General features: G+C 37.6%; 4 protein-coding genes and 2 pseudogenes across 5 annotated transcripts; 3 read left to right on the top strand and 3 right to left on the bottom strand.

Moving 5' to 3' along the window:
• Window positions 1-9,471: 9,471 nt before the first annotated feature.
• LOC137734328 (auxin response factor 18-like) lies at window positions 9,472-14,089 on the top strand (annotated as a pseudogene).
• Window positions 14,090-18,537: 4,448 nt separating this feature from the next.
• Window positions 18,538-19,122, bottom strand: LOC137734327 (uncharacterized). The gene has a single exon (XM_068473615.1). The coding sequence runs from the start codon at window positions 19,120-19,122 to the stop codon at window positions 18,538-18,540; it is 585 nt and encodes a 194-aa protein (XP_068329716.1).
• Window positions 19,123-22,338: 3,216 nt separating this feature from the next.
• LOC137733707 (transcription factor EGL1-like) lies at window positions 22,339-26,189 on the top strand. Its single transcript, XM_068472865.1, has 8 exons — window positions 22,339-22,746; window positions 23,177-23,437; window positions 23,607-23,703; window positions 23,855-23,869; window positions 23,985-24,041; window positions 24,145-25,044; window positions 25,173-25,601; window positions 25,842-26,189. The coding sequence occupies exons 1-8, from the start codon at window positions 22,631-22,633 to the stop codon at window positions 25,911-25,913; spliced, it is 1,947 nt and encodes a 648-aa protein (XP_068328966.1). The 5' UTR covers window positions 22,339-22,630; the 3' UTR covers window positions 25,914-26,189.
• Window positions 26,190-26,919: 730 nt separating this feature from the next.
• Window positions 26,920-28,272, bottom strand: LOC137733345 (gibberellin 20-oxidase-like protein; annotated as a pseudogene).
• A 14,043-nt stretch (window positions 28,273-42,315) lies between these two features.
• LOC137735747 (rop guanine nucleotide exchange factor 2-like) lies at window positions 42,316-46,132 on the top strand. 2 transcript variants are annotated; one of them, XM_068475187.1, is made up of 7 exons: window positions 42,316-42,705; window positions 42,915-43,031; window positions 43,138-43,292; window positions 43,375-43,449; window positions 43,544-43,837; window positions 44,423-44,767; window positions 44,963-46,132. In XM_068475187.1, the coding sequence occupies exons 1-7, from the start codon at window positions 42,393-42,395 to the stop codon at window positions 45,083-45,085; spliced, it is 1,422 nt and encodes a 473-aa protein (XP_068331288.1). In that variant the 5' UTR covers window positions 42,316-42,392; the 3' UTR covers window positions 45,086-46,132. The 2 variants fall into 2 exon arrangements, with proteins under 2 accessions (XP_068331288.1, XP_068331287.1); XM_068475186.1 differs by having other exon boundaries at window positions 43,375-43,509.
• Window positions 46,133-46,244: 112 nt separating this feature from the next.
• On the bottom strand, window positions 46,245-59,311 carry LOC137735746 (mediator of RNA polymerase II transcription subunit 12-like). Its single transcript, XM_068475185.1, has 13 exons — window positions 58,993-59,311; window positions 57,538-57,757; window positions 57,127-57,186; window positions 56,750-56,855; window positions 56,316-56,387; window positions 56,129-56,182; window positions 55,834-55,941; window positions 55,166-55,315; window positions 54,707-55,048; window positions 52,214-54,609; window positions 48,929-51,541; window positions 47,671-47,995; window positions 46,245-47,113 (listed from the first exon to the last, which is right to left on the bottom strand). The coding sequence occupies exons 2-13, from the start codon at window positions 57,660-57,662 to the stop codon at window positions 46,661-46,663; spliced, it is 6,804 nt and encodes a 2,267-aa protein (XP_068331286.1). The 5' UTR covers window positions 57,663-57,757; window positions 58,993-59,311; the 3' UTR covers window positions 46,245-46,660.
• Between the last annotated feature and the right edge of the window lie 12,778 nt (window positions 59,312-72,089).

The raw sequence follows: 72,089 nt of genomic DNA, 5'->3' as shown, positions 1-72,089 counted from the left end.
CAAAATTTGAGAAGAACTAGATAGCAACACATCATGCAATTGAATTAAATTTTTTCAAGAGAGAGAAACCCTAATGAAGCAAGACATATCAATTCCCTATGCCATTTCATTGATCATCATAATCTTCACATTGTACCCTTCTGGCAGCAAGAACTTATTACAACCAGAGCAACATTAATTTCAGAGATCTACAGCTTTCCCCTTTGTGTTTGAATTTCGTACCATGCATTGATACCAATCAAAACCTGAAAACCAAAAATGTGCCAACGACAACATTAATCACCAATCTATGTACTACTGGACAGTGAATTAATTATACATGTCCTCTAACTTCAGACTTCAGTATCATATTATATCATATCATACTAGTAGTGGACAATTATATACAAATTCAAGTGACCATTCACTAGTGGGTTTGAAATTGGGATATCTAATATGCCTATAAGTTTGGATTTGGATTGCCTAGCTTTTTTTGAGTTTCTGGTGAGTTTGATGGAACGATGGTGGTGGGCTCAGTCGAGATGGGTAGAAATTAATACAAGGAAAACAAAAAGCCAAGTTCTTTCCCATAGATAATGCATATGGTTTGGTGAGTCTGGTGACCACTAGCAAATATATTAAATATAAAGATGTGGGTTACCTAGTGTAGTATTGGCGGGAGATTCAATTCTTGGGTTAAAATCTAGAATTTTAATCCATAAAATTTAGGTTTTAACTCAGAAATAATTTTCTTTTCTAACCATTCAGAGTTTAATTTTTAGCACTAAATTATTAAAAAATGAATTTAGGATAATTTTTCTTTCTTAAAGTAACTTAAAAAAAAATATGTAGACTATCCTAATTTAATTTTATAAACATTTTAACCTAAAAATATTTAGATTCCAATAAATATTGAAAAATCACTAAACTAACACCAAGAAACTTGTAGAACATTATAAAAGAATATGTAACACATAACATAATTTAATTACTTTAACTGTTGCTTGTTGGATTTAAATTTGGACCGTCAGATCTTTTTTTTTTACTGTTGGATTTGATCATATTAGATCTTAGCCGTTGGATTCAGTAAATTTATAAATATAAACTAAAAAAATACACATATTTGGTAGGTCTGCCCCACTAACTAGGGGGGAATTTTGGCCTTAATTTTCCCTAGAACTGAGTTCTGGGTTAAAACTCATACTTGCCCCAAGGGTTGGAGTAAGTTGGGACAAGTTTAGAACCTAAAAAATGAATTTTACTCCAAGGGTTGGAGTAGTTCTAACTACGGCCACGTGATGTTCCTATTATGCTTGTATGGTGGTTGCTCTAGTGGTAAATAGGATATTCATCTTCAACCAATTAGCTCTTGGATTTAAACTCTTTGCACTTCACTTAGTAACTAAGAACAGTAATAATGCTTGTAATAATAATAAAAAAACAATATCTTAAAAATTGAACATATCAACTCTACCCTTACTTATAATACATGAAATAATACACTACATGACTTGTAGTCTCTATATCAATAAATTTCTCACAGGTGACATATAATGCATTCTTAATGTGATTCTTATATAAAAAAAGGACAAAATTTGTTTGAACCCATATAACCACACTCTACACCCAATTTACATTTTAGATGTAAATTGTCTCTTTTATCCTATTGTATAAAAGAGAAATTAACAACAACAACAACAACAACAACAAAACCTAAAATCTATCAATAAACTTACACTCAATAACTTTTTAGTTTCGCTTGACCGCTCCAAGAAATACATTGAATACTTCGTTATATTATTCATCATCTAGCGTTTACAATATATAGGCACACACACCTTTTCTTTTCTTTTTTTTTTTTTTTTTTTTTTTTTTGTTTGAAATGGTACGTTATTCATTAAGCAAAGTAGAATACGAACAAACTGAGAATAATGTGCATGATGGGCCTAGATAAAAACCTTGTCAGAGATTTCAACTCAGTCGAAGGGAAAAAGAGTCCCGCACAACAGAGAAACCTATCCTCAAATGAACAATAATGCAACAATTAAAAACAATCCTCAAGTAATACATCCCTAATCACATCAAGAGGCTCCTCAACCCACAAAAATTCTTGGTCACTGCCGACTCCCATACGAGCCAGTCGATGGGTTGCTGTGTTACCTTCATGATACATGTGTGTGATATGCACCTTTGTGAATAACTTGAGCAAATGGTGAAGGTCATTTATGATAGGTCCCAATAATGAATAATCACATCATTCCCTTTCATGGCTACCATCACCAAAGATGAAAAGTAATTAAAAAATGATAAGGAACCTAAATCCTACATATTACATATCATAATCTTACCTAAAATAGGAATCCAATGACATTTACTATTAAGACCCAAATCAACACTCCCCCACAAGTTGGTGCATAGATATCATACATGCCCAACTTGATGATTGAGTCTTGGAAAACCTTACTAGATATTTCATGAGTAAGAATATTAGCCAACTGCTCTCTTGAATTCACAACGGTATAGAAACAATCTTCCTTTCAAGATTTCTTGATATAGTGTCAATCAACCTCTACATGCTTTATTCGATCATGTTGCATCGGATTATCAACTATTTCCCTTGAAGATTTATTGTCGCAATATAACTTCATAGCTTCATTTGGTTCAAAACCAAGACATCTCAAAAAATTATGTAACCAAAGAAGTTCACATATTCCGTGTGCCATACCTCTATACTTAGCTTCCACAAACGACCTTGACACCACTTTCTGCTTTTTACTATGCCACATAACCAAATGACCTCCAACATACGTAAAATACCCAGATGTAGATTGTCTATCAGTAACATTGCTAGCCCAATCTACATATGTAAACTCTTCAACGTTTAGATGTCCATATTTTCCATAAAGTATTCCTTTACCAGGTGCAGACTTCAAAAATGCCAAAATTCGCATTATCGCAGCCATGTGATCTTCACTAGATGAGTGCATAAACTAACTTACAACACTCACAACATATGTAATATTAGGATGAGTATGAGATACATAAATTAACCTCCCCACAAGCCTTTGATATCTACCCCAGGAACCTGATCTGGGTAAATACCCAATTGATGCTTGTCTACCATAGGAGTATCCACATGTTTACACCTTAACGTACTAGTCTCTTTCAACAAATCTAACACATATTTTCACTACGATAAGAAAATACCATTAGGTGAACGAGTAACCTCAACTTCAATGAAGTACTTTAATTCTCCTAAATCTTTCATCACAAATTCAGATGCAGTATTTACCTGTAACTTCTGAATTTCTTCGGAATCATCCCTGTAATAATCATATCATTCACATAAATGATTAGAGTAGTTAACTTGCCAGGCGTACGCTTAAAAAATAGAGTGTGATCTGAATGGGTCTTTTGATACCTATATTTCTTCACTGCTTAAGTAAACCTATCAAACCAAGCATGAGGCGATTGCTTGAGCCTATAAAGATATTTACGCAATCTGCACACTCTTGTATTACCACTCGCATCATATCTTGGTGGAAAGACCATATACACTTCCTCTTCTAAGTTCCCATGAGGAAAATCATTCTTCACATCAAATTGTTTAAGAGACCAATCCATATTTGCAACTAAGGGAATCAAAACACACACCGTATTCATCTTTTGCTATTGGAGAAAAAGTTTCTTTGTAATCTACACCATACATTTGAGTATACCCCTTGGCCACTAACCTTGCTTTGTACCTATCCACTGATCCATCAGCCTTGTACTTAATTGTAAACACCTAACAACAACCAACAAGTTTATTTCCTTTTGGTAACTGCACTATCTACCAGGTTTTATTCTTCTGCAATGGTAACATCTCTTCATCCATTGTTTATGTCCACTTATGGTCTTAGATGGCTTCTTCTACCTGAGTTGGAATTTTGATTGATTCCATATAATTTACCAATGCCCTACATTCTGGTGAACAACACTCACATGATACATAATTAGCAATTGGATACTTGATCTTCCCCTTTCAGGTGGTACACCATAATTTTGTCTTGCTGACAATTTATAAGTACTTACACTAATATCAAGATTAGTTGTATTATCATTTAAAAAACTTACCTCTTGGATATACAGAGGAGATGGAACGTGCACTACAGAATCAGAGATACGGTCGATGTGGGATATTTCAACACGTCCCCTCACGTGGGACACAATTAGCGGTCACACGTGGGAGATCAACACATCGACAACCATGTGGAGCCAAGGGGACTCTCCTTCCATGCAGGGCTAAGGGACCTACCCATCACGTGGCAATACGGGCCTGCTCTTTACCTTTGATACCATGTAGAATTATCAGAAAGACGGGTCAAAGGCCAACTTTCAACAACACTGATATTGTCCCCAACTTGGTAATTACCACTTGCACAATCCCTTAGGTGTGAGGTTTTATCATAAAAGACCTCGGTATTAGTTGGAGTGAGGTTAAGATATATTAAAGTCTTATTTTCTTAGAGATAGGGTCGATGTGGGATATTTCAACGCGTAGGTGGTGATTGTACTTTTCTAGGTTTGGTCACTAATCCTGCATAAATGAGGGATCTTCTTACATAAAGATTTGCTTACCTGATCAACATACATCTTCTTACAAATATTTTAAATAAAGCAAGATTCCGGTTTAATCAACACTATGTGAAGATTAAGAACTAACTTGTCAGGTGTGGTAAGATTCCAAAGAGGTGGGGAAAGATTATCTGGCATGGTCACATAAGGCAATTTGGGGTTTATCGAGAGTAACGTTGTAGAGGGTGATAGAGACTCCATTAAAAATAGTGTTTTTGGTGTTGGCAACATCATTCTGCCGTCCTCATGTAACTCAAATGATGAATTGGTTATCACCAATTCTTACTAATGTTGATTTCTATTAAATAAGGAAGAATTGAAATGAAAGACGATGTATATAGGTTCAAATATCCCAAAAAAAAAAGGGCCTACATTTTATACCCTTCAAGTTTGAGATGATTTTTAAAATGAACCATGCAGCTTCAATATGTACCTTTTGTTTTTTCAATGTATAACCCTCCTAATAAAAATGATATAGAGTGTACATCTCTCTTTTTTTGTCCTTTTTCTATTTTTTTCTAAGAAAATTACTGATGTGCAATGATTAAGTAATGCAACTAAAGCCACGATACTACGGTCTATTAGTATTATTCCCCATTTGTAAGTGGAAGGTCTTACTTAGATTTGACTCATGTAGATGGTAAGTTCAATACCAATTTCTTATGTATATGTAAACACGAAATTTCCTGCAATAAATAAGACAAGAATATATGTACAAAATAATATTTGTATGAATGAATTTGTAGGGTTACAATCTTTGTGGGTATCCCTTTACAAGAAAAAGAATTTCCCCTAATTCTCTCCAATATTTGTATTATTCAAAGGTGGTGAACACTTTATGGGGTTGAGGCTTCTTCAAGGACTGTTGAGTCTTATTTTGAAAGAAACCACACCGCGAGTAGTGTTACGTGGTGGATCGTCTTCGTTTTGGTGGTGGATGAACCGGCATGGGTGTTTATTGTGCTTGTTCATTCTCCACGAGCTTAATGAAGAACACGAGTGTTTGGTGTTTAATTTTGCCAGAGAGTTTTCTAGTTTTCTCCAAAGACTTGGACTTGCTTCGTTTTCTCTGCAATCCATCTCCTGAAAATGAGCCAAGATACAACAAGCTTCTATATAGTTTCTGAAGACAAACTAAAATGAAGAACTCGCCGATCGAGTAATGAAAATAACGGGTTCTAGCAAAAATCATCCCCTACATGGCAAAGACCAAACCGAAACCCCTCTCACCTGAATGCGAAAGTGAGAGCGGTTTCTTAAACTATGGTTTTAGAGTGTTAATTCATTTTTCTTGCTTGATTAAAATGTATATACCTCTTTCTTACAAGTGCATTGTATTACTGGAACATAACATTTTATCTTTAAAAGTCATGGCATCTTGTCATGGCATCTTAGCTTTAATATTAGCCTACTTTATGCACCGAAAGAAGAAAAATTTTACCACACTTTGGCTGGTTAACAATTTCAGGAGCAGGACCACATGTAACATGTTGTGGCGGCTTTCTTGATTATTGAAGAGCCAAGCATCGGATTGTGATTCTAAATTTTACGAAAAGATTCAATAAAAAAGGTTATTTAATAAAGTTGCGGATTGTGTTTCTAAAGTTGAGAAATGTTAATGGGATTATCTCAAAAGTGAGGGGTTTTATGAACTCTTTATCACCTCATGTTTTTTACACAATATTTTTAGGGATGTGATATCCACACACCTTTTTTTACTTCTCACACACCCTTCTAATTTTTGACCGTCGGATCGGATGAATTAAAAAAGATCAACGGACAGAAATTAACAAAGGGTGTGTGAGAAGTAAAATGGCGTATGTGGATAGCACACCCCTATTTTTAATATTTGGCACTAGAATTGACGTTAAATATGAAGTGGCAGAGAATCCATAAAGAGTCTTACTTTTAAGACAGTCCCCTTAACATTTCTCTCTAAAGTTTATGAAAGATAGATTGAATACAATTATTAGAATTTGATAATATGATATTATTTATAGTAAATATTACACCTACTCTATAAATTCATTTAAACTAGGAAAAAGGAGATGATTTAACCTTGGACGTGTTGGGTTAATTAAGAAAACCATATTTCAAACAATCTTGTGAGATAGTCCAATTAGAAAATTGGAGTATTAGTTTTCTAACTTTTGCCCAATTAACACTTTGGTTCCCGAATTAAAAATTCGTGAGTATTAATTCTCAAGCTTGTTACGATGTAAAACACTAGTGTTTTTGGGTTACACTGTTAAAAGTTTCACACAAATAAAAGGGTTTTAAATGGAAAATAATTAAAGGAGGTGTAGAAGTTCCTACTGGGCTACACGAGGAAAAGAGCAGGAGGTATAGAAGTCCCTAGTTGAGCAGGTCTGCCCAAATTGGCTTTTCGACTGCATTGGATTTTGAGCTTTAACTTGTAGTAAATGTCTTCTAAGAGATAAAGTCCAACTATCTATAGAATTTATTTAATTCTACCTTAAGTACGGGATTGAATAAACCTATAGAGCAATTTTTTTCCATACAAGAAAGAGAAAAAAATTAGAGCATATTGTTCCCCCACCTCCAATTTTCTTATTTGATTGCCCGGTGAACAGTTGATTGTCATCGTCTTCCCCCACCTCCAATTACACAAAACTACCTCAACTATTGGGCCAATCACAGTTTCACACCCCATCTTTAAAACATTTCAATGTCATACCTCATCTTACAAATTTGTTACAATATCAGACCTCCGTTAGGTTTTCTGTCAATCTCTTTGTTAAATGCTGACGTGGTTTGAGACGGGGCCCATTTTCAATTCCAACTAGATTAAAAAATTAACTAAATATTAAAAAATAAATAAAAAAATAAAAAACCTAACCCATACCCAAATCCCCTTCTTTCCTCCTCACCTCTCTCTAACTTTCGTCCACCCACATCTTCTTTCTCACATCCCACCCTTCCTCCACCCCTCATCTCCCACGCCATCAACCGAACCATCAAAACCTTGTGCATATCTCCCCCTCCGTTCCCACCACCATCTCATTTTTCGTCAGCTCATTGTCGCAGAAGTCACCATGGTCATCAATATCGGGAGCAGGGTCTCGTAGATCTGTTGCAAAAAAGCCCCAACTTCAACTCTGTTTTCAACCCACTCATATCCAAGTCATACTCCCAGACCCCAAACCCAATCGTCTCTGCCTCCTCTCCCAAACCCCAAACTAAAACCCAGCAAAACCCGATGGATTAGTGCTAAGAATTTGAAGTTTAGGGTTAGGGTTTGGATAGAATTGGGGTATTTTGTTTGAAATTCGTTACATGGATTAATTTGGTCAGGGTGAGGGTGATGGGTGTGTAGGAGGGGGAGGGGGAAGGGAGGTGGAGATGCAGGAAGAGAAGGCGAGAGTTGTAGAGAGGTGAGGGGGAAGGAAGGGGATCTAGGTGTAGGTTTTTTATTTTTTATTATTTTTTAATATTTAGTTAATTTTTTAATCTAGTTGGAATAGAAAGTGTGCCCCATTTCAAGCCACATCAGCATTTAACAGAGAGATTGACAAAAAACCTAACGAAGGTCTGATATTGTAACAAATTCGTATGATGAGGTATGACATTGAAATGTTTTAAAGATGAGGTATGAAACTGTGATTGGCCTAATAGTTGAGGTAGTTTTGTGTAATTTACCCTTTTTTTTTTCCTCTCAATATATTTTATTTATTATAATAAAAAAATTATTTAAAAAAAAAAAAAAAACCCTTGAATTAAGTCTTAAAGTTGCACCTATTACTTCTTTAACCTTAAACATGCGTCGAATGTAATGAGTAATCAATCTAATATTATACACCAAATGAAGCCTTAGATTATTGTTCCATGAGTAATGCTAGAAAGATCAAATTTTATAAACCAATCTGGTTGTTGATGATTGAATTATTATTTAAGTATTGATTAACGTGTTTATGCTTTATTGATGACACGTCATAATATAGCTTGCAACTCTGATCTAAAAAATTGATTTACCTAGCATTACTCATTTTTCTATTTCACATAAGAATAATACACATATTAGGAGCATGTTTGAGAATGATTCTAAAATGCCTACGTGACAACTAAAAAATATTTTTGACGCTATTTGACAATAAGTAAGTTTAAAAGCTCTTCTGAGTTTGAAGAAATCCATATAAAATACTTAAATTTTTTTTGAAATAATTTCTAGGGTAAATTACACAAAACTACTTCAATTATGGGTCGTACCACAATCTCATACTTCATCTTTTACACATTGCAATGTCATATCTTGTCTTATGAATTAATTGCAATGTTAGACATCCATTAACTTTTGGGTAAATGTAAAAAAACTACCTCAACTATTGGTCTCACGACACTATCATATCTCATCTTTTAAAATTGACAATGTCATACCTCATCTTTAGAATTTGGTCCAATGTTATACCTTTTGTTAGCTTGGCCGTGAATTTCTCAATTAAATGTTGACGTGGCTTGATTCGAGACCCACTTTCTATTAAAAAAATAATAATTTACCCTAAAAAAAATTAAAAATAAAAAAAAACCCCAAACACCCATCTTCCCCAACGACCCCAACCCCTTCCCTGCAACCCAAATCCAAAACCCGGATCCCTTCCCCTTCCCCTTCCCTGCAACCCCAGACTTTTTCCTCACCCACGCCAACATCTCCCCCCAAGACCTACCTCCTCCTTCTCTACCGCCCATCCTTTTGTAGTCATGAAGTTGAAGCCTTTATATTCATCATTGCCTTGATACAACAACAATGTTCTAACAAAAAGAAAATCCAAATCCAGAAGAAAAAAAAAAAAAACCAGAAATCCATCATAGTTTTTTAATTTTTGATCATCTGGGTAGTTTTAAAATCGAACCAGAACCATGAAAGAGTCAAAGAAAAGCATGGATCCTCAGCTGTGGCACGTCTACGCCAGCAGCATAGTCTATGTGCCTCTGGTGAACTCCAAAGTCTTTTACTTTCCGCAAGGCCACACCGAGCACACCCAAGCTAGTGGTGGCGTCGATTTCTTCTCCGCCTCACCGAGGATCCCGTTGCTCGTTCTCTGCAGGGTGGCCGCAATCAAGTTCAAGGGGGACCCAAAAACCGATGAAGTGTTCGCCAAAATTAGGATGAACCCAATTAAGAACAACGAGGCCTTTACTGCGGACGACAGGGGTACGGAGGCAGATGGGTCGGAAAATCAGGAAAATTCGGCGTCTTTCGCCAAGACGCTGACCCAATATGACACCAACAATGGTGGCGGATTCTCTATCCCAAGGTACTGCGTTGAGACCATTTTTCCAAGGTTGGATTACTTGGTGGACCCACCGGTGTAGACGGCGATTGTGAAGGCTGTTCATAGTGAGGTGTGGAAGTTCAGGCACATATACAGAGGGACGCCAAGGCGACATTTGTTAACAATGGGGTGGAGCACATTTGTGAACCAGAAGAAATTGGTGGCTAGAGACTCGATTGTGTTTCTGAGAGTCAAAAATGGTGATCTTTGTGTTGGGATTCGGAGGGCGTAAAGGGGATTAGATGGCGGTAGAGGAAATGAATTGACTTCTGGATGGAATAACAGCCACAGCAGCAGCGGTGGCTCTAGAGGTTATAGGCGGCAGAGAATGAGGAGGTGGGTCTGGGGGGGGGGGGAGATGTTGCATAGGTGGGGAAGGGGTCGGGGGTTGCAGGGAAGGGGAAGGAGAAGGGATCTGGGTTTTGGAATTGGGTTGCATGTAGGGGAAAGGGTCGGGGACGATGAGTGTTTGGTGTGTGTTTTTTTTTTTTTTTTTTAAGGATAAATTATTATTTTTTAATAGAAAGTGGACACGAATCAAGCAATGTCAGCATTTAACTGAGAAATTCACGGCTAAGCTAACGGAAGGTATAACATTGGACCAAATTCTAAAGATAAGGTATGACATTGTCAATTTTAAAGATGAGATATGATAGTGTCGTGAGACCAATAGTTGAGGTAGTTTTTTGTAATTTACCCTTAAAATTTCTATTTTTTTTAAATGCCAACGTGGCAGACAATAAGCCCACTCCTTGCCTAATTGAATTAAAAAATTAATTAAATATTAATAAATTAATAATTTTTTATCTAAACAATAAATGAATAAAAAAAATATATCCCTCTTCTCTCTCTCCTCACTTCTCTTTTCCTAGAACCAAGAACGTGATTTTCCCTGAAACATCGAGTGGAATTCAACCAGCTCCGAGCCTGGGACCAAGTTAGGTACGCTTGGCTCTTGCAGAATGTGGTGGGCATTGTCGAATTTTTAGTCGAAGGCATCTCTAATGTCTGCAATGGCTCAACGAGATAGAGATGGGGGTCGAGCGGTCGAAGGAGAATCGTACGAAATGGGTGGAGGGGGCAAGGTGTGGTGCCGAAGGACGGGGGCGACCAGGAGGGTGGGGAGGGGGGGGAATCGACGACGGAATCGGCCAATTAAGCCATTGATGGTGAAGTGTGTGTGTGTGTGGGGGGTGGGGGGGATGTTGGTGCGGGTGGGATCTGGGTTTTGGGTTGTGAAGAAAGGAGGGAGGTGGAGGGTGTGACGGAATGAGTGGGGGAAAGTCAAGGTGATGGGTCCCACAATTTAATAAAAATAAATAAATGTAGTCATTTAATTAATATTTTAATTTGAATAGGTGAGGATGTTGGGTCATCACTTGCCACTTTATCACTTAACAGTCAAATTTAACATAAAATTTAATGGATGTGTGACATTGCAATGAATTCATAAGACGAGATATGACATTGCAATGTTTAAATAATGAGGTATGAGATTATGGTTCAATCCATAGTTAATGTAGTTTAGTGTAATTTACCCTAATTTCTATTAAAACACTTCAAGTTGATCAATACCTTTTACAAAAGTAATCTCAAACGAAAAGTGGACAATTTCACACTTTCCTGTCTATGAATGGTCCTAATCGGAACCGGATCCCCTCTTGATCATTTCGAACCGAGCCTACTCATCAAATGATTCGGATTATTGAAATTTGATCCAACGGCTACAAACAGGGGGTCCCTATAAAAGTTATAATAATTGTAACCGTTGGATCAAATTTCATTAGTCCACATCATTTGATGAGTGAGCTCAATTCCAAATGATCCGGAGGGGATTCGGCTCCATCCTAATCCTCCTCTTGGCGACGATGCCCATTACCCTCTTGTTCTCAATCATGGTGTTCGTGGCTCAAATTGAGAAAGGTAGGGGAGGGGGTGACGGTGATACTGGAGTTTTTTTTTTTTTTTTCGTCAAATCGTTTTTTCATGTTGAAATAGTGTATTTTTGTAAATGTTTAAATGATTTTTGAGTTTTATATAATTGCATACATTTTTAATTAGTCTTTAATTTATAGTGAATATTATAGCATTTTAAAATCTGAACTTAGCAAAAGTGATTTAGATTGTATGACACACCCCGACCGAGATCAGGGCGTGCTGGCCGTCACGCAGAGGTGACGTAACCATGTGCACAGTGCAGAAGCTAATAAAACAATCATGGAAATGGTAATACGAATAAATAAAAACTGGTTTACATGAAATGATAATAGGTGCAAACGTAAGTGTGACACAAGTTCAGAGCATAACGCCTAAAGCAGTCCAAACGAAAATGATGCAACAACAGTACACTCGAAGGTGGCCCTACGCTGGTGATCGTCTGTCAGAAATGCCGGAAAAGCCCTCTGGGAAACCACCGAACCTGCTAGACAACTAGAACCTGGATGGGCGTAAAACAAAAGCGTGAGTGGGCAAAAACAAAGCTTTTCGAAAACCATTTAACAAATAAGTTCTAACCCCTCGCTGTAAAACCTGTATACTTCCCAGAAAATAAACATATGTACGTATAGATATATATATATATATATCAATCATGCTCCAGGATATGCCATGCCAAATCTCACAATGAAATGCAAGTGCTCAGGTAAAAATCATATCAATATCATATAGTCTGGCAGCCGGAGTCACCTAACGTGACCTGTACGGCTGAATCTAGAGCTCAAATCTCAATCTCACTAACTGAACCTGCCCACGAGTCAGAACCACCTAAAGTGGTCTGTACGACAGGCCTGGGTGTCATACATATAAACGCTCTAGTGCTACGATCACGTGAAGGCTGTGCGAATAATCGCGGGTCACCTACGAGTCGAAACCACCTAATGTGGTCTGTACGACAGGACTGTGCACCTAACTTGGATCCAACCTGAACGTGTGGTACGGGAAGTGAACATCACGTGAAGGACTGTGCCCTACTCTGGGCGGGAGCACTAACACCGGGGGTGCATGTTATGAGCTCTCTAAGCATCTCAATTCACCACTGAATGTAAACATGAATAAAACTTACCTGGCACTTACCTGTGCGTCCGCATCACCCAATATGCATATGTATATATATACAACTAATAATGCAACCAATGATGCATAAATAACGATAATCTAATGCATGGCATATGGCAAATGACAATTCAAATCAATTTCTGGGAAAATATAAGTATATAGGTATATACGGAAAACCAAAAGCCCACTCACAGATATGTGGAAGGGTCGTAGCCCCCCTGCCTCGAGTGACCACACTCGTCCTCGGGATAGGTATCACCTATATGCGAAAAAACTACAAAAACATTAATTTTAAAGCACATAACCAACCTTTTGAAATAACTTCTCATAGAATGCTCAAATGGGGTGTATGAATATACCAACGTGATCTACTCAACCTCAGGAACATCCCCATATTTTTAAAATAATTTTTCACCACCGCACGCACCCTCACGCGCCGGCCAAGGCACGGCCATACGCGCCGGCCAAGGCACGGCCACACGCGCCGGCCACGCGTAAGCACGTGCTTGGCACGCTGACGGCGTCAACTGACGTCGTAAGGGAATATTCCGTTATCCCTAACGGTTTCTGTCAACAGCGTCAGGAATATTCTGTCGGACTTGACGGAATATTCTGTCGTCTTCTCCGGCGTCGGAAAATCGGGAAAATTTCAAACTTCAATATCTTCTTCGTTTTTCAACCAAATTTCACAAAATTGGTACCAAAATGAAGCTTACAACGAGAGGAACACAATCATACCACTTTCAAGTGCTAAAAACCACGAAATCTCACCTGGAAAATCACCCCAACTCCGGCCAACCTCGAAACTCGTGATCCCGACGTCCAAAACCTTCAAACGAACCACCCCGAGCCTCCTAGGGACCTCACCAAGCTTCCTACAAGCTTGAAATTTCCTAAAACGTGAGAAATCACGTGTGCATGAACAGTACCCGAAATCGGGCATCGTGGATTCGACGTGAAAACGAAGGTGTTCTTACTTGAAAAAGGTATGGTTGGACTCCTACAAGCCTCACGAGCTCGAATATGTGCTTGGATTCCACGATCTGTGAAGGTTTGATAGGTTTGTGGGTGTGTCTGTACGTTTCCAAGGAAATGGGAAGGAATGGGGACTCGGGACAGTGTGCAGGAAACAGGAGGAAAGGTTGTGATGTGTGGGAAAATGTGTGTGGCCTACAACATGCCAACCAAACTCAAAAATAACCAATAAATGTAAAGAAATCGAACTGGGGGCAATTTTGTCTTTTCACACGTACGTTGTAATATTTCTAGGACGGGCTGTCATAACCTACCAACCTTAATAGAATTTCGTCCCGAAATTCAAAACAACCAAACAACAACCCTTAGTAATCAAAGAACAACCGAGGATACAAATCCCTCATCCGATCTTCTGTTTCCCACGTAGCTTCCTCGACTGAATGATTCCTCCACAAAACTTTCACTAAGTTCACAGTCTTGTTCCTCAGAACTTTTTCCTTCCAATCTATGATCGTCACCGGTTCCTCGTCATAAGTCAAATCTGGATTAATTTCCAAGGGTTGAGGAGGTATCACGTGAGACGGATCAGCAACATAATGTCGAAGCATAGACACGTGAAAAACGTTATGTACTCTAGCCAACTCCGGAGGCAACTCCAACCTGTAAGCTACCTCACCAACTCGCTCTGTGACCATGTATGGTCCAATGTACCTGGGACTCAATTTACCCTTCTTTCCAAACCGCACGATACCTCTCCATGGTGAAAGTTTCAGAAATACCCAATCTCCGACCTCATACGCTCTGTCCGTAACATGTCGATCCGTTAGACTCTTCTGCCTGTCCTGGGCTGCCTTCAGGTTAGACTTAATTACTTGAACATTTTGAGTAGTCTCCTCAACAATCTCTGGACCCACTAAAACTCTTTCTCCGACCTCTGACCAACACAACGATGTGCGACAAGATCTCCCATACAATGCCTGAAATGGCACCATGCCAATACTCGAATGAAAGCTGTTGTTGTAGGCAAATTCCATCAAATCCAACCGCTGGTGCCAAGCATCACCAAACTGTAGCACCGAAGCTCGCAACATATCCTCCAAAGTCTGAATGGTTCTCTCTGACTGTCCGTCCGTCTGAGGATGATACGCCGTACTATAAAGTAGTCTCGTACCCAAAGCTTCTTGAAAAGCCACCCAAAACTTAAATGTAAATCGTGGATCACAATCCAAGACAATACTCACAGGGACACCATGGTACTTCACAATCTTCGAGATAAACAACTCCGCTAATCGGCCCAAAGAATACTTCTCTCTCACTGGAATAAAATGTGCCGACTTAGTGAGCCGATCAACGATCACCCAAATGCCGTCAAAACCATTATGTGTACGCGGAAGCTTGTACAAAAAATCCATAGTGATATTTTCCCATTTCCACTATGGAACGGGAAGCGGCTGCAACAATCCAAATGACTTCTTCCTTTCCGCTTTAACCTGTTGACAAACAGCACACCTACTTACATACTCAGCTATCTCCCTATTCATACCCGGCCAATAGTAAAATGGTCGAATGATATGATACATTTTAGTAGCTCCTGGATGCATGGCGTAAGCCGAAATATGCGCTTCATCGAGAATTGCTTTCTTTAACTCCAAATTATTAGGCACGAACATTCTACCCTCTTGCATCAACATGCCATCCGAATCACGAACTCTGAGGTCTCTCCTCCTTCCTCGATCTCGAGCTTGAATTAGTTCTTGAGTCTCCCTATCAGATACCTGAGCTTCAAGCACCCGATCAACTAAAATTGGTCTAACTTGAAAATTAGCAAGTAAAGCCACATCTCGATCTTCAGCTTCTAACCTCACTCCCGTAGACCGTAAGTCCGCCTAAAGAGGAATACGACTTGCATACAATGCATTAATACGGCCCTGAGACTTCCTGCTAAGTGCATCAGCAACTACATTTACACGACCAGGGTGATAATCAATCGTGCAGTCGTAATCGCTGAGCAACTCCATCCACCTCCGTTGACGAAGATTAAGTTCCTTCTAAGTAAAAAGATACTGAAGAATCTTATGATCTGTAAAGATCCTACATTTCTCCCCATAAAGGTAGTGTCTCCACAACTTCAACGCAAAGATAATAGCTGCTAACTCCAAATCATGTGTAGGGTAATTCAACTCATGAGGTTTCAACTGTTGTGAAGCATAAGCAATCACCCTACTATGCTGCATTAACACACATCCCAGACCATTCAAGGAAGCATCACTATAAACCTCGAAATCACCACTATCATCCGGGAATGCCAAAACAAGTGCATGAGTGAGACAATGCTTTAATTGCTGGAAACTCTGCTCACACTTATCATCCCACTCAAATTTAACGTCTTTCCTTGTCAATCTCGTTAATGGTAAAACAATCACAGAAAAACCTTAACAAATCGTCGATAATACCCTGCTAAACCAAGGAAACTCCTCACCTCTATGACGGTTCGCGGTTGCTCCCAACTCTCCACAGCTGCGACCTTCTGAGGGTCCACCAAAATACCCTGAGCCGAAATGATGTGTCCCAAAAACGCAACTTGATCCAACCAAAACTGGCACTTGTTAAACTTAGCATACAATTGGTGTTCCCTTAACCTTTTCAACACTAAAGTAAGATGTCGAACATGCTCCGCCTTGGACTTCGAATACACTAAAATGTCGTCGATGAAAACAATAACAAACCTATCCAAATATGGCTGGAACACCCGGTTCATTAAATCCATAAATGCAGCTGGTGCGTTCGTCAACCCAAATGGCATAACCAGAAACTCGTAATGACCGTAATGAGTCCTGAACGCCGTCTTAGGAACGTCATCCCTACTAATCTTCAGCTGGTAATATCCAGACCTCAAGTCAATCTTGGAGAATACACAAGCACCTCAAAACTGATCAAACAAATCATCGATACGTGGCAACGGATAACGGTTTTTAATCGTCACCCGATTCAATTGCCTGTAATCAATACACAGCCTCAAAGTTTCGTCTTTCTTTCTCACAAACAATACTGGAGCTCCCCACGGTGAAGTACTAGGCTGAATGAAACCCTTATCCACTAATTCCTGCAACTGAACTTTCAATTCCCTTAACTTAGCAGGAGCCATACGATAAGGAGTCAAGGAAATAGGATTAGTACTTGGAAGCAACTCAATAGTGAACTCCACGTCTCGATCTGGTGGTAAACCAGGTAATTCCTCGGGGAAAACATCGGGAAAGTGTCTGACTACCCTCACATCCTCAACTCTACTAGGAACGGCCTCATTCAACACCACATGAGCTAGGTATCCCTGGCAACCCTTAGACAACAACCTTTTCGCTCGCAAAGCCGAAATAACGCCATGTCTCACCCTACTCTGCTCACCCACAAATGTAACCACAGGTAGTCCAGGACGATGAAACGTAACTATTTTCCCGTAACAATCAATACTGGCACGATAGAAATGCAACCAATCAGTGCCCAAAATCACATCAAAGTCAACAATATCTAACGGGATAAGATCAGCTGGCATAACAACATCCTCAACTATCACTGGACATCCTGGGTACACGCGATCTACAATACATCTCTCCCCTCTAGGCATAGCGAACTCTAAATCATACCCTAGAGGTGTGGGGCGAGGTTGCGTCACTTGAACAAATGTATGAGAAATCACAGAATATGTAGCTCCACAATCGATTAATACTCTAGCAAAATAACCAAGGATATTTAACGTACCCATAATCAAATCCGGATTGTTCTGAGCATCCTGCAGAGAAATATTATGAATACGCCCCTGGGTCTGCTGTCGTCCACCGCGACCTCTACTCGTCTGACCACCACGACTCTGAGTACCACACCCCTGACTGGGCTGACCATACTGCCTCGACGACCCCGCACTACTCGTAGCAATCTCTCCCGGCTGAAACTGTCCTCCCTGAAACCATTGAGAACCGTCTGCTGAAGCTGGAGGATACGACATATAGCTGCTAGGATACGGAGGATAACCACCCTGAGAATACGGGTCCTGGGGATACTGATACTGTCCCGGGGCATAAGGAACAGCATCACCCTGGTAGTGGTAGGCACCACCTCGACCTGTCTGTCCATAACTACCCGGACCCTGAATCTGCTGAATCGGCGCAGGTGGCGGCAAGAAAGTCTGATGCGGCTTCTGCTGCTGACTCTGGGGACAATTTGCAGCCTGATGTCCCATTTGCCCACACGTAAAGCAACCATTGCTGCCACGCCTGCACTCACCAAAATGCCGATTATTACATCTGCGGCAAACTGGAGCTCTGCCTCTACCACCCTCACCCTGTCTCTAGCCTCGAGCACCACTAGCAAACCTACCTCCTCGTCCCTGGCCAGTGGCACTAAAACCACCGCTAGAAGAACTCGAACTAGTGCCACCTCTCTTGAAGTTCTGAGTCCTACGAGGCCCGAGCGACGCTTGACCTTTACCCTTATCCTCTTTCTTCTCATTACCATCTTTTTCTTCTTCTTCACTCTCGCTCGGCATGTTCTCTGAATCCTCAATCCTCAACAATATCTCGTAAAAATCCTGGTAGGTATCACAGTGGGTAGTGGTCGCCATCGAGCGTCACTTCTTCCTTGTGCCTAAGCGGAAACGATGAAGCATCTCCGCCGGATTACCAGCAACGTCTGGATGGTAGCGAGACAAATCAGTGAACCTGCGGTAGTACTCATTCGCCGTCAACTTCCCCTGTCTCAACTTCGTGAACTCCTGCTTCTTACGATCAATATACTCAGGAGGCACAAACCTTCTCCTGAACAACTCCTGGAAAACATCCCAATCAGTCCTCTCAGTTGGAGTCAAACGACCAGATTCCTGCTCCCACCAGGCTGCAGACTCCTTACCCAAAAACCATGATGTCGTCTCAACCCACCTCTCGACAGGAAGGTTCCCCTGATTGTGCAACACACGAAAAGTCTTCTCAATGTGCTCTAACCATCGCTCTGCACCCTCGTGACCCTCGCTACCTTCGAACTTATCCAATTTCAAATTGTACATAGTTTCCAGAGGAGTCCTCTGGGGAGGGCGGATCGTCGATTGAATAGCGGTAGCAATAGCTTCCCCCAGCTGGGCAATATCGGGGAAACTAGGCTCATCAGAGCGACGTGGTTCCCGACGAGGCATAATTCTGACAGAAGACACCAAAACCATTAGAAAATTACAAAAGCACATGACTACCAAACCTACGCTCTGATACCAAACTGACACACCCCGACCGAGATCAGGGCGTGCTGGCCGTCACGCGGAGGTGACGTAACCATGTGCACAGTGCGGAAGCAAATAAAACAATCATGGAAATGGTAATACGAATAAATAAAAACTGGTTTACATGAAATGATAATAGGTGCAAACATAAGTGTGACACAAGTTCAGAGCATAACGCCTAAAGCAGTCCAAACGAAAATGACGCAACAACAGTACACCCGAAGGTGGCCCTACGCTGGTGATCGTCTGTCAGAAATGCCGGGAAAGCCCTCTGGGAAACCACCGAACCTGCTAGACAACTAGAACCTGGAGGGGCGCAAAACAAAAGCATGAATGGGCAAAAACAAAGCTTTTCGAAAACCATTTAACAAATAAGTTCTAACCCCTCGCCGTAAAACCTGTATACTTCCCAGAAAATAAACATATGTACGTATATATATATATATATATATATATATATATATCAATCATGCTCCAGGATATGCCATGCCAAATCTCACAATGAAATTCAAGTGCTCAGGTAAAAATCATATCAATATCATATAGTCTGGCAGCCGGAGTCACCTAACGTGACTTGTACGGCTGAATTTAGAGCTCAAATCTCAATCTCACTAACTGAACCTACCCACGAGTCGGAACCACCTAAAGTGGTCTGTACGACAGGCCTGGGTGTAATACATATAAACGCTCTAGTGCTACGATCACGTGAAGGCTGTGCGAATAATCGCGAGTCACCTACGAGTCAGAACCACCTAATGTGGTCTATACAACAGGACTGTGCACCTAACTTGGATCCAAGCTGAGCGTGTGGTGCGGGAGGTGAACATCACGTGAAGGACTGTGCCCTACTCTGGGCGGGAGCACTAACACCGGGGGTGCAGGTTATGAGCTCTCTAAGCATCTCAATTCGCCACTGAATGTAAACATGAATAACACTTACCTGTGCGTTCGCAGCACCCAATATGCATATGTATATATATACAACTAATAATGCAACCAATGATGCATAAATAACGATAATCTAATGCATGGCATATGGCAAATGACAATTCAAATCAATTTCTGGGAAAATATAAGTATATAGGTATATACAGAAAACCAAAAGCCCACTCACAGATATGTGGAAAGGTCGTAGCCCCCCTGCCTCGAGTGACCACGCTCGTCCTCGGGATAGGTATCACCTATATGTGAAACAACTACAAAAACGTTAATTTTAAAGCACATAACCAACCTTTTGAAATAACTTCTCATAGAATGCTCAAATGGGGTGTATGAATACACCAACGTGACCTACTCAACCTCAGGAACATCCTCATATTTTTAAAATAATTTTTCACCACCGCATGCGCCCTCACGCGCCGGCCACGCGCAGGCACGTGCCTGGCACGCTGACGGCGTCAACTGACGCCATAAGGGAATATTCCGTTATCCCTAACGGTTTCTGTCAACAGCGTCAGGAATATTCCATCGCACTTGACGGAATATTCCGTCGTCTTCTCCGGCGAGCCTCCGGCGTCGGAAAATCGGGAAAATTTCAAACTTCGATATCTTCTTCGTTTTTCAACCAAATTTCACAAAATTGGTACCAAAATGAAGCTTACAACGAGAGGAACACAATCATACACTTTCAAGTGCTAAAAACCACAAAATCTCACCTGGAAAATCACCCCAACTCCGCCCAACCTCGAAACTCGTGATCCCGACGTCCAAAACCTTCAAACGAACCACCCCGAGCCTCCTAGGGACCTCACCAAGCTTCCTACAAGCTTGAAATTTCCTAAAACGTGAGAAATCACGTGTGCATGAACAGTACCCAAAATCGGGCATCGTGGATTCGACGTGAAAACGAAGGTGTTCTTACTTGAAAAAGGTATGGTTGGACTCCTACAAGCCTCACGAGCTCGAATATGTGCTTGGATTCCACGATCTGTGAAGGTTTGATAGGTTTGTGGGTGTGTTCGTACGTTTCAAAGGAAATGGGAAGGAATGGGGACTCGGGACAGTGTGCAGGAAACAGGAGGAAAGGTTGTGGTGTGTGGGAAAATGTGTGTGGCCTACAACATGCCAACCAAACTCAAAAACAACCAATAAACGTAAAGAAATCGAACTGGGGGCAATTTTGTCTTTTCACACGTACGTTGTAATATTTCTGGGACGGGCTGTCACATTGTACACAAGAACTCCGCGACCAAAATGGTCAGATAAAAAACATAGTGATCAAAATAGATTTTGGGTACAAACACAGTGATTAAAATAGTTTTAAACCAAAAGAAAGGGTAATTAGCTAAAGTGATCTACTTTTGACATTTTGTTGTTGAAGAATCTAAATCAAATATTCACTACATAACGATTATATATCGATCATTTTTTAACAATACAACGATGATATAATAACAACATGCTAAGAAAGAAAAAAAGCATATATGTACCCAAATGTCAAAATGAATCATTCAGCCAAAAGTCCAAAAAAATGAAAATATATATATTTTTGGTAAATTTGAGTTTTGTTAGGTTCGTTAAAGTAGTGTACTTTCTCATATACCAAAATTCAATTATAGAATGTCAACTTGTATAAAGAACAAAGTATATTTTTGTAGCAGACTGGCTCCTTAAGATCAAGGAAGAGTTTCTCCCTAGGATACTTTGTAACCGATTGACGAAAGTTCATGCTTATACTTAGAACAGTTCAAATTATAAATCACTCTGTAAATATCATCTATACAAATTGATTAAAAATAAGGTCGTTCAGTCATCATTCGTAATGCTTTTAATGTAGTCGTTCATTTGTTTTTATACAACTTGATGACTGAAGGATGTCATATTTTATTGATTTTTTTTTAATAAAAGATCTTTAAAGTGATTTATAATATAAACGGTTCTGATCATAAATAAGAAATTTTATAAATTCATTACAAAGCATATTGAGGAGGAAAATTTAGTATAGTATTTGGATTGTATAAATAAAATATATTTTCAAAAAATAAAATAAAAATACCTCATTAAGAAGTGACGTTGGGTTTGTAATCAAGTAAATTACTCTTTTTGTTTCACAGAAATAAGAATTACTTAATTGAAAAAAAAACACAAGACGAAGATTCTTGTGCAAAATTCAAGCTTAAAAAGGCAGAACTCCAACACTGTGTACGTCTTTACCACCACCAAACAAAGTCGTACTTCACGGTTTGCTTCTAAAGTATAAGACCAAGATAAACTCCATAGCTCAACTTTGCAGCCTTCTGGTTTTCTGGTCTCCAAAGAACTGTAAAATATGTGCCTGCACTTCACTGAAATCCCCCTCAAAACTCTGATATAAATCATGGGTTTTCTGCAGAAATCACTAATAGCATTCAGCTGAAACCAAGATCCAAGAAAAAACCCAAATTTTCTTTTTTTCTTGGCTGATGAGCTTGGTGGGTTTTTTAATTGTGTAAGTTGAATTATATTTGTGAGGAAAATGGCTCAGAACCATGAGAGGGTGCCGGGGAATCTGAGAAAACAGTTTGCTGTTGCTGTGAGGAGTATTAAGTGGAGCTATGCAATTTTCTGGTCATTATCAACTGCACAACAAGGGTAATATGCTTTTTTCTTTTTCTTTTCAAGTATTTATTTTTATTTTATTTCCTAGGTGATGAACAATTTTCAATTTTGTCTTGCTTTTTTATAATTCTGTGCAAGTAAAATGAAGAAGTTCTGCAGTATAAAAAAGGGTCAAATTAAGATGAATCTGACGTTGTTTATGAACTTACGCTCCGGTAAAGCGAGTTATTTGAGCTTAAATCCCTTTGAAAGTGAAAGAAAAAATTAATTTGGAAGGAAAACCGGAAAATTATAATTTGAAAAGTGAAAATGTCCTCTTTTAATTGGAAAGTAGGCTAAAATTTAACAAACTCTGCATCCCTAGATGCAGTTTTTCTTTTTTTGGTTTTCTTCGGTAGGTATCAGTTATTGTTGCTTAGGACAGTTCGTGTTTAGCTTTAAATTATGATCTTTTTTTTTGTAGGGTGCTGGAATGGGGTGAGGGGTACTACAATGGAGACATCAAAACCCGAAAAACAGTTGAAGGTGTGGAACTTAAAACCGATAAAATGGGTTTACAGAGGAATGTGCAACTCAGAGAGCTGTATAAGTCTCTTCTAGAAGGTGAGCCTGAGACTGAGCGGCAAGCTAAAGCGCCTTCTGGTGTATTGTGCCCGGAAGATCTCACAGATGCCGAGTGGTATTACTTGCTTTGCATGTCCTTCATATTCAATCCTGGCGAAGGGTACTATACTGATCTCTTCAACTGGTGTAAAAAATGTTCCCTTGTTTTATTGCTTAATGTTTCTGTTCGCGTGTATTTATGTGTTTTCCTTTCTTTTGCTTCTAGATTTCATGTCAGCTTATATGTTCCATATTATGATTTTGTAACTTTTTTTCCACTTTGTGTATAGTTTGCCAGGAAGAGCATTGGCAACTGGTCAAACCATTTGGTTGTGCAATGCTCAACATGCGGATAGTAAAGTTTTCTCGCGCTCTTTGCTGGCGAAGGTAGGTTTTTCTTGGTTGTGATTTGTTTAAAGTTACTGCTGATTTCAGCTCCTGTAAATTTTCTAATATTAAAGATGCAGATTGGACTGACTGCTTTTGTTTTCTCTGTTAACTTGTTCTTCTACGGATGGATATCAACGGTTGCTCACAGAGTGCATCTGTTCAGGTATAGTGATTCCTTCGTGGTATTCATCTTCTGGTTCATTCCACATTATGTTTTATTTGTTAGTTTACTTCACAACGCCATCAATGTCATATTTTTCAACGCTTTTGCTTTTCAGACTGTAGTCTGCTTTCCCTACCTGGGGGGTGTTGTTGAGCTAGGTGTGACTGATCTGGTAATTTCTCTTCTTGAGTTAAATTACTTTCGGTTTCCAGTTATTTTAACAGTTTTAATTTGTCTTCGTTTAAATAATTCTTCTCCTTCTGTGATATCTAAAGGTATCGGAGGACCTTAATCTCATTCAACACATCAAGGCTTCCTTACTAGATTTTTCAAAGCCTGATTGCTGTGAGAAATCTTCCTCTGCCCCTCACAAAGCGGACGATGATTCAGAGCAAATAGTTGCCAAGGTTGACCATGACGTAGTTGATACATTGCCTTTAGAGAACCTATATTCCCCTTCGGAAGAAATCAAATTTGATCAGAGGGGAATGAACGGTTTACACGGAATCCATGAAGAGGTCAACATGGACTCTTCTGATGAATGTTCTAATGGTTGTGATCACAATCATCAGACAGAAGACTCCATGATGCTTGAAGGTACCAATGCTGTGGCTTCTCAGGTTCAGAGTTGGCATTTCATGGATGAAGACTTCAGCAGTGGCGTTCAAGATTCCATGAATTCTAGTGACTCCATATCTGAAGCTTTTGTTAATCAAGGAAAGGCTCACTCTGTTGCTGAACGCGAGAATGTGAACCATATCCATTTAAAGGAACTTCAAAACTTCAATGACACAAAACTAAGCTCTTTGTATCTTGGATCTGTTGATGAACATGTACACTACAAAAGAACTCTTTCTACTCTTCTAGGAAGCTCAATGAGGCTGATTGAAAATCCATGTTTTTGCGACGGAGAGAGCAAATCCAGTTTTGTGAAATGGAAGAAAGAAGTTGTTCGTAGTTGTAGGCCAACAGTACATCAGAAGACATTAAAGAAGATTTTGTTCACAGTTCCTTTAATGTATGGTGTTCACTCTCGTATGGCAACCGGTATAGAAAATACGGGAAAAGATTTGCTCCCAAATTTGCAAGGTGACGATATTAACAGGGAACATGATAAAATGAGAGAGAATGAAAAATTGTTGGTCCTCAGGTCGATGGTTCCTTCTATCAGTGAGGTAACTTTAGATGCCTGTGTTGAAAACCATCTTTACATTTATTTTGACTAAAAATTTCATGTTCTGTCATGTACTATTTTGTAATAACATACTTTCCGTAATTTGAATTTACTGAATTTTCTTTTTAGGTTGATATCCTTGATGATACGATCAAGTACTTGAAAGAGCTTGAGGCACGAGCAGAAGAGATGGAATCCTGCATGGACACCGTGGAAGCTATTTCTAGAGGGAAATTCCTGAACAGGGTAGAGAAGACATCAGATAACTATGATAAAACAAAGATGAACAATGTGAAAAAGTCTTTAGTAAAGAAGAGAAAGGCCTGTGACATTGACAAAACTGACCCCTATCCCAATATGCTTGTTTCCGGAGAAAGCTTGCCACTAGATGTGAAAGTGTGTGTAAACGAGCAAGAGGTTCTGATAGAGATGAGATGCCTTTACCGGGAATATATCTTGCTTGATATAATGGATGCCATTAACAATCTGTACTTAGATGCACACTCGGTCCAATCATCCATCCTTGACGGTGTTCTCATGTTGAGCCTTAAATCAAAGGTTTGTACTTCTGAGCCTTCTGGTGTAATACAATACGATTGATGGAACTTGTAGTTGCATTCTAACTGGCTCTACAACATATCCGGTGACCTAAAATGCCCGTCCTGAATCATCCACATTATTAGTCAATCCAATGTCAATAAGTCCTCCATTCGATTTGAATTCTTTCGTTGGTTTGCTTTCATATTCAAACATTCTGATGCTGCTACATTAACTGTTCTCTTTCTGAGTTGGTTTCAGTTTCGAGGAGGGGCGATTTCACCAGTGGGGATGATTAAGCAGGCGCTTTGGAAAATTGCTGGTAAGTGCTGAGAAGCCGGACAAAGCTAATGATGTAGTTGTAGGATTTCTATGCAGGAAGAGTAATGTAGCTGCTTGATGAAAAATCTGTAGCAGTAACTGGGGCAGTTTGATCTGGTTCGTAACATGCATTCCCCAGTTTTACCGTTTAACCTTATCATTGGATAATAAGCTTCAGTAGTAGTAACTTTGTTCATGTGAATGTGATGGACAAATGGAACAACCAAATTCCAATGTAACTTGTCTAGTATCATATGTGATTTCAATAAAGTAGTAAGTTTTTCTCTTTTGCTTCTGTTACTGCCACTGTAAATGTTGGAGACAAATCAACATCAAGTTTTTCTCTTCATTTCCGAAGAACCATGGAATTTTCGTGAATAATGTGTAGCATCATTCCAATTTGCATGTATTTATTGACATAAAAAAAATTAGATGAAAGGAAGGCCATGTCCCATGAATTTCTAACACCTTCTGAGCACAACGTATATAACAATTTTGGGATCTCTTTCAATTTCCAGACATAGAATTCAAGATAAAGTGTTCACCAATCAACAGTAGTTGCATCATTGAATTTGTAAGTTGGAGTTGGATTACTTTATTTGGAATGCATTGGCAAAGCAATGCCAAGTTGCCAATTGCCCACCATCTTCACGTTTTCAAAATTAAATAATTCTTTCAGCTAATTCTTCAAAGAAACAAAAAGTGATAGGCAGAAGAGAGTACCACCTATGTCATTTATCACTTGAGGCGAGAAACAGAAAGAAATTGAGGAATGCAAATCGAGTGAAACATGACCAAACAAGTAGAACAGATAAGATGTCTATGACATGAAAATACATTTTTCCATAAATTTTCCAAGATGAAATGAATAATTGTTTGGAATTATAGAAAAATAAACATGCTTATAATAAGGACAATAATGATAAAATACAAGGACTAGTGTGAAAATAATGCTAATAAGCACAAGCACACTGGTACATACAAATTTAATCACAACCATTACAATTTTAAAGCCAGATTATCATATAATAAAATTCCTAATTTTGCTAAATTTATTACAAGAGACTTTCAATTCGTTTTTAACTGTCACTTTTGGTAATTTGGTGATTAATCCCAGCAAAATCCCTTACAGTAAACCCAACTTTTTCAAACTTCCCTCTCTCATTGCTCTCTCTGAACTTCAAATAATCCAAGCAAACAAATGGCTTGTAGATCCTCTCATTACCCTCTCCCACCACATCTTCTGGTGCAAAAATCACCTTCTCATCCTCGAAACACCAAAAAATGGCCATCGAAATGCGATTTTTCGGCTGCTTTAAAATGACTCTATGTTCTGATGACCTCAAATTCTCATTGCTTCAAGCTTGAAACATGTCTCCTACGTTCATCACCAAGGTCCCCTCACATGGAGTTATGTCCATCCACTTTCCCTCCCTTGGTCTCACTTGAAGCCCTCCGATTTCGTCTTGGTACACAATCGTCACACAGCTCATGTCAGTGTGCATTCCAAGTCCAACTTCTTGATGTTGATCTTCCAAACTTTCTGGAGGGGTTGAGTAGTTGTTCACTCTCAAGTAACCATGGCACTTTTTGAATTCGGATTCGTAATGTTTCTTCTCCAATCCTTCCCCCAAGCTCATCAAAGCAATCTTTACGATTTTCTTTGATAGTTCTGCCATCTTGCTCCCATATTCCTGTAATATTTCACTAGTAGAAAGAAATAAATAATCAAAAAAACAAAAAAAAAAATATAACCTCAAGCAAAATTTCTTTCGATACAAGCAACATTGCATCAAAGAGAAAATCAAACATAGGACCTCGGATGCAGGAGTGAGCGCTTTTTAACTTTGAATTACAACTCCCTTTCTGACCTCAAGATAATTAGGATGAAGAGAAATTACATAAAGAAAAGGTAAACAGAAACATCTTTATAGAATATATATATATATATATATATATATAGTTTTATATATATACACAAACACAGAGTGCATAGATACAGTTATAATACCTGAATTCAGAGTTGTGTTGGTCATAGAGAACGTGCGCAGAAGTTTGAGCAGAATCAAAGAACTTGGGACCAGAAACTCTGAGGCTTTCAAAGAAGGGAGAGGCTATGAAGTGAGGGGTATAAGTTTTGGCAGAAGACAAAGGGCCAAGTTTGAGTTTGGTATCAAAAGGGAGGCTGAAAAGGTCATTTGACAGAGAATATAGTTTTCTGAAAAGATCTTTAGATCCCGTGATTGGTGATGTGGAAGAAGCCCCATGTTTTGAAGGCTTCAGCTAGAGAGGATAGAGAAGTTGAGTCCAATATTGCCTGAGAAATGTCTAGCGTGGGGAGTTTCACAGACGTTTGAGATATTTCTGGCATTGCACCTAGAGTGTCTAGAGCCTAGAATGTAGGTTAAAAGGTTTACTTTGTCCATATGGGTTTAAGGTACTAAATAGATGGTTGGTTAAAGTCTAGTTCAAAGGGGTAGCACGTAGATTAGCTTGATACGCGTTATTGTGTGCGGGTTTTATTTAGTAATTTTACAGTTTTGATATATTTAGGATGCTCTTTTAGATAAGGATAATATCAGAGATCAAAATTTTTAAAAAATTTGCAAACCAAATGATGTGGTAGTTGATGATTTGATTATTACTTAAACGTTGATTAAGTACTTATTTCATATTGGTGACACATCATTTGGTTTGCAAATTTATTTCAAAATTTTGATCTCCCTAACATTACCCTTTAGATAATAAATATTGTTGTGCATAAGGGAGATCAAATTTTATATTCCTGAATAATTTTATAGTCTTAATATTATTCAAGACGCTCTTTTTTAGATAATGAGTGGTGTCAAAGTCAGACTTTATGCTTTCTTTAATTTAAGCACCGAAAGTAATAAAGCTTCCCCGTACGGGCGAGGTTTCTCATATCTTGGTAACGCAGATAAAATGGTGTACAATGATAGGGCATCGATTGTATATTGACATTGGAAAATGGAAATTTAGTTGTTTCTTCACATATTTTTTTCCAAATATATTGACATTGGAAAGTGGAAATTTAGTTGTTTCTTCATATAATGTTTTTTTTCTTGGAAACTGTTTCTTCATATAATTAAAATCATTTTGACTAAAATAATATATCAGAACTTTCGTAAATTAGTTGTATGTAATTCCAAAAATCAACCGTATACATCATGTTTGAGTATATAGACTTGAAATTTAAGTCTAAATTTTTGTTTTTATTTGAAGCAATCTTAAGTCAGTCGGTTCAAGGAAGCTAATTAAATAATTTAATTTGCAGTCACAAATTAAGAGCCAAGAGTACAGGCTGTAGGTAGGTATCCAGGTCATATGTATGGACTTTCTTAAATTTTGTTAGCATGTTATGCATGGCTTCTGGGTTCTCTATATAATATAAAACCCTAATTATATATTGTTATTCCTGGAAAACGTTTTTGACCAGCAAAGCATATGTAGGAGTAGAAAATAGAACATCACGCGAAACCCATACATTCGTTTAGAAGAATTAATGGACATCATGTGTAACATTATGTATATAAAGTATTGTTGCATGTCTGCCACTCTAGTTTTCCGCAGAGAAAAAAAAAAAAAAATCCAAAGAGGCATGTCACTTCTGGTTTGGTATTGTTGTGCTTTGAAAAAAAAACTGCTTCTGCTGTGCTGTGAGAATAAGCAGCTGTAAAATAAAGCAAGAGAGTGTTTGGTAAACTTTTTTATAAAAGTGCTTTTAAAAAAAAAAAAAAAAAGCAGTATTATAGTGTTTGGTAAAATAGATGTGAAAAAAAGTCGGTTTTTCAAAGCTGGGTTTTGCAGCTTCTTGTTTTTGGCTTTTTTTCACCCAAAACTGTGAAAAAAAGCTGAAGCTGAATGTTTAACAAACACAAAAACAGCTCCTAGCTTTTTTTTATACTAGTTTTTTTCAGAATCACCTCAGTACCAAATCAGGCCTTAGTTTATCTTTTTAGCCTTCACGGTACGGGAAAAAACTTTATTTAGATAATGAAATTAGAAAACAACTGAAAGAAAGATATATATATATATATATATATATATATATATATATATATATATATATATTGGCTGGAAGTGCAATCTGTACAAATTTTTTATTTTTTTTTCAAACAACCAAAAAAAAAAAAAAAGGACCCGTGGACCCGGCTCGAACCGGCCCGTTTCAACCGGGCCGGGTAATGTCCGGTTCTTATATTAGAAAATGTAATCCCCGGCCCGGCCCGCCCCGTTCTCTTTGAACCTAGGTCCGGTCCAGTCCCTTCAAAATTGGGCCCGGCCCGACCCGTGCCCAGCCCTAGCTGGAAGCATTCGCTAATAAGAACGTCCTAATAAAATCAGAAGGCACTTCAAACTAAACAAATTAAAATATTAGACAAAACAAAACGAGCAAGCCGATGAGTCATACATTGGGCACAAAATTAGGGCAATCCATGATGACTAGTTTTTACTTTTTAGTAATTAATCTAGACATCTACAATGGCCAAATATCAAAATAAAGGATAAAGTAGAATAGTTAGCAGCTAAGTGCCAATATCTTTTGTAGTTATTTTTCTTTCTATGAATCCATGATGAACAATTCATGCAAATGAGGACAATTTGAAAATCTAGCAGACCTTTTTTCTTTAGGCAGATTGGCTGTTCTAATGATTCATAAATCAAAGTGCTGAACTTTTAACTTAAAAAAAAAAATGATGGGTGGTGAGTCAATGAAGGTGATATAAATTGTGTATAAAGACACCTAACCATTTTGACAATTAAAATTTAATTTTTCATCATCTTAGCCAATTGCCTTTTTTTAATTGTTATTTTCCAGAAAAAGTAAGCAACTTTGAGCTACTAGTGGCCTTTGTTTTGCATTTAGGAAATTGCACCATCATTCCCATTTAATTGTCAAAGAAGTATTCAGTGTGAAACTCTTCACTTGACCATTAATTTAATTATACCCAACGTTTAAAATATCGATATGCAAATTTATGGAAATATCGATGGATATATCGAATATCGAATATCGATATTAATATCAGTGAATATATCAATATGCAAATTTATAGAAATATCGATAGATATAGCGAACATCGATATCAATATCGGTTACTTTCGATGGAAATAATGGAAAGTTAAAATGAAACTTTAGGGATTGTCAAAGATTGGTTTGGACGAAATATAAGAGTTTCTCCGATATTTAACAGATGTGTCAGAGATATCAACAATATATGTCTATTTTAGCCTAAACTTAAGAATTTATCCGATATAAGGTGAAGTTTAGACTTCACCCACATTCTATATCTTTCTTTGATTTTTTGAATAATTTCATGTAAAGGATCATATCAAAGAAATTTTAAACACTGCTTATACCACGTAGGCAAATCCCACTAGGCTATAATGTTGTAGATTTTGTGCTCATAATTTTTTATTTATTTATTTTTTTTTTATCAAACGATAGATTTTGTTAGATTAGCCACCGATAAAATTCAAACCCAAATCATCATGCAAATACTCAACTCCATTTCATCGTTATGATAAATGGCCATTTGCGATTTTGTGCTCATAATTAAACTGAGGAAGTATTTGAGCATCTTCTTCTTTTTTTTCAAGGGCAAAAACTACACTTTATTTTCTTGGGACTTGTTAGGCTGAGGCCCATAATGAGCCCAAGTCGGGCACAACCCATCAGATTTGACATGGAAACCATAGTGGGGATGTAGAAATCAAACCATCTTTAGGTGTAGGAATAAATACTTATAATTACTTGAGTTACAAGTCTTTTTTACAAATTACATGATTCGAAGCTTTTTTTGTTGTTACATTGGAGGAAATAAACTCATAACTGTCTAATCGTAGTCAAAATTAAACTCATCAAAAATATATATCGTCTTCATCATTCATACGAATGAAACATAAGACCTCCTCCAACTAAGTGAAAACAAATACCATTACGATTCACTCCATATTTTTTTCCATTAATACCAGAAAAAACATATATGGTTTTATTAAATGACATGAAACGTGTATAAGTCTTTCATTAAACCAAAACACGCTCAGATTTACTCCTTTAAACGTCCAGTTTAGTCAACCTGACATGCACCATTGGTTTCATTTTCTAATTAATATTATAGCATTATATATATTATGCATATACAGGTACTTTCTGTGAAATGTGAGAGAATGCCAACATGCAGCCATACATGAAAGGAGGAACCCTTGAAGTGCTTCTTGTTAATGCTAAAGGCAAATCTTCTTGGTAAGCCATGGTTATATGATTAAATCCAAATTTAACCCCTCCTCCCTTCTCAAAAGGAGCAATTTCCCCTTATGTTTAGTACGCGCTAAGATCTAGTAAAATTCAAAAGGGACTTATCACATAATAGTGGATCTCACTTATTTTTACTATATAAATCAACACAATGTGTACCTGAAAATCCATGTCAAAATTTAAAAGATCCTCAATATTTATACAATGATGTCCTATTTTTCGTACTTTTTTTTTTCGAATTAATTTCTTGAACATTTTTTATCTCATTAGTCACATTGCACTCAATTACCGTTACAGGTAGACCATCCTACTACGTGATCATAAAGTGTGGAAATCAAGAATATAGAAGCAAACAGTCATCAGGTATGTCTTAAATTTGTTTCCTCTCCAGATCTGGACTCCCATTTGGAGACATATGCATGTATATATAGCATATATATGCGCGCGCGCGCGCGCACACACATATATATATATATATATATCATCCTTTCGCTAATTGATTAAATGGGTTGTGTGATGCATGCAGGTGAAGATGAAAAGGTTAGCTGGAATGGAAAAATCACGTTTAAATTTCCCTCGTCAAATTGGAAAAAGCTGACTTATCTCAAACTCAGAATTATGGATACTGAATTATTCGCAGATGCTGGATTTGTTGGTGAAGCCATGTACTTAATTGCCTAATTATCTCTCTTTTTTTACCTAAATTATGTACATGCTTTTCATAAATCTAATTTTCTGATAAACATTAATATTTCTCTTCGTCCCAATAATTAGCTTTAATTCCTGCTATGGAGGATTCATCTTGGTGGTATAGTTACTGAGGGAAAGCACAGAGGTTTCATTGAATTAAAACCACTTCCATACAATGTGGTGCTTGAAGATGACACCTATAATAAGGATTGGATTCCGGTTTACCACAAATGTACGTATATACTTACATTTTGTGGTTAATGAATTCAATATAATCGCGCATTGAAACAAGATTTAACAACTTAGGATTCTGTTTCAGTCTAGCAACGTAACATGTTAGACTGTACCAGCAAGCGAACATTTCTCAAGTTTATAAGTCAAATTTTTTATTTTTCAATGCCAAACATGTTGCATGATGACTGTATACTATATATGCAGAAAGAAAGGCAGGTGGTAGAGACAAGGGAATTCTCCGCTGAGGATACAATTAAACCAAGAGGATCAATCTGTAGGAGCATTGCCAACTTATGGAGAATTTTATGGTGGAGGTTTTTGTTTTGTCATAGAACGGATTCTAAAAGTGAATAGAAACATAATTAGGGAATCACAGGGTCTTAATCATGAGTATAATGCTTTTTTTTTTAGTCTGGTAAAGGTGAACTACGTATGGAAATCAGTATTCTTTTTCTTTATATTGGCACGTTATCACTTCAAAAAAAAAAATTCATTGTTTGTTTTTTTAATAAGAAAAGAAAATGACGAAACAATGTGATCTTAACACTTAAAACAATTCCGCCAATACAAAGTTTAAGTAATTTATTACTAGATGTAACTTATGTGATAATTTTTAGTTTGACAACTTAACATATAATACATCTTCAAGATTAAGAAACTATACATAGAGATTTACATACACTTGAAACCTAAATCATAAAAAATGGCAAAAAGATGCATGTTAGATTTGGGTGAATTTTTACCAAAAAGAGTACATTTTTTATAGGTAAGACAATAGCGGCTTAAATATAAAGTTAATAAAATGTACAAACTTAAAAGAAGGCATTATGGATTAAATTTGAGGAGTCTTCAAATCAGAAGGACTCAAAAGCAAAAAAATAAGGCAATTTGGTGAATGTAATAGTCACCATATTGATGGATATGTGTGCTTGACAAACACTAGAAGTAGTTTAGGAACACAAATCACACTTCAAAGTCAAAAGAACTTCAATTTTGACAACTAGAAATTCAGCCAATTAATAAAGCGTAGCACGACAGATTTTGCACATAAAACCACCAGATAAAACTAGTAAAGGAACATTTTTTAATACAAGCAGTAGATAAAAGAAATCGTAAAAGAAGTCAATGGTGACCACTATTATGGAGGCTATGCACATAAAATGATCAACAAAAGTACGAGTTGTATCGGAATAGACCATCCAGCTCAACCGTACAGAAAAAAAGATACACGCGCACGGGCAAATCTAACCATACAAAGGGCCGAACCAACAAATAAAAAACCCACATCATGAAAAGTCAGCCCAATCTTTTGCCAAACCCACACTACCTAAAAACACCTACTAAACAAACTAATAGTCTGTTTACTAATCCGTAATCAGAATGAGAAAAATTGAATTAAAGAAAAATTAAATTGAGGATGAGTTGGAATGAGGATAAGTTAGAATTGAATTCCTGTTGAAATTGTTTACTTAAATTTTCGGGAATTAGAGTTAAAAAAGTATTGATTCCGTATAAGTGTTTCCTAATTCACCAAAATCGAAATATAATTCAATATGATAATAAAAATACCATTATTCAATATCTATATAATAAAATTTTGTATAATAATTCATAAAAAAGCGAATATACCCCAAACCAATCTTAGGGGGTGTAGTCAAATTAGGATTTGATAGTATTTGAATAGAATTTAAAATCAGAGTGTAGTCAATTAGGAGTTTCAATGTGCATTTTAAAAGATTTCTAAATAATAGGGTAGTCAAATTAGGATTTTGGAGGATTTAAATAATACATCCAAATTCATTGATAGTCAATTAAAAGTTTAAAAAGTCCATACAAATCTAGGTGCAGTGGAAATATCAAAGATTTGCTAGGATTTTTGTGAATGAAGGATTTTGATGGATTTGAAAGTGGGTAATGTAAATACCAAATGCTATCAACAATCCAACCCTCGCCCCTCAAATTTCTTTTCACACCAAACCATAGAAGACGAACAGTCTTACCATGAGTTCAGAGAATTTCCCGGTAGACTCCCCCGTTTTGCGTGTTTTTGTATTTTTTTGAATTCATGCTCTTGGTTTGTTCATCTAGGAAGATGAGTAACAATCGGACCATGATTTTTTTGAATTGGGATTATCCTGTAAAACTTTGCTGTGTTCATGTGCCTGTGCGACATTTGAATACTCAAAGAAATTTTGTTTAAACTGTTCAAGTTGACTTTAATTTTCACTTTGGACTCCATATGTTTATCAAAGATTCAAAACTGATATAGCCTTTTGCTGTTTCACCTTCAATTTCATGCCAAAATGATAATTCACTTATTTTTCAGGCAGGATAATCTTTGAAATAAATGTAAACGGCCAGGGCATTTTGCAAGAGATTGCCCGAATATGAGAGTCTGCCGAACCTTTCATTTTCCGTTTAAGGTTTTGAGCTATAGAAAACAGGTTTAATGGAGGACCGCAAATCCTGATTTTCTCCGGTGAAAGTATTTTTAATATTCAAATGCTATATATGTTTTATCAGCCATATTGCTGCTGAATGCAACTCAACAACTATGTGTTGGAACTGCAAGGAGCCTGGACATCTTGCAAACTAATGTCCCAGTGATCCAGTCTGCCATATGTGTGGTAAGAAAGGCCATCTAGCTCGTGATTGCTTGAACCCTAGTCTTTCATCCCGCGATGCAAGGCTCTGCAACAATTGCTACATGCTGGGTCATACTGCAGTCGATTGCACAAATGAGAAGGCCTGCAACAACTGTCGGAAACCCAGTCACCTTGCTCGTGACTGCCCCAACGAACCTGTTTGCCACACTTGCAACATTTCCCATTTGCACTTTTGAATAATTAGTGTCCATATTTTTGAGTTAAAATGTTTTTTTTGCCATAGTTAAAATGTTTTTATCCCAGGATTTTGCTGCCCATATATGTTCCTACTCAATTTCGATTGCCATTTGGTATTCCTTCACATATATTTTTATGCATGATTGGATATGCTATTCTTGAACTTGAAATCATCATTCTTGAATGGATATGATGTTCTAAAGCAGAAGCCATCCTTAACAATTATTCAAACTCTTGGATCAATATTCTCAATGACCCATTCTATTTACATATTTCATTGGTTTGTATTTCTATATCAATAGATATATGTTTATGTTCCTTTCAGATTGTGAACTAGGAAAGAAATTTTATTTTATGTTGTAGAAATCAACTAAAATCCTAAGAAATCTATGAAAGAAATCTATACAAATCTATAAAAAAAATTATAATAAAAATCCATATAAAGCTGTTAAAATCCACATAATTGTGAATCTATTAAAATCTTTTCAAATTTGTCACTTAAAAAATGTCTATTAAAATCCTGTGAAATCCAAATTGACTACACCCCTTATCTTTCTCTTCATAAAGAACCCACACAGCCACCTCTCGCTATCTCAATCCATTCCATTATGATTTCAAGTCTTGGCCATCTGATGGCAAATAAACTCCACTGCAACTCCCTCATTCCCTCTCTCTTCTTCTTTTTTTTCTCTCTCTAACCCGGTGCATTTGATTTCAAAATTTTCCTGGGGAAACATGGAGATATGGCAGGGAGTGGAAGTAGTGGGTTTGGGTTGCGTCACTGGGCATGGGCGATTGCAGTGTTGGGGGAGGGAGTGGCACTGGACATTAGCGTTGGACAGCAACAGTTGGATCTTCTCTGTTAATGCAAAGGGTAGTGCTAGAATTTTAAAAATAAAGTGAGGATATAAGTGGTAGAAAATTTGTATTCCGGATTCTCCATAGCAGGCAGAATTGAAATACCTCATATATCTCAGGAGTCCAATTCCTCCAAAAGAAGGAATTGAATTCCAAAATTTTTGTGGGTCCCACCACATTTTCAATTCCTCAAGATTGGGTAAATGTTGGAGTATTCCATAATTCCACATTTTGATTCCAATTATGGGTACGTAAACACGCCATAAAAATTCTAAATCATGAGTGACACACTCCAACCTCACTAACACAAGTTACGAGACCGTGATGTGCTGATCGCCACTAAATTGACCACATAATCCCATCATGAGATGACGTCACAAGCCAGCTTAATAATGAAAGCCATAGTAAGATAATTATGCTGTCAAAGAATTTGAACTAAACAGTTCATTTTTCATTAGTAAAAAGCAACTACAAAGCGTTCCTAATCAACCTTCCCACTTGGGGACATATGTTCAGGCATACAATCCCATTGTTGATTATCATACCAGAGCTGATAGTAGTTTCATTGTTATAAACACAAAGTAGTGCAGTGCCATGCATAATCGAAGTATGATCATGCAATTATTACAAATTAAGATAAACTGCAGTAAATGAATCATCACCAAAATCTAAAGGTGAATGCCTCACTGCCACGCCCACTCCTTACCTTCGGGGTTCCCCTTATTCTCGCTATGTCTTAAGGGATCGAAAAATAGAGCGTGAGTGGATCAAGTATATCTAGTTAACTTTAAATCATTCGAAAGCAATAACTCCCGTTTTAAAAATCACATATATAGTAAAAAGCTACATACATATGATACTACCATGATAGTGATCAGGTTCATATCATTATCACATCACTCGTTATATCAAAGAAAGTAAGTCCATTCACACAATCAAAGTAAATCAAATGCATATCAAGCAGGTGAAATGGCCTCTACCTAGTCGATAACGAGCGTCTATTGGAATTTAGACTCTACTAGAAATATAACTAAGTACCTACGGCCGCAGCTAACTATACGATATGTATGATGACCATGTGGTGAAAATAAATCACCAATAATCTCTAGATATCATTTAAGTTTAACAAGATCTCGGTTGACCTCCACACCGTAGCTGGAGTACAGCCCGAACTGTAGAATATGTAGATACCGTTAAGGCTTCCCCCCAGCTGGATTTCAACACATTTTTGCTCCAAAATTACATAAAACGTAGTTAAAATGCCTAGGAGCTCACCTAATACCGTTTTAGGACAATGAGAGGCCGAATCCACCGGATTCGACAACTTCCCTTCGAACTAGCTCGCCGGGAACTGGGCAACACATGGAGAACACATATAGGAATTTACAGAGCCTCTCTGACTCGATTTTCATCACTACACACACATACCAACAGTCCATAAAATTACCCAGAAGAAGATTGGAGGATTTAGTGGAGGAATTGGCTTCGAACTTGTCGGAGTTCGTCTGTTGCTCCTCGTCGGAAACTGCAGATGGAGATCGGTGCATGCTGTTGGAATTTTTGATTGGGTATTTCAAAATACAACTCTTCATTAGCAACTTTAATATTATTCAATCTGTTTTAAAGTCTTTATTTCAGTTTTTTCGGTTTTTTTATTTATTTTTATTTGTAAAACTAAAAACTGAAGCATTAACTAATTTGTAATCGTTATGGCTATAAAGGCCAACGTTCTAGACCTTGTTAAATGGCCTTCATGTATAGCCTTTTTGTCTTATATATAATAAGGAAAACTAACGAAAAGTCTAAAAAAAATTTAGTTTTAATGAAAAATGACAAATAAAGGTGTAGTGAATAGTACCAGGAAAAAGTAAAAATATGGTTTTTCGTTAAAGATGAACAGTACCGGAAGTGTTTCGTTAAAACTCCCATAATAATATCATCCTTTCTTTGAGGCAAAGGCAAGTTTTTGAGGAGTAATCATCTCTTTCCTTCAACAGACAAACCCCATCTAGTTAAAAACAATCCCACCGTCTTCTCCTCTCCCAATTTCTTCTATTATCTCAAATGCTATTATAATTTCCACCTTTTATATGCCAAACAATGTATTAAAAGTGTGAGGCGTCCGAGGGATAGCCCAGCCTTTGCCTCACGGGACCTAAATTTTTTAATATATACACTGAGCGTACATATATATTATATTAAAAAAAAAAAAGATTCTTAATCAATAATCACCCTGAGCACACACATATATTATAAATATACACACACACACACACACATATATATATATACATATATTATATTATGTTTACATATATAAAAAAGAGGATGAAAAGCACACTGAGCACACATATAACAATGCACGCAGACAGCACACACATCCATTATATATATAAAAAAAAAATCAGAAAAAAAAAGGCTTAGAAATAGTGTAAGGAAGAGATATGAGACAGTTAAAACCCTACCCAAAATTTGGGTTTAGGAGTTTAAAAAAAAATAAAAAATAAAAATAATCCCCAGAGGCGTGCCTAGGCGGCAACCCTCAAGCCCAGCCTCACAGAGCGTCTAGGCGTGCCCTGATGTGAGCCTTTTAAAACATTGATGCCAAAGGAAAGAATCGAGTTGTTCACTTAATTTAAGTGTTGCGAGTGTACGTTTATAAATAGCATAGGTTGTTGTATCCTGAAGAGTAGGGCACTATAACCTGTTACACCGAAATATTGTCTTAGAGGGGCAAAAAGGCGTGTAGTCACTGTTCTTAAAAGTAGATTTCGAGACCCCTTTTGGGCTTGGAGGCCCATTTTTTGGCCCACCAACCGACCCAACTTAGGACCCCTTCAATTTGAATCCAATTATTTGCTAGATTTTGGGATCTCCAAGAGCTTTTAGTGAAAATGTTTTTGGGTCCAAAAACACTTTAAGTGATTTTTCAAGATTTACTTGCATTTTTAGTAAAGATTGATTCTAAAAACATTTTCTGTAGAAGCATTTTCAGACATTTTAAAAGCACATCAAACCTTAACCAGGTGAAATAGGCAATCATCGAATGTTGCAGAGGGCAACCAACAAGATATCAGCCCGCGGCAATTTGCCTCCTTAACTCTTCGAACTGGTGATAAATGAAGTGGCGATTCTTTGGAGGTTGATGGCTTGGTGCGTCACAACCGTTCACGGATCTTGCCATCTCCTCCCCGCGACATATCTCCGTCGGCGAGGGCTACGGTTGTGCAGCTCCGTCAAGAAAAATATTGAACCCTGACTCACTTGCATCTCGGCTCCTCAAAGCAAAATATTTTCCTCATAATTCATTTTGGGATGCGACTTTAGGCACTTCCCCATCGGCGTGTTGGAGAGGAATTTTTGAAGCCCGGTCACTTCTAGAAAGAGGGACATGCTGGAGGGTGGGTAATGGTCTGTCCATTCGCATTTGGCATGGTTGTTGGTTGAAATCCTTACTGCTCAAGAGGGTATTTGCTGGGCTTTACAACAGAACCGGACACATGTTATTTTGGAGAGTGACGCTCTCCAGGTGGTTCAAGCACTTGGTAGCCTACAGGGGGGCTCCTCGCCTACTTACTTGCTGATTGAAGATATTCAAGTTAGTTTGAGAGGCCTTGACTCCTCCAAGGACTGCCACATCCGTCAATCCGCCAATATTGCCGCATACCAAATGGCCAAGCTGGCCTTAGTCTTAGATTTAAATTTTTGTTGGTTTGAAACCCTTCCGGACTTGATCAAGGATGTCCTCTTGAAGGACTGTATGCTTTCTTGAATTATTGAACAAAACCACTAAAGTTTATCTCTAAAAAAAAAAAAAAAAAAAAAAAGACATAGGGAGTCAGATTTATGCATTGGTTAATTAATTTTGACCTCCTTAAGTATAATTATTGTCAGCCTTATCACGCATCCAAAGCACGAAGAATGAATGAAGACCAAGTTGTAACAACGTTCTGTCACAAATGGATGTATGGGAGGCACGTAGCTGAATTTTGCTTTAAATATATATATATATATATATATATATATATATTTTTTTTTTTTTTTTCTTTTTCTTTTTCAACGAAGCTTTAAATATTCAAGTCTTAGTTTTTCGGGTGGTCCAATAATTCGAAGTTAGGAAAGGCTTACTATAAAGTTCCACACATGCTTTCTAATCTAACCTCCGACCGGGCTAACTAATATATTTCATATTAAATTCACAAACATGCAACTGAGACCCCATGTCGTATTTTACTTTCTATTTTATTTTTTTGGTCCTAAGTCATAACTAGCGGTTTTTTTATCTTCACACAAGCGATAATGGGAGGAGGAATCGAACCTAAAGTGTAATGGAAAATACTATGAAAGTCACCGAGTCACAAGCAAGTGATGGATTGTTTAGGTAAATAGGGCTTTCCTCTCCATCGCCTTAATGTATATTAATTTAATATGGCTTGTATTTTAAAAAAAATTCAAATAAATCACAAACCTCTTGCAAAAATTAAGTACTTTACACCAGATAAATCACCAATTTATACAAATGTCACTAAAGTGGAAATTACAAGAATAAAAATCAAATAACTAAAAACAAGGCAGATGGAGGTGATTTGATTAAAGTTGATGGGGAGTTGAAGGAGATAATTGAGCAGGCTACGTGTGATTCATAAACGCATCATAACCACACATCATATGAATTTTTTTTTTAATTTTTGGTTCTATATCACAAGGGAATATTGATTAGTCAATACAAATGTTAACATACATAAATATTTCCTTATTAATATTACAATTTAGTTTTTAACTTAGTCTGCCAAACTGTTTCCAAATTATTATTTTTCCCTTCTAAAGTTTGTATTATATTTCACATATTCAGAGTCATATATATAAACCTGCCCCTGCAGAACCATATATACATTATGTTCATGTCCAACTAAGATACAGTCCACCTGTCTGAACTTCAACCATTTTTCCTTCTGGGTTTGTGCTGTTTAATCCATCACTCAAGAACTCGACGATCGGACGGCTAACATGTTGCATTTTCCATGATCATGTTCACTTCTGGGAAATCTTTTCTTTTAGAAAGAGAAAACAATAAGTGTTTGAAGATCAAGGGCAAATGCTATAAGGAGGGAGCTATTTCAAACGGTCGTCGGCCAACTTCAACAGTTCAAATTCAAATCCATGCATTAAAAGGTAAAAATAGACTGTTACAATATACCATTTGCTTTTTTCAATCGACCGTTTGCTTTTAAATAATTTTCAGTTTTCACGCCTAAAAAATCCCTCCAAGATTGCTTTTTTGCTTTTAGATTTAGCTGCATATCAGTCAATAATTTATCTTTGGTCCTCTGATGAAAACAACGCATGACAAACCTCTTTTGCTTTTCCTTCAAAGCATAAAAAAAATCATACTTTTTTCTTCTTTTTGTCTGTTTCTGTTTATAGATTTGTCTTTCTGAATCTAAATTGTAGAATATAAACCAATTCCCAGGTTTCTTTTTTGGATTTTGAATCCTACCACAAACCCAAATTGTAACTTTTGTTAAATGACTAAAGTATTTGCAGGTTTTTGAGATTTTAGACTTAGACCACAAGTTTAGAGCTGAAATGGACAATTCACAAAGTTATGATGAACACTATGATCTGGGTTACCAGCCTTCACCTTCTTCTGTGGACCAAACTGATCATTCGCTCGCAGAAACTTCAACAAGTGGCGATTCTTTTATGTACCGCCGGACAAATTCAGAGACCTCGGCTTTCTCTGAGTCTCTGGATGACAGCAGCTACTCTGGTGAAGCTTCTCCCTGGTTCTACCCAAATGTAAAATCCAACCGGGCGTCTCTTACCAGACTTGGAATGAAGCAGCATAACAAGAATGCCTCTGATGAAACGCTTCAAGATGACGACGCAGTTGATTCAGGTAGGTTTCAATAGTTTTGTTTATAAATAAGGAAATGATTTCCGCGCACCTTCCTTTTTCATGGCCTTTGGATTGAATAAATCGGAGGAGACAGAAATAAAGAGAGGTCTGCAGAAGGAGTAAAAACGTGTGCGGAAATCACTTCCCTCTCGAAATAACAATTTAAAAGCAGTAATAAGTAACTGTTTAACTGTTTATGAAATTGGCAGAGCTTGAGATGATGAAAGAACGATTTGCAAAGCTCTTGTTGGGTGAAGACATGTCAGGAAGTGGGAAAGGTGTATGCACCGCGGTCACAATATCAAATTCGATAACCAACCTCTACGGTAAATTTCTCTATCTTCAAATTTTGATGATGCATATGATTATGAAGTAAACATGTTGATTTGTCGATTTCAATTTCAACGGGTCAACTTTTCGGATATCCTGCAGCCACTGTGTTTGGACAAAACTTGAGGCTGGAGCCACTGAATCCTGAGAAGAAAGCCATGTGGAAGAGGGAGATGAACTGTCTTCTGTCGGTCTGTGATTACATCATAGAACTTATCCCCATATCACAAAACTTACAAGATGGGACAGAAGTGGAGGTGGTTGTCGAAAACCGGTCTTTTGTTCGATTAGATTCTGCCATCTTTGCCTGTTTTTAACATAAAGTTCATTGGTTTTCAGTTCATGAAAAGCAGGCCAAGATCTGATCTTTATATCAACCTTCCAGCTTTGCAAAAGCTTGACGCAATGCTTATTGTAAGACTTGCCTTCAGCGCTAAAATATCGCATATTATTAACCCTTGTTTATTCAATCAAGCTCTGAAAGTTCGTGAATTTTTTCTTTGGGCAGGAAGTACTTGATAGTTTCCAGGATACAGAATTCTGGTATGCAGAAAAAGGGAGCATGTCATCAAATTCAACGCGTACAGGATCATTTCGAAGGGTGGTTGTTCAGCGGAATGAGGAGAAATGGTGGTTGCCGGTTCCATGTGTTCCTCCGGGAGGCCTCTCTGAGAAGGCAAGGAAACATTTGAGACACAAACGTGACAGTTCTAATCAAATCCACAAAGCAGCCATGGCAATCAATAGCAGTATTCTTGCTGAGATGGAAATCCCAGACTCATACATGTCAACTCTTCCAAAGGTAAGTCCTCAATCAACTAACATAAATATTGTTATGGTTTCGAAAACCCCTAGACTCCTCAGATACAAGGACGCGCCTGAGATTTTTGAGGTCTGAGACGAACAATTAAAATGGGGCGTGCGTGTTCACACAAAAAATAAAATGCAAGTACCACAAATTTCGGGTGACGGGTTTAGTCCAAAAATCAAATTACATTGTCAAAACAGAAGAAGGTATTTCGATTTTTTGTTGATCAGGCGACACCCCAAATTTGAACATGAAACCTTGTGACTTGAAGTTGGTGTGTCAATATTTAATCCTATAGGAGTAATATTGGAAGAATATCAACCAATTAACGCCAAAAAGCTAGGGAAATGATTTCCACACTCTTTTATCCTTTAGCACACACCTCTTTATTTTTGATCTCCAAATTTCCCTTTGATTCATTCAATTTAAAGGTTAGAAATCAATACGAGTACGCATGTGAGAAAACAAGTATGCTGAAATCACTTCTTCTTCTACCCTAGTTCGTTTTGTTACGTGTAAAGTAGTAGGCTTTATCTAACTTGGCTTTTCTCCTCTTCTACAAAACAATTTGTTTGTCAGAGTGGAAGAGCTTGTCTTGGAGACTCCATATACCGCTACATGTGCACCACAGACAAGTTCTCTCCAGACCACCTTCTGGACTGCCTTAACATAGCAACTGAACACGAAGCACTTGATCTTGCAGACAGGGTCGAAGCTTCGATGTACACGTGGAGACGTAAAGCGTGCATGAGCAACTCAAAATCTTCATGGATCATGGTAAAAGATCTAATGTCGGAAACAGAAAGGAACGACAAGAATCATGTTTTGGCGGAGAGAGCCGAGTGTTTGCTGTTGTGTTTGAAGCAGAGATATCCTGAGCTCTCTCAGACATCCTTGGATACTTGCAAAATCCAATGCAATAAGGTAAGCACTCACACTGTCAATAAATCCATCTAAATCACACGAAACATACTCGACGGACTCTAAATTAGTTCACCAAACAACGCGACAGATAACATGACAATATCTTGTCAGAAAACGAGTGAAACGCGATCACTTGGAGCACGGGTAAAATTTTGACTAATTGATCGAAGTGTTTGTTATCGGCGGTTTTTGCAGGATGTGGGGCAATCAGTACTGGAGAGCTACTCAAGAGTGTTGGAGAGTTTGGCATTCAACATTGTTGCTTGGATTGACGATGTAATTTGTGTCGAGAGATCCGCGAGAAACCAAGACAAATAGAGAGACTACGATGCAACCGAGTTCAACCATTCTTGTCAAATCTACCGCTTGATTACACGAATTTTGAAACAATTTAACTTGGGCCACTTATTTACTTGTATTTTAAGCTAATTTTTAGTACTCGGCCATGAATCTGTACATTGGCATCCAGTAAAACAAATCAAACAAATTTTAAGTTTGTTGTAGAACTCCTATTCTGATATGAAATCCTCTATTCCATGAAGCTTGCATGAAACACAAAAATGAAACGAACCGGAGTCCCGGCTGTTGCCCCGGTTACGAGGACTTGTATATTATTCCTGCCGGGAGAAAACTCGGCAGCGGACACGAACCGTGGATGTGGAGACTCTTTCCCTTAAGATTATCGGACACAGAGCAAGAGCACGAAACCATTTCTACCGTATCAAGAAAAGAAATCCGATGACATTTCATTCCATGATCATAACATTTTGTTCACAAGATTGACAGCAGCATCGCACAATTAACGCTTTATACTTGCAATTGTAACATATTCAACCGCGAAAGTAATTTTCGTTGGGAAGTAGTAAAGATCATGTCAAAATAGCATACACAAAAAATACTACACACCATTGCAACCTTGAACTTCCAAGCAGAGATCTCTGTAGGAAATCACCATTACATATACGAATCGAACACACGGCACAGACTAAGCGTTCATCACAAACAAGTTTCGTTGAAATGCATAACATCCATCCAACAATACCAACGATAATGCTGGAAAAATACAACGCTATAAAATACGTCACACCTTTTGGGATGACTAACTAAATGAAGTAGAAAGAGAACCGTGAATTCAATGCATCTACCAGCATCTACCAGTATTCCTTGTTTCCTACAAGACCGATAAACTACAGCAGGTGAGGTTTGTGTTTTTCTGACACTGCGGTGCTCTCCATTCCACTCCTAGCATCTACCAGTATTCCTTGTTTCCTTGATTATATTTAACAAATCATATCCATCTTCATCGACAACACACAGGGAAAGGACCATTTTCAGACAATATAATAGATGTAAATGTGTATAATAATCATTAGACAACATAAATATGGAAATATGTAATATGCATGTGAGTTGTTTTGTTTGTGCAGGCACACGTTTGTGTGTACATGAGAGAGAGAGAGAGAGAGAGAGAGAGAGAGAGAGAACGTAGAGATTGATTATAAGGGGAAAAAAGAACAGCTACATATCATTCTGCAGATATCTTACTCAGATCAATTGGTAAAGTGAACAAATCATCTATATATACAACAGACCTCTGAACAGCATGCGGAGAGGTGCACGGTTGGATGGGGGGTGATCGAAAGGTTAGTAGTCAAGCAGCCAAAAGACCTGGTTGTATGGGCTGAATAAGAACATCTCCAAGTTTCTTCCAAAAGGACCCCGTGCGTCCTTCCAAAAAAATTCCCTCTCAACAGATTCTCCATCATCAAAGAAATGGACCCGCACAACACGGTGATACTGATGCCAATTATGCACAGTGAATGTAAACATTAAGTTACCTGCTGAGGGGGTTCTCATTCCGGACAAAATCAACAACAAAATTTTCTTTTGAACTCAGCTGTCATCATCCACAGCACCAATGTATGTGAGATCCTTTCGTCTCACCCTCACGGCCCCCTTGAGCCAGCTAGATGCTCGAAGATTGCCATGGTCCACACTGCCTATCAAAGCACTAGTACTTGAAGATGGGCCTGAACCTGCACCATCTTCCAGCAGTGTCCATGGGTCAATATCCATATCATAATCCTGTGATGGCAACGGTTTAAATTTCCCTGGTACGTTAGTTACTGTCCGAGCCAGAGGAGCCTGATTTTTTTGAGGTGGGTTTGAGCTTCCAGCATGCAACCCAGAAACCAATATGCTGGGTTGAAGAATGGCCAAAGCAGTATCTGGAACAGGTGGTGGTTGGCAAGAGACAAGTCGCTGAACAGAAGGGATAACCACTGGCATTGCAGTTTGGATACGCCAGCGAATCATTTCAGGAAGTTGCATACGATCTAAGTCTTTCTGCATTCACAAGTACACATAAGACAGGTAGAAAACCAATTACCTAAACTGAGATTCTTAAATCATTATTAACTAATGAAAAGACAATGGCAAAAGTGTACTAACACTCAACAAGACACGGAATATATAAACAGATATTTTTTAATTTAATTAATTTTGTCGAAAATCCCATCACAGCTATATTCATGCAGTAAGGTTCATGGAATGCAAACTTATAATGCCATATACATCATTTGACATAACTTCAAAAGAGGGGAGTGGCGGAGGACTTTGAAACAATGAAATTATTTTTTTTCATGGTTAACTAAAATTGAAAATGACGGTGCCCACTCTATATAGTGGTAGAACTTTGGCACTTTCTTTTTCCTTTCTTGGAGCGCAGGGTATGTTCTATAAAGCTTACAAGAAGTTTGTAACGTAACTTATAACATACCACTACTACTTCCAAGAGAAGCACTTTAAAACTTTGCCTTCCCTCCTTTCTTTTCTTTCCCATTTTTATTTTTTGTAGGACACGGTGGGGGTGAGGATATGAAGAAGGTTACAGAAGACCAAACCTGCAAATTGTCTGCCAGTTCACGATCAAATGCAGCTAAATCTTTTCCCCCCTCATTCGTTGACTTAGTAGACCTCAACCAACTTGGCTGGCAACTGCTTAACAGCCCATGCAGAACGAACAATAATTGGTCAAAGAGACTTTCATTTGACAATTCTGCAAAAGCTGCAGAGGCAGCTTCTGTTGAAGACTCTGCATCCCTCTTAGAGAAAGTACTCTGCATGATATTGAAGCATAGGTCTGCACCCTCGTGCACAACTCGGTTTCCTAGAAGACGTAGAACTACAGAGGCAAGCCCATGCCTCATGTTCCGGCCAGATGGCTCCCTGACAGATCCAACATGTTTAAATTAGTCTATCTGGTGAACATATTCAGCATTTATCTATAATCATAAGCAAACCATCACAACACATACTGCATACAAATGTTGAAAAGGTAACACTAAACCAAGCAAGAACTTCATCTTACAAAAGGCATGTATATCTAGGCTAAAATAACCAAAATTACAACAGTCAGGGCAACTGAAGAGCCTGAGAATACACCAAATATTTTTAGTGATAGAAAATTATAAATGGCATAAGAAAGGAAATTTCTTGCTTTTAACCATATAGAACAACAAATGTATTTTTTCATTTCAGATCTTTCTTACTTAGTTTTGGTTGGATTCTTGAAGGATAAAGTACTAACTGAAATCATTAACGAATGTCAAGAGGGTATTGCATCACAAGCAAACTCTTAGTTAACTTGGTACCAAGTTTTATGGGGTTAAAGTGTCTTTTACCCTACAACATTTCTATACATGAGAACATAAAGAGAAAAGATATCAAATTATCCTCCTGATAATAATCCTTACAGAAATTTCAGTTTCTTTACTACCTGATGCACCCTATATATGAGCATCAATATACTCATAATTCACATCTGTTTACATCCTTGCACAATTACAAGAGAGAAATTATCAAAAAACAGGTTATTAAATACGCAGTCGAACTAGATTGTTTAAAAAAAGAGATCGAGACTGCATAAGCAAGAAAAAGGAAACAAATAGATATTCAAGAAGCAAGTCTTGCAACATCATAGCTGCCCCTCAAAGCACAATTGGATGAACAAGGTAAACAAATGATCACGCTTCAGTGACCCTAATATGGAAACAATCAGCAGCCTGGGAGATACATGCAACTGCTAACCAAGACAAATAGGCACATGCTCATGCAAACAAAATTACAATTCAAGACCACCATAAAAAAATGTACAATTACCTGTCTGCGCAAATGACAGGAAGCAATCTTAAGAGCAACTGCAACCGAAGCGACACAGAAGCTCGCAAAGCTGCAGGGGATGGTGGACCAGAATCAGCTGCTCCTGCTACACGCCTAGCTAATCCAGGACTGCCACCCCTTATACCTTTGCGGCTATTTCCCTTGCTTGTGGGACCTTCAACTCCAGAAGGAGTTGGTCCGGCTTGCTTATTTGTCCCACGAGTAACTGGACTAACTTGTTGCTCAATATTACCCAACTGCTTGATCAAATCATTTGCAAATGTATTGCGCGACTCATCAGAACTTTGATCTATACATGGAAGAAGTAATTCAATGAGAGCCCTCTCTGTCACATGCTGCTGAGTGACATTGTAGCTTTCAATGTCCAATGTTTGAGTGGCCCCTTTCCCATACTTTTTCGAGTCTGTTCCCTCTTCAACCATCTCACCCTCTTCAAGGGAGGCGACTTCAAACTTTCTCTTATCTCCCCTGTTTGTCATGGGATCAGCATCATAACTACACCATCCCCACGGCTTCCAAAATTGGGTCTTGATTGAGAGACCCTTACTCTCAGCAATATTAAGAAGACGTTGTCTAATGGTTTTTCGTCCATAAAGAACATCTGAACCACCCAGGAACCATTTGACCTGCAACAACATAGAATCTGCTAGTGATCTCCCAAAAAGATGAACCACATCCGAGAAAAGGGGGGCAGCATCAGGTCTAACTAATAACCTTGTAAGGATGATCTCAATGAAATATTTCTCATTCTCGGAGGCAGCAGCCTTTTCAGGACTAGGCAATGACGACCGAATGGCATCCACTAAAGACACATCTTGATTCTCAAGTTTTTCAATGAGGGCTTGTTCATTCAAAAGGAGCCTCAGCTCTACCCACTGCCAATGAAATTTAGCAGGTTGCAGGGTATCTAAAATATGTACAAGCTTCTCTACAAGCTTTGTTTCATGCTCTGCAAATTGGACTTTAGACTCACCATGTCCAGAGACCTGATTTGCTTCAACCTGTGTAAATGAAGAGTGCGGCATCTTACAATCCATTATGGCATTTAGAAAAAGCCTTGCACGTAATGGAATAAAAGCCTTGGATTTTATATGCATGTCTGAACCATTTAGCTCTAGCATGGCTGCAAATTCAGCATCACTACCATCTGCAGCTACAAGATCATAGAAACCCTGACTATCTCTCAAACACACATCACGAAAAGGAGAGTGCTTTATAGCATCACCTATAGCTGTTGTTAAAGATTGATATGATTGGTTAAAATCATCCCGGGCTGCAAAGCTAGTGCTAAGAAGGAATGGCCGCCACATAACAAAAGCAAATATTGAATAGGCAGGTGGAAAAACCAAATCAAGAGGGAGTATACGCTGCATCCTCGAAAGAGCTATTACAGAGGGTTCACCCAAGAGTTCCACGACCAATCCATCAGAGACTGTTCTGCAGTTTCCAATGAGAAGTCTAAACCAATGCACATAAACTTCAAGCGAGTTATCACCCTTAAATGCCCCAGCAGAACGAGCATTGCCATTAGAGTTGGATCTACTACTCCTTACAAATTGAATTACATCCAACCTTTCCTTTAACCTGAATACAGTCACCAATCTCTCCAAGCTAGTAACACCTTGAACAACCGCCCCGACGATTAGTGCAGAAACAGCAGCTGCAACTTTTGTTGTCCTCCCAAGAACTACTCTACTATTCAAAATGTCATTAGACATATTAGTGTTGGAATCATGGGATTCAGGGGAGGAGTGATATTGATTTCGAGGGGCCTTTCCAGGAGCAAAAACCCCAGCAAGAGCAGAATAAGCTTCTGTCGCAAGAGCTACCTCAAACACACGGGTTTGGCGCTCTCCAAGAGCTTCCTTAAGGAGGCATAGGCAACTTATATGGATACGCAAAATACGCCTAGCAAAGTTCAAGGAATCAGTGGTGGATGGAAAGGTTGAATAGCTACCCCCCACTCTAAAATCTGGAACCTTTGCTATAGTTAGCCCTACATTACCCACAATAGCAGCAATGGCAGAAGACACCAAAGATGGATCCCCTTCTTGAGCAGCACCACCAGTTTGCCTAATGCAGTCCATCAGTTCTGTAATTATTTTTTGAGATATCTGATATCCATCGTCCCATTTATCAACAGGAGGGCCTTTAGGAGCACCAGCAGCAAAGAGCTTTCTCTCTTTCCCAAAAAAATACTGAAAGGCGTCATCAACATTCACATTTCGTTGCACTATTTCTTTCATGTTTAAACCCACCCTGGATAACCGAACCCCACTAATCTTTTGGCGGAAAAAATCATCAAGATCTTCGACTCCGGCTGGAACACCAAGCGGAAACCCCAACTCTCCATCCACCGACTGTCCAGACTCAAGTTCAGAAAGAAGTCTCTTATCGCATGTTGGCTTGAAACTCTTTTCCCATTCAATGACACTAGCTACATTGCTGTATCGCTTCAATAAATACCGACTGTATGCTAAGGCAGCTGAACCTGAAACTCTTCCATTAGATGCCACTACGGCTGAAGCACGATGCATTGTAACAGACAAGACTTCTGGAATAAGATCTGTAGCAATAATTATGTTCTCATACCTGAACCAAATCCATTGTTAGGAGACAACAGAATCTAAAGTAGAATGCTTAAGGAAAGTGTTTATGTCAAGTGACAAGCAGATAAGAGGAGAAATTTGATGGGGCACATACTACTAAAAAGTATTAGACAAGGATGTTGATGATGATGTAAGTACACGTAATTTTTTTAAAATTTGAACAAACAGCTTCCAAAGATGGAGTATTTGCTGTCATGAAAACTATTTCATACAGGATTGATAAGAGTGTGTTTCTAAACAACTTCAATTCAGGTGCAAGGTTGCAAATACGAAGAACAAGTGTATTAAAAAAAATGAAAAGAAAAGGGGGCTAAACTAATTTGAATGTGGTTTGTACAATAAGCTCTCAAGTGCAAGGTTGCAAGGTTGTAAATACTAAGAACAAGTGTATTAAAAAAAATGAAAAGAAAAGGGGGCTAAACTAATTTGAATGTGGTTTGTACAATAAGCTCTCAAGATTTTAACTTCATTTCGCTTATTCTATCTACTTCCAAAAGAATCAAAAAGTGAACCTCATGCCTGCACAATAAGTGTCATTTTTTAAAGCGAAAAATGACAAGAGGGAAGGATAAGTAAATCTGCAATCATATAAGAGAAACAGACTTATCTCAACATTGAGTATAAAATTTACAGGATATAAAGATTGAGAATGCACCTTCGGAGTGATGATACCATAAATGCCTCCCCCAATTCACACACTTGATTTTCAGCATTTCTGGGCAACAGCATAATGTTCCTCCCACTATGGATTGGAGAACTAGGGCCACTAACCTTTGGCAGCAACCAAAGGAGAAACTTGACTGCTGAAACTAAATCATTTGAAACATCCATCAAATACAGTGCAGCAGAAAGTTCATCTTCACCAAGCTTCCACCGCATGGAGCTCCTATCATCAACAGATGCGAAAGTCCTACCAAATTGGCCAACCTTCGCAATGGTCTTTTCAGTCTCTTCAACAAGCTGCCTGATAACAGTCATCAGCCAAACCGTAATTGTCCTCTTCTCTACAAATCGGAGCTGCTTTAAAGCTTTTCCAATTGAAACAATATCCCCACCATAGTTCATTTTGGTTGGATCTATAGACTTCGGGGTTTCCCCCTCAACTCCACTTTTATGATGTGGACAGCTTACTTTATTATTGCAGACATGACTCGTAGATGCTCCCTGGCTACCTTCAATCCTAGCAGCTGCAAGTTGAGCAAGACTTTGAGTTTTACGAACTATCTTCTGCCGGTTCCTAGAGACCTGTTTGGTTGATTTAACAGGTGGATCAACCTTCAATGGCTCCAAGGACTTAGGTCTCTTCCTCATCCACCAGGTATCTTCATCATCAGAAGGAATTGAAAATTTTCCTTGGATGCATGAGCTCCTTTCGCCACTCACTTTTTGCCTCTTTGCTCTTCTGCATTCTTCACACCCAGGAGTGCCTTCTCCCAGATCCATCTTGTTATAGATTGACCCAAAAGGCCTCTTAACACTCCCTTGGGATTCATCAAGCCCCATATCTGTTGTTGGGGATGAACTATTTGGGAGTTGCAACAGAACTGATATTGCTTCCTTTAGTTCTTCGACATCAGCATCAGTCTTGCCACTTTTACCGGGCAGTACGTTGGGTGATGGCTGAACAGCCTTCCACTGATCCACAGAAACAGGCAAACCACCATCTTTTCCAGGAATGGGATAATGCTTTTGCTTCAGAACAGACACATTTTTATTTTGATCGGAGAGAAGCCCACGAAGTATTAGACGGCGCTCAGTTGAGTAGAAGTTCATGACCTCTGAAAGTTGTGGCCCTTCAGCAATCCCTGCTTCTTCCAAAGCATCATGCATTAAAAGCCCAGGCAACAGCTTCAAGATACGAAAATGCCTCTTCCGCCGGTCTACTTCAACCACCGGTCCATTCATATCCATAATCCCACTAACTATCAGCTGCCTAACATAAGCATGAGGATTAAAAATACCAGACCGGATAAGTTCAATTAGAAGTAGTTGAAGGCGCTTCAAACCTTCTCCTTTGCCTGCTTCATGTTGATCAATCCAACACACTATGATATCGTGTAAAGGACCAGGGCTCTCAAATATATTTGACGATTTCATACTTCTTTGATCAACATTTTTTGGTTTAACCTCACAGGAATTTCCCAAGGAAACTCTGACAGGAAAATTGTTCTGCTGGGTAGAACCTTTTGCAACACTACTGACTCCAAGGACAATGTCATTCTTTCGTTGAGTTGAACTTTGCAAATCTCTTATCTTTAGCTTCAAAAGCCTAGTAACAACAAATACCTGAGAGAAATCCTTTCTGCCAGTAAATTTCAACTCACAAGGTGGGGCAGTCCTAAAATCCCTGAAATCACATGTTGCCCACTCACAGAGGAAAAATACAGAGCAAACAAATGACAACTTTGCGTTCCCAATCCACTTCAATGAAGTTCGTAAACATGGACTAACTCCTGCAATCCAACTTTCACTTGCAACTCCATCACAAGGATCTTCAAACAGAAATCTATAAGCCCCTCGAACATCTCCCTGCACAAGAGATCTATCTAGGGCCTGTACAGCTTTAGCTATACTATGGCCTGGATAGCTAGGCCTTGCAGCCTTTGCAAGATTTTCAGCACATTTCTGAATAGATGAAACAATACGATCAAAAGCCAGGGACTGATATTGAGTATCGAAAACTCTGCTTCTTAATGCAGAAGCAACTTCTGCTGAAACATTTTTAATCTTTCTTTCATCCTCGGACATCTTTGGTAATCCATCGTTTGAAACATAGGAAACTACAGAGGATGGTAGAGGAAAACAATCCAAAGCTACAAACGTATCAGGCACAGCAAGTATTAAATAGCGAAGCATCTCAACCATAGAAGACACTATGTACCCCCTACGGGAGTTATCTACAAGATCTGATCCACCTTGAGAAGGTTCAGCAATGAAACGAACAGCTACTCTCACAAGATTGCGCACATATGTTTGAGATAAAACAACAGTTTCCAGAACACCATATATAATAGGCAAAAACAACTGCATAATCTCAAACAATTCTTTATCCTGCAAGAGAACAAATATGAATATAAGAGGCATACTAAGATACTTTAAACCTCAGTAAACAGTGTTTAAAAAAAATAAACACATAAAAAAGTAATACCTGTAGTTGACTTAGAACCCACTCAATGATGAGTGTAGGAAGAAGCAGCCCCTCGGCATGATGCCATTGCAGAAGCCGCACCACATACCACCACTTGAAATGTACGGAAGGCTCCTCACCATCAAGAACTGCTGATGCTGGATCATTCCTTTGTGACGCAGCATATAAAGTTTGTGGTGATCTATCTCTGTTGTTTGAACTGGAATGAGATTTATTTCTCGAGAATAACTCATCTAGAAGGTACTGCAGATACTCAATAATATCTTTTGTCCAAAGCTCTGTGCGGGACAACTGAGCTTTATCAGATGTCCCAGATGATAAAATGGTAGAACCTGGCCTGACCTGCAGAAAATACAGAAATAATATGGTGCAGTGTCAGCTACTTTCCAATATGAGAAGTATTGGAAAACAGGTTATGATCAAAACCCAGTTCTGTTATGATTGTGCGGGAATACCTACCTGATTAAGATAAGTTACTTTAATAAACCAAGTTGCTCTCAGCAATGGAACATTATTCCTTGTAAGAACTTCAAACAAAGATCTTTTCCTATACCCATGAGGGACATGATCAGCCAATGAACGCAAGCGCTTGTGTTGTTGTGATAGACCCTGGAAGCGAATGAGAAATATATTATAATCAGATTATAAACAAGAATAAATAGAAAGACTTATCGAGTCATGGAATTCAACAACAAAACCAACTTAGTATTTCATGGGAGACCCTCCACCAGTTTTTGGGGGATACCTCTTCATCCTTATCAAATTCTCACCACTATGTGGCCATACTGGGTTGTCATCATTTTGATGAAGCCTTGTGTCTAAAAACATTTGACAAGTTGATTGGGTATAGATAATAAAAACTGTGGCCCTCATTTTGCTGCCCTCAGTAAGACATTAAGATGTTTGGCAAGAACCAAGTCACCATATCACAAAGCTTCTTGTTTACATAAGTTGACATTGTAACCAAATGGGTAATAGCTACTAGCTATTTCTATATTTCAAAGTTTCTCAAGCAAAAGTGCGCAATTAGAAAGGAGTGCACGGTCTATGCCTTTAATCTTTCTATACAAAAATAAGGTTAACATTTATTAGAAGCAACTATGTATTCAAGAAACGAAAAGGCATACCTCAATCCATTTTTTTCGCAACTCTTCACCACAGGGCTTTTGTTCAGGAAAAACACCTGGCTTTGACAACAGTGAATCAACAAGAGGAACACCGTACACTTGACCAGCCTGCCATGTGAAAAAAAAATAAACATACAGCAGTCCATAATGTGGCATCAGTCATATAGCAACCCCCCCCCAAAAAAAAGCACTTTAATGCAAAAGAATATGGCAATATGTATTTTTGCGGCAGAATAAATTTCCTAAACTTAAAATAAATAAAATAAAAAAAAACAGCTGAGCCAGGATAAACTACCTTCCTCTTTTGAGCACGGGATTCATTGATAGCCCTAAAACGTTTTTTGATGGCCTGGAAATTAAGACAACCCAAAATATCATATAATCTACTAGTATTGAAAAATATATGAAACCAAAGAAAGTGGTAGACTACTTCACTATCAAAATAGATATGGCCCACACAACTTTCCAAACTAAGTGAGTACCTCTTTGCACCTGAAGACAAGAAGAGGCTTGCTAAAAGCTTGAGCCTGACTCAGAGAAAGCTCTCTAGATTCCTGCAAAATTTGGCAAGCGAAGTCATCGTAAACACCCATGTGTTTGGACCCACAAAAATTTGAATCACAAAATACCGTAATAAGATTAATAGTAATAATAATTATTGTTATCCAATACGAGCAGACCATATAAAAATGGCCTTCAGCATTAAAATATGCAGCATAAATGCTTATAAATTGAAAAGACATAAAAAGACTCTTCAAAAAAGTGTAGAAGGATGCTCACAAATGGTTATAAGGAATAAACTTCGGTGGGTTTTTGTGAAGAGACAACTATATTGGGTTTTCAGATAGGTAGTCTTTCTCAAGAATTAAGAGCACCTTGATATATTTCAACTAATTAGTAGAACATAAAATTTTACCTCAATTCCTTCAACAGTCTCTCTGTATCCAGCTTGCACATATTCCTTGGTAAGAGTCTCCTCTGGGCAATTTGGCGTTTGGGGGTGAAAGTCAGGTGGCCCAAGTCTAACATTAAATAAAATGGAAATGACTTATAATTGAGAACCACAATCAGCAGACATAAATTTATGAACAAAAAATATAAAAATAAAATAAACATAACATTTTGAAAATAACATAGAAGTTAGCACATCCAGCAGTAAAAAACTCCTGCAATATGTTTCATTTAAGTAAGTATTATAATAAAATAAAAAAAGAACTCGAGACTGTAACAGCACATAAATTCTCGTCTTTACAGATATTTCAAGAAAAGGGCAATAATATTTGTGAACATTACCGGGAATTCAAAGGGTCTTTATCACACTTCAATTTGTAAGGGTTTAACTGTGATGTGCGCCTGCATAGTTGAAAACAGGTCACCAAATTTTATAACAAGGAAACAGTCAACTTATCAATAATCAAAAGACTGAGTAACTCCGTATAAGAAAAACCTAAGTTATACAACCATTATAGAGAAAATATAATATTGGAAATGTTAGAAGTTGCAAAATTTTGAGCCAAACTAGACTATAAATGATGACATAATAAATTTCATTTAAATTTTTATGAAAAACACACTACTCATTAAAAAAAATAGAAAAACTAGACAATAAATACCATTGAAATTAAATTTACAGTATGACCTAAAACAAAAGACTTTTTTCCATGAAAGAGAATGCAATGCAACATATTTGTGTAGCACATTTACCTAGAAGCTAGAGGTAAGTTAGGCAATGCGGCCGATTCAGCTCGGGTAGAATCCCTCCCTGATGTCCCACCTATGGTTGTGTTGTTAACTGCACTAGTGCAGCCAGGGGCATGATACCTGTGCATTTCTCCCAACTATCATCGGCATACTGTGCCCAGCATCGAACTGCTACAAGAAGCTGCCAAACTAGACTGCTTAAATCTTGGTTCCCCCGTTAATTCTGATGAAAACCATCACCAGAAGAAAGTACAGTTACATTAGTTTAATGCAGAAATACAAATTTGAGATGATAATGGATGCAACCCGCAAGGATTCACTTCATGAGTGTAACGTATGCAAATATTATCAGTCATAAGCTACATAAGGATTCACCTCATGAGTATAATGTATGCATATATTATCAGTCATAAGCTACATAATGCAAGTTGACATTCCTTCAAGGCAAAACTCTTTTCTACTAAACATGACATACTCTTTCAGACCCTATGATGAATCGCATGGTATGAATAATGTATGAACTTCAAGCCACAATTCTAGAATTATATATGTATAATATATATATATATAGACGAGACAGATGGAGTATGGAGCAAAAGATGTTTAGTTCTTAGAAACAAATTACAACGAAGATGGATGATTCAAAAAGTGTGATTCAAGTACAGAATCTATTTGTTGCTGATTAGTTATTAGTCTATTACCTAATCCTACAAATAATGTTGAAAATTTGACTTTTAAAGCTTCTGGCACTAAAATTTCTTTGTTCCCTCCAATATACATCATGAAATAGTTGGGAGTCCCAATATGAAGGAAAAAAAACACCACCTCTACTAAAACAACTAACATATAGAATTTTACACAGGCATGTTCAGGCATAACATATCTAAGAAATGCCTAAAGTTTTGATTTTCTCTCGGCGAATATTAAGTTCACTTGGGAGCATTCAAACCTAAAATGAGACGTGCGCATTTGCTTAAAGTTGCCAAACTTGATATAATGAACAAAACGTTAAATTCCTAGAGCACCTAATAAAATCTTTGGCCTCGTAATTCGCAACCCAGTTTCGTAAAGTTCATATCATTCACATTACACATATACGTAAATAATAAGTCCCAAATTTCAAACCACATGGCAAAAAAAAGCAACAGAACTTAACCCAAACATTTCGATCTGCAATTCTTTATCCAAAATACATTAGAAATTCCAATTATTTAAACTGCAAGCTCAATCGGTTATGTGCCCAGAATAGAAACACAACAATTTTCAAAACAAAGTAATATTAACAATACCAAACCTAAGCACTAATACAACCCTAAATCTGCTATTGAGCCAAAGAATTTCAAAGAACCCTAAATCCGAGCTAAGTTCCAAACGGTACTGAAACAAATTCGCATTCCGAATCATCGAATCTAACACCAAAAGCACCATAAATTGCAGGTAGGGTTTTGAACAAAATACCAATTTCCACACGGGAGAGCTATTGCGGGAGCTTCCCTAATTGGGTTTTCCAGCAGCAAGTGAGGCTAGGGTTTTTATGGCAATGGGTGTAAAAAAGGCGAAGACTTGGGGACCAAACTGTATAATAAAATAATGAAAAAGATTTGGGATTGCAGAGGCTTGGCTCTGAAAGGTTTGAGATTCCAAAAGGAAGGAGATGGGTTTTAGAGAGGGAAAGTTGTAGAGAGAGAAAATTGGGAAGAACTGAAGAAGGGTTGAGGAGTTTGACTCTTTAATCTTGTTGCTGATGATGACGATGATACGTCTGTTGCTTCCTGGGTTAGAATAAAGAGGAAAGGATGGGCAATCTGGAGCTAGTTAAGTCATTATAAAATTATTTTCTGCATTTTTTACCTTTTGTTCCAATTTTGCCCTTGTCTTTCTTCTTTGATTTTGCTAGATTTCTGCAGAATGGCAACTTTGAGGGGGTATAATGGGGATAAAGTTGGGATACCCTAACTAAGCTGAATAGAAAATTGATGTGTGTTTTTCTGTGATTTTAATAGAAAATTGGTGATCTGCATCCTCATGTTTAGGATTTGGTAAGAAATATACAAAATTTAAACGAATTTATGGTTTGATTTGATCCACATCCACGCCAAGATTAACATGATGCTCATAATTAATGCGTCATCTTTGCATGGTAGATTTCTTTCTTTTATGGTGGGTTGATGGACAGATGGTCGAAAAGTGAAATAATTAAGTCGGTAACTGAGTTAGTTGATTCGACAAGTGAGTTGTTACACACTTAAGAATTGGTTCGATTTTAAGGAAAGAAAGTAACAATTTTCAAACATTTTGTTTGGTATTCCTTAATTTAATTACGCCTAATGTTGAAGAAATTTGCAAGACAAATTAATTGAAGGATTAGTATTATCATGTGTTATGCATCTGAATATTCTACTAAAGTTTTCACCAACAAATTTTGTTACTTTTCAAGGTCAAAGTATGGAAAGTAAATACTATTTTGGATTTAGTTATTCTCCTTGGTCCCTAGGATAATATTAGAGCTTCCACAATGAGTGACTCTATATGGAGTTGAAAAAATTGTGAATATAACCTAATTTATAGCTTCAATGACTTTTTGGGGGTCTAAAAAAATCTTTCTCAATGAGAGGCTAATACCTTTCTAACTCTATATGAAGCTACATATGTATTTGTATAGTAATTTGATTATGCCAGTAACTTTATTTTTGTCTTAACTTTTCTTAGATTGATTTTGGACGTGTTATCTTAAATTTTTGGCTTATTTTTAGCTACACCCACTAGAACTCCATTTTAATCTCACTTTGCTCCTTGTAACTCAAAAGTCATCACTATACTTCCTAAAACTCAAAATTCACTTCACATTGCGTCTTGCCCCCTAGAACTCAATTTTGATCTCAGTTTGCTCCCTGAAACTTGAAAGTTGTCTCCATAAAACTCAAAATTCACTCCACATTACCTTAATATCTATTAGATTCTTAAGTGGATTTGATTTCAATGAGTCAGGCTAATCAATTTCTTTTTTATTTTTTCGCATCTCTTCAATTTCTTTATACTTAATATTCTCTGATTGTTGAATGTTGACGCATAATGGATACTTACAATCAAATTTATTCCACATGTGGCATATTGGGTGTTGGGTCCCTCATATGTTTTAGGAGACGACCTATAAGTTTCAGGTAGAAGAAAAAGTCCACAAGTCAAAGTAGAACGAATTTTGAGTTTCAAGGAATAAAGTGATGACTTTTAAATTACAGGGGCAAAGTAAGATTAAAATGAAGTTCCAGGGCCGTAGCTAAAATAAGCCTAAATTTTTCTTATGAACTTTTCAACCTAAAAAAACTCAAATTCTGGCGAAGTTAGATTTTATGACTTATGCACCGTTGGATTAGATTCTCTTATCTCAAACTCAATTGTTGGTTTGTTTTTATGAAATCAGACAAGATAAGATTTTATTTCATAACAGCCATTGGATTTGTTTGTTTACGCTTTCAAATAACAAAATTGTAATGCCCTTACAATTTAGGTATGTTGTTTATTTATGTTTTCAGTTTAGGTCTCTAAACTACCAATATTAATTGCATCATTTTTCAATCTAGAAAATTAAACACAAAGCACAATATCTTTTTATTGATCAATAACACAAAAAAATAGCCTTTTGTTTATGTTTTCTTAATTAAAAAAAATGGTTAAAAAATAAATCCTTGAGATTATTTTTGGAATTAGAAATCGAGCCTACCCATTTCTAAACTAAAAAAAAAGACTAGGTCCTCAATTGTTACGAGTCCCTTGATTTTTGGGGTTAGATATAGCCTAATTTTTTGCTACCTAATGAATGAAGTTGTTAGCTCATATGGTGGATGTAACCCCATTTTTTTGCCCATTGAATATGAATTTTTTTCACTAAAGCTACAAAATGTAGCAGACTCATAGAGGATAAAGCCTCCATCAAGGATGCTCTTAAGACACCATCCTAAATGGAGGGTAGTGATGTAGCTTTCCATTATATGCCCTAAAAGCAAGTCCACCTGTTATCCAAAGGGCAAGGTAAGAGCTGTCAAATTGCCCTTTAGTCCAAAAAACCACTTTCAGCAGTTCATTTATATGGAGGGCAATTGGTGGGCCATGTAAAGCCCGCCAACTGCCTTTGCAATTCAAGTCCAGCCTTGCACCAGCGGGCAAGCTGACGTCGATATGACATTGTGCCAGTGGAACTAGGTGTGATCTAACCACATGTGTGCGTTCTCTAGCTTGAGCAGGTGCTTGATCTTGTATAGTAAATGTCCATAGCTTGGACCTTGTGGAGCATCTTTAACATCAGCTTCTTGCAGAGGTGGAAACCAATGAACCTTCTAGCTCTAATATCGTTATCGGCGGATTGTCATCTAGAAGAAGAAGAAGAGATAGAGTTTGGGTGGTAAGAGGAAATTGGGTGGTGGAAGGGATAGGGAGAAAGTTTGGGTGTTGGAGTAGAGAAAGTTTCTTGGGCTTTATGGATTTGGTGAGAAAATTAGGTGGTGGGAAGAGGAAAGGGAGAGAGTTTCGTCGAAGAAAAAGAATATGGAAGAAGTAAATGGGAGGTCAATATGTATTTAAAATTATTGGAGTAAACACCCTTGCACATATAAAATATTTAAAAAATATATATTTGTGAATAACAATTGCCTTTGTTCTTGCCTTGCTCTTACTGAACGGATGGACTTGCAAAAAAGCAATTATCTTTTAAGAGAGCTATTTACATATCATTTCCCTTGCTTTGCTCTTGCCCTTTCCAAACAGTTAGACTTCCCTTAGATGACTGTATATGTCTCATCCTTGGAGATGTGCATGCATTTGGTTAATATCATACCTTTTTTTATAACATACTTCCACTAATGGCAATGAACTTTTAGGCTTCCTTTCTCCATTTGTAGCATGAGAGCTTACTTTCAAAGCGCGAAAATGCAAAATTTTGCATGCGTGCAAATAAACACACACACACACACACAGACATATATATATATATATATATATATATATATATATATATATATATTGGGGCATTACATATTGATTGTCTAATGCACAAGTTGACGTGTTTTTCATAATAATTGATCAAATAATCAAGATCAGCATGTAAAAGTGTGGATGTGAATAATAATTGATTAAATTATCAAGACTAGCAAGAGAAATAGTAAATATAAAAAGAACTTTGTATATGGAAGATTAATCTAAAAACAACATTTGTATGGAAGAATTTCTCCAATTATAGTAGAATATTTGAATTCCCTAAAACTAAAATTAATTGTCTGAAGTATCACTATATTCGTAGCCAAAGATTCACCCTTACCTAATAAAACTCCTTTTGACACTATGATAAGTTTTTAAAACCCCTTCGTGACCTGCCATAGGAGTAAAATTGTGCTTTTCAGAAAACCGTTATCTAAGTGATAATTGGATATAGCTGAATCCACACTTGAAACTTGATCCTACAAGACTCTTTTCACTTCACTTGCCATTTGTGAAATCCATAGATCTTGTTCTAGACTCATCTTGAGCTTATCCAACCACCCAAAGTATGGATGTGAAATGGCTTTGCACAATTAGCCTTGAATTTCATCTTCCAAATGTCTTTTAGGTAAGATAGAAGATCCTAGAACCCTAGACAATGCATCAGCCACATTGTTATCAACTCCATACTTATATTGGATCTCATAATCAAATCCCAGCAACTTTGCCACCCATTTTTTTAATGAAAGAGAGTATTTGCTTTCTGATTTAGGAAGTAATTCAAACTATTATGGTCAGTTTTGATCACAAAGTGGCGCCCTTGGAGATAGTTTTGCCACTTCCAGATGGCATGGACAATGGCAATCAATTCTCTCATATGTAAAGAGTGCTTGGTTTCTAGTCCTAGGGTCTGACTTGTAAAAGCAATTGGTTTACCTGTTTATTGCAAGACAGCACCAATGCCATTTCCTAAAGCATCGCTCCAGTTTAAAGGGAGTAGAGAAATCAGGTAAAGCTAGGACCTGATGAGATGTCATGACATACTTGAGGTGTTGAAAAGTCTCATGAGCTTCTTGAGTCCACTGAAATCCATCATTCTTTGTCAATTGATAAAGAGGTTGACATATTTTACCATAACCAGACACAAAATTTCTATAGTATCATGTGAGTCCCAAAAACCCCCTAAGCTCTTTTACATTTACTGGAATTGGCCACTCCATTATAGTTTGAATTTTTGTAGGGTCAACTGCCACAACATTCCTAGATACAGTGTCCCATATATTCTCTTACTTTGCCCATAAGAGCAACTCCAGCGTTGGAGCCCTCCCCCTGGCAATACACTATTCAATCCACCTAATGAACAGTAACTGCCCTTAATGAACAGTAAGTAGCCTTGGCAATAGGCAATAAAATATTAGTATTTTATTTATTTATAAAATAATACAAAATATTAGTATTTTTTTTAATAGGCAATAAAATATTTATTTATAAAATAGGCAATAAAATATTAGTATTTTTTTTATTTATAAAATAATACAAAATAATTTTAATTGTAATATCGGATAAGATTTTTAATCGTTCTCGTTGTGCCACGTGTCATTATCCGAAGTATTATTAAATAATACAAAATAATACAATTATTGGTGATGGATTTCTGATAAGATTATTAACCAATCACGTCGCGCCACGTGTCATAATCGGTTCATAATCTTTGAGGATAGATTTCCATCAGATTTTTAACGAATGACGGCATGCCACGTGTCATAATCTGTTCACAATCTTTGAGGATAGATTTCCATCAGATTTGTAACGAATGACGGCATGCCACGTGGCATTATGCAGAACCTAATCCTTTCTGAATCCTCTATATAATCCACCATCCATCCTCACAAATCTCACCCCAAAATTCTCAAGATCTCTATCATTATTCATAGTTTCTGCTTCCTTATTCACAAAAATCTGTATCATTATTCATAGTTTATGTTTCTTTCTTTCAATGTCTTCTTCTTCTTCCTCAAGGATGATGTGGGAATTCAATCAGGAAGAGGAAGAATTGTTTAACGAATTTGAAGCAATCTTCAATCACCAGGGAGTAAGAAATGAGAGGGAAGAGGATGAGGAGCGTCAAATGAGAAATGACGAAGTAAGAAGGGGTAGAGCCTCACATTCCCGTCGAGTCATCCAAGCTGCGGCTCAGATCTGCAGGCCCAGCCGTTCCGGAAACCTTGATAGAAGCAGGCAACGACGAGGTATGGAACTCTTGGATGATTATTTTGTTCATAATAGTGCATTCCCTGATACGTACTTTAGACGTCGTTTTAGAATGGAACGACATTTGTTCAACAAAATCATGATTGCTGTTTGCAACCATGATTCTTATTTTGTGCAAAAAAAAGATGCTTTTGGTGCTATGGGTCTACTGCCTGAGCAAAAAATTATTGCTGCCTTGCGGATGCTTGCATATGGAGCATCTGCAGACCAAGTGGATGAGATAACGAGGATGGGGCAATGAACCATTCTTGAGTCCCTGATGAGGTTTTGCAGAGCAATCGAATCTATCTACACCGCTGAGTACCTCCGCAAACCTACACACATGGACTTGGAGCGGCTGTTGAAGAAGGCGGAGATGCGTGGCTTTCCTGGGATGATTGGAAGCATTGATTGTATGCACTGGACGTGGAAAAACTGTCCAAGTGAATGGCAAGGTGCTTACGGGGACAGAAAATGAGCAAAAAGTATCATTCTGGAGGCGGTGGCATCTTTTGATACATGGATTTGGCACGCCTTTTTCGGGGTCCCGGGAGCTCAAAATGACATCAACGTCCTTGCCCAATCCCCAGTGTTCAACGATGTCCTGCAAGGAAAGGCACCAAAAGTTACGTATGAGGTCAACAGACGTATGTACGACGGGCCATACTACCTAGCTGACGGCATCTACCCGTGCTGGTCAACCTTTGTCAAAACAGTGCCACGTCCGCGGAGTGCAAAGGAAAAACACTTTGCAAGCTGTCAAGAGGGGTGCAGGAAGGATGTGGAGCGTTGTTTCGGTATCCTCCAAGCTCGATGGGCGATCGTTAGGGGTGCTGCTAGATTGTTTGATGTAGAGTCGCTTCGATCCATCATGATGACGTGCATCATTCTTCACAACATGATTGTGGAAGATGAGTACGATTATGAAGCTGTTGATGAATATGAGCCAGACCCGATGAACAATTCAAGAACACGTATATATTGTGCTCATGACGCCACCGATGAGCCCGTGCAACATGAGTCATTACAAAAGGATAGACGTTACAATGAAAGGCTCATTCAACGATATACTGCATTTCAAATGCCAGACATGCACAATGCCTGACAAATTGACTTGATAGAGCACCAGTGGGCATTGAAACAAGCTGAAGATAATTAAGTTCATTTAGTGTGTTTTTTTGAATTTGGTATGTTTATGTTATTTTATTTGGTGTGTTTTATTATTTGGTATGTTTATGTAATTTTTTTATGTTTATGTTTATGTAATTCTTAGTATATGTAATTCTTAGTATGTTTATGTTTATGTTTATGTAATTTTTTTATGTTTATGTTTATGTAATTCTTAGTATATGTAATTCTTAGTATGTTTATGTTTATGTTTATGTAATTCTTAGTATATGTAAATTTTTTATGTTTATGTAAAGGACTTTTAATTAGAACGATGGACTTTTAATTATTTTATACAAGGACTTTTAATTAGAACAATGGACTTTTAATAAATAACTTACCAAATTAATTTGAATAAATATTCTAGAAATTGGAAACAACATAAATAATACAAACAATAAATAATAAATTACAACCCAAAGTGATTGAAAAATTATGGGCTCCGATTACAAAAAGTACTCTATTCATCATCACTTAACCAATTTGTGGTGCTAGGATGATCTTCTCTTGCGGTGCTAGAACCACCTTGGCTTGCTATCGTTTCTCTTGCACGCCTCCTTCGCACCACGTCCGCTTTCTCTGACTTCCAAAAAAATTTAGAATTTGGAGACTTCCCTTCTAAAGACATGTTCATAATCTCACGATCTTGTTGAGCCCGTCTTTATTCTCTAACATGTTCCCTTTCTTGCCTAAGTAGCTCTCTTTCTCTCTCATTAGCATAAAATTCTCTCTCAACAGCTGCTTGTTTTGATGCCTTTCTAGCCTTATCAGCCTTATCTTTCGCCAGGTCCCTCGCCAAAGTCAATTCACCTTGGCGAGTAAGTTCTTCCATGAACTTTGCATAATCGTTCTTGGAAGCACTCCCTTTTCTCTTTGAAGCCTTCTTACCTTGAGGCCTAATTGGAAAACGGGTCGAACCCGACGCTTGTTCAGGGAGGGGCGTTTCGGGCACTTCTTCTGCATCATCTTCATGAACATGATCGGGTGTAGAGTGTAGAGGGGTGCTGTTCATGTACACTTCTGGACCGACTGGCACAACTCTAAATTTAGGACAATCTTTGACAATATTCCAACATTCCCACCGGTTGAATGATTTATTTTTGCTTTTGGTTTTGGCAGCGTACCAAGCTTGTGCTTGAAGTTCCTACACAATAAAAATAAGTAACAAATAAATAATTATAATGAAAATAAGTAACTAGCAAATATATACATATATATATATATATAAGTAACAAATATAATGAAAATAAGTAAGAAGGCTTCAAGTTTAGTAAATAATGAAAATAAGTAACAAATATAATGAAAATAAGTAAGAAGGCTTCAAGTTTAGTAAATAATGAAAATAAGTAACAAAATAAATAATTTTAATGAAAATAAGTAACTAGCAAATATATATATATATATATATGTCATGTTAATCATAACATGGGGCTAGAGTTCCAAGTTTAGTAAATAAATAATACAAACAACATAATTATAATGTAACAAATAAGTAACAATAAATAATAAATTTTGTACGTAACAAATAAATAATACATACAATAAATAATAAATTATGTAGATAACAAATAAATAATACAAACAAATAATTATAATGTAAATTTGGGTATCAAATAAATAATATATTGTTACCTGATCCGAGTAATTTTCCCCACTTCGAATATTACTACTAGCTTGTGCCAAAGCGTCTCTCCACGTACTAAACGATTGACTAAGTAATTTCCAACGACTGGACATCGATTCTTTGGTTCTTTTCCCACCAATTTTCTCAAGAAAATTGGTATGAATAAGACTCCACATTTCTCGCAACTGCATCTCATTACCCGTAAGCGAACTATGAGTAACTTCAACCCAGCTAGTACACAACGCAACATCTTCAATAAGCGACCAATTCGTACCTGCACCAGTGGTCATTTTGTTGAAAAAAAATGGATTCAAACTTTGAGACAAAGAAAGGAATGTGATTGAAAGTAGTTGAGAAAATATGAAATTGTTGTGTAAGGTAGATGATAATGAGAAGGTATTTATAGAAAAGTAAAAACAATTTTTTTTACAATTTTTTTCAGATTTTTCAGATATTTTTTTGAATTTTTTTACAATTTTTTTAAAATTTTTATTCAATTAATTAATCTCTGCCGTTGGATATAAAAAAAATTTGAATTCCAACGCTCCAGATTGTGCCACATGTCACAACGGTAACTTTTCAGATTTTTAAAACTATTTTTTCATTTATTTTTTAATTTATAAAGCATTTTAATATCCACCGTTGATCTTAGATCGAACGATGGATATTAAATTTGACTTCTTTTTTTTTTTTACCGTTGAGATCTAACGGTGCACATTAAGTGACCGTTAGGACCTAACGCACCGTGGGAAGCCACGTGGGTTCCCAACGGTAACTGACATTTGCTTTTTCTTTCTGACTTTTGTGTCGGGACGCGCCCCCACGCGCGGGTGGGGTGCACACGCCTGACACAAAAAAAAAAAAATAATGCGCTGACGCCACCCTGGCGTCAGCCTTGCGTCACCCCCACCTCGGGCTCAAGTGCTGGCAATCCCTCACGGGCCCTTTGCTCGGGCTTCCCCCTTCCACCGGGCTACCTCACGCTGGAGGCCTTCCACCGGCCCTCGGGCCATTGTTTTGGACCCTGTCCCCCGAGTAATTCCCAACGGTGGGAATGCTCTAAGAACAGTTTCTTCTTCACATACAACTGATGCTTCCTTAATAGCTCAAATGTCAACTACAAGTGAAACAAATGGTCTTCCCAATTCTTGATGTACACCTATTCATCATCAAAGAACATTGATACAAACTATCTAAGGAATGGTTTGAAGATGTCATTCATTATACTCTAGAATGTGGTTGTGGCATTGGTTAATCCAAGAGCATCATAAAGAATTCATATTGTCGCTCATTTGTCTAGAAATGCAATTTTTTAATGTCTGAGGGGTGCATTCCTATTTAGTGGTATCATACTCTCAAATACAACAAAATCCCTAGATTAGAATTATAGAACTCCTTGTCTAATTGTTGAAGAGAAACTTTTTGCACATAAGGTTGTGGTAATAAATTGTTTTCTAATTTGTACTTCTTCTCTATCACCTTAAACTTCATAGTAAGAGGTTAAAAGTCCCACAACATTGGACTCACTAAAGATAACCATTGCACCCCTTATACTATGTCACACTCTCCCAAGGGTACAAAATAAAGATCAGTAGCACAATGGTAATCACCCACTTCCATAGGAACTTGTTTGCAATAACCCCTGGCTTCTCACCTTACCTTCATCAATAATCATCACTTCAAATGGTTTAATGCTTTGTATTTACCACCCAATTTTGTTAGCTAGCCTAGCATTCACAAAATTATGGATACTACTAGAATCTGGAAGTTGTCACTGATTGACAATTGACCACACCATTTATTTTCATGATTTATAAAGTTTAGTTGGAGGATGTGCTATAAAAAACACTCACTCAACTCCATATGCTGCAGTTCAAGCTTTTTAGTATGCAATGGTTCTCCCATTTCCTCTAATTTTATGTCATTAGCCAATACATCAAGCATTAAGAGTTGGTTATGTGCACACTTGATTATGTGCACACTTGTGCCCAATAACCCATTTTCTTCACATAACCAACATTCAACCTATCATTCTTTATTCTTACTTCTTGTTGGGGCAAGTTTCTTAAATGGCAAGGCATGAGGTTTTGGTTTTAGTACAGGTGCAATAGGTACTGGAGTATGCATAGATTTATGGCTCTGCAAAGGCTTAAGAGCTAGTGGTCTTGAGTCAGTTAATTTGGCATAATGGAGGGTTTTAATAGTTTAACATAAAATTTCAGCTCATGTTTCAACCTCCTGAAGAATAACTTTTCAACAAGATAAATCATATATCAGTTGTACAATTAGCCAATCTACGAAACTCAGTGATGTATTCTTTGAGAGTACCTATTTGCCAGAGTTTTAACTAGCCCTTTGTGCAATCTTCGAACTTCGATGACCTAAACTTCTGACAAAGAGCCCTTGTGAATTCTCCCCAGTCGATGTAAAGTTCAAGCAATCTCTTTAGTGAAACCATTGTAGTGGCCTCATTCTCCAAATGAAAGAAGACAGTGAACACCTTCTAAGATTCAGGAACATTATAGAAGGTGAAATATTGTTAAGCTTTATAGATAAAAGCTAAGGGATCATCACCATCTGCAAATATGGGGAAATCAATGCTTTATTGACACAGAGGTCTGGGCATAATGCCTCTTCTTTGAAGATGTTCATGACGAGGGTTACATGGAGTTATTATGCTGCAAAAATCTATGTCAGCCGCAATATGGGTGGTGGAACACCTAGATCTGGTGTTGGAGTAACTGGATTTGAAACAGAACTACCACCCCCACCATAAAAGAGCTCACAACGAAATTGTTCAAATCCAACCGCGAGCTTAGTATTGACGTCATGTGAGTGGGCGGACAGAGCAGCTACGATGGAAAAATGATCATCTAAGGAAGAGATTCCATATATGACTCAAACGCAGCTAAATGAGTGTTCATGGCAACACTGCATGAGTTATTGGATTGGTGGGGTTTACAAGAGGGACACTAAGAAAAAGAGGCTGATACCAATGATAGGATTAACTTTCAAACCCTATCTTAGACATGCAGGTAAAACTAGTACCAGCAATGGAAAATGGATGAAGGAAGGAGATGACAGAGAAAACTGTATTTTTGCAATATTGTATTTTTATTAAAAAAAATTATCGTCATCACAACATTGGTACTTATACAACATCCCAAAACACTACTTGCCAGGTTGCAATTACAACCACTTAATTATTAAACTATTAATTCCTTTAACACTATTGTGATTAAGACAATCACAAGGTTTAAACCAATTAACCAATTCATAACATGCACCTCGCCAGACTCCATCCACTCTAGTTGAACTCGCCACCACTCAATCATAATGGTAAGTCAATCTCTTCAAAATTTTCTATGTTTTATAAAATTGGGATTTTGATTTTTTTTTTTTTATATTTTATTTTTAGGTTCAAATCAACTGTTTGGCTAATTAAATTTCAGAAATTGCCAAAAATGACCAATTTTCTTAATCTTAGGACTGAAATAGGACAAACCAGCCATGCACAACAATAGGACATAAATAGGATTTTCCTAAACCTTACAATTACCAAATTACCCTCCCATATAAATGGGTTACCCAGAAATTGGAATCCTCATTTCTCGTTTTTTTAGAGAGAAAAACAAATAGGAGAGAAAGAAAAACCTCTCTTGCCTTCCCCACCGTTCGTACTCTATTAAATCTGTCGACGACCTGCACAATGCCACAAGTAAATTCCATCTTCCATTTTCCCTGGTTTTTGGTTCTCAGCATTTTTATCACTCTTTCTTTCTTCATCTTCCTTTCATTTTTGGCTTAAATTTTGCAAATTGTTGTATTTTTATAATGAAATTTGATGTTTTGAATTGTAGAAATGGGGTTGAGTTTATGGTGATTTCTTGTTTGGTTGCACTTTTCAAGAAGTAATTTCCTTAGAGGGAAGTTGATTTTCATTCATATGCGGAATTGAATTATGGGTCATTATAATTAGGGAAGAATTTTGGTATCTTTGCTTTAGTATTGTGTGAATTGGAACTTGTTTATATGGGTTGTTATGATTTGGAACTTGTTTTAGGGTTATGTGAATTACATCTTGGTTTGTTATGCTTTTATCAACTGTAGCGTCCTCTCTCTTGTCGATTTGATAGTGTTTCTTCTTATTCCATTTAATGCACCAAAACTAGGTAAGCTAGCTGGTTTATGTGAATTTTCCAGCTTGGTTTCGACATTTCAAATGAATTTAGGTACACATGACACCAAGTGAAAATGTCGTTGTCAGATACTAGGAAACTATGTGCAAATTGTGCTTATGGATTACTACTTTCTTGTGAGTTGACATGTAATGTTTCATATGGAATGGGCTTTCTTGATACGACTATGCTAGCTACAAAAGACTAGCTAAAGTTTTTTCATTTTTCTCAAAAACAATGTGAATTGTGAAATGATCGTAATCACTTTAGTCAAGTTTATCATGCACGTTGAGTATGCGTGAGGTGCATTGAATCACTAGTCCGTAAATCCAATCATGTGCCTTGGTTGATAGTATGATTCTACA

Source organism: Pyrus communis, chromosome 5 (assembly GCF_963583255.1).
Source record: "Pyrus communis chromosome 5, drPyrComm1.1, whole genome shotgun sequence".
Taxonomy (NCBI): Eukaryota; Viridiplantae; Streptophyta; class Magnoliopsida; order Rosales; family Rosaceae; genus Pyrus; species Pyrus communis.
Note: the sequence above shows the minus strand (reverse complement) of the source record. Positions and strands in the feature narration are given on the sequence as shown.

What these genes read in the sequence shown, in the direction of transcription:
- LOC137734327 (XM_068473615.1), bottom strand. Translation starts at nt 19,122, where the DNA reads ATGGTTTTGGTGTCTTCTGTCAGAATTATGCCTCGTCGGGAACCACGT.
- LOC137733707 (XM_068472865.1), top strand. Translation starts at nt 22,631, where the DNA reads ATGGCTCAGAACCATGAGAGGGTGCCGGGGAATCTGAGAAAACAGTTT. An exon ending in ATATTCAATCCTGGCGAAGG is followed by an intron (nt 23,438 to 23,606) that starts GTACTATACTGA and finishes CTTTGTGTATAG; the next exon opens with TTTGCCAGGAAGAGCATTGG. An exon ending in TGGTTCCTTCTATCAGTGAG is followed by an intron (nt 25,045 to 25,172) that starts GTAACTTTAGAT and finishes TTTTCTTTTTAG; the next exon opens with GTTGATATCCTTGATGATAC.
- LOC137735747 (XM_068475186.1), top strand. Translation starts at nt 42,393, where the DNA reads ATGGACAATTCACAAAGTTATGATGAACACTATGATCTGGGTTACCAG. An exon ending in TGACGACGCAGTTGATTCAG is followed by an intron (nt 42,706 to 42,914) that starts GTAGGTTTCAAT and finishes TGAAATTGGCAG; the next exon opens with AGCTTGAGATGATGAAAGAA. An exon ending in TTCGATAACCAACCTCTACG is followed by an intron (nt 43,032 to 43,137) that starts GTAAATTTCTCT and finishes GATATCCTGCAG; the next exon opens with CCACTGTGTTTGGACAAAAC.
- LOC137735746 (XM_068475185.1), bottom strand. Translation starts at nt 57,662, where the DNA reads ATGCACAGGTATCATGCCCCTGGCTGCACTAGTGCAGTTAACAACACA. An exon ending in AAAGACCCTTTGAATTCCCG is followed by an intron (nt 56,856 to 57,126) that starts GTAATGTTCACA and finishes ATTTAATGTTAG; the next exon opens with ACTTGGGCCACCTGACTTTC. An exon ending in TTGTCTTCAGGTGCAAAGAG is followed by an intron (nt 56,183 to 56,315) that starts GTACTCACTTAG and finishes CTTAATTTCCAG; the next exon opens with GCCATCAAAAAACGTTTTAG.